Here is a 56,302-nt window from a genome sequence, read left to right on the forward strand (position 1 = left end):
ATACTAAGACAGAAAAGGAGTTTCTGATTCTGACCAATCCTGTGATTGCTGTGAAGCTGGAGAGAAAGTGGGAAAGTAGGGACAGATAAAAGGAAAATCCTCACAATGAGCAGTAAATTATGGAACTTTTTTATTTAATCAGACTAATTTCAGAGATGTCAAATATGACATTCCTATGTCATTCCTATAGCATATGGCTGTGGCATTCCTAAATGCAGCCTAAACCAGAATAAAATATAATTGGGAAATGTTTAATAAAATAAGTAAAAATATGATAAAACAGATAATATTACACTTTAAAACTGTCAATATGTGAACCATAGGGATTCTTATGTGATGGCTTAATGGCCCTGATTTTTATTTCAGTTTGACACCATTGATTTAGGGAATTCTCTGTGGGAGAACTATCAATGGAGATCTTTAGCTGGTCTGTAACTTGAAGACTTCAAGACGGGATCTTTAGTTATTGTTTTTTTTTTCATCATGGACTTCTCTGGTATTCTGGTCTACAGCACACCTCTCAAATTTATTTTTAAATAATTGAAGGAAAAGCTAAATTTCAGTTAGAAGTTAGTAAAAGTAAAGGTATCTACATTAATCTATATGAATGATTGAGACATCTGGATAGCATGATGGAGAAAGAGTGCCAGCCCTGGAATGAGGGACACTTAATCTTCCTCATTAGTTCAAATCTAGCTTCAGATGTTTACTAACTACATGATCCTGGGCAAGTTACTCTTGACCCTGTTTGCCTCAGTTTCCTCATCTCTAAAATAAGCTGGGGAAGGAAATGGCAACCACTACAGTGTCTTTGTCAAGAAAACCTTAAATGGGGTCACAGTCATACATCACTCTATGTATGTATGTATATACATACACATATGCATATATACATGTACACATATATGTGCATACTATATGTTATATATGTATTTATATATCCCTATTCAAGTTCATGAACCTCCTGAAGTCCATTCACAAACCCTGGGTTAAGAATCCCTCTTCTAAAGGGTTAGTTGTTTATGGAACTCAGAAGTTAAATGACTTGCCCAGGCCACAAAATCAGTATATACGAGAGGTATCTCAACTCTGGTCTTCTTGATTCTGGAATTGGTTCTCCATACAACAACTCATAAAAACAAAAATGTGATGGTTTGGATATATTTTTGAAGGAGAGACCCAAATGTGGTATAATGGAAAAAATAGAGTCTCAGGAGTTTGGAACCCTGGACAGAGAATTGTAAAACTTGGATCCAAATCCTGGTTTTGTATGTAACTATGTAACTTTGTACAAGTATCTCAAGTGTTCTCAGCAGTAACCTAGCACACCTCCAACACCCTGGATAGTGGTAGGAAGAACAGAGTAAAACTTGTGGGCTGTTGGATTTCCTATTGGGTGGCTGGTTACATACAGCTTCCAGGTTCAAAAGTGTTTTGTGGTACATATTTGCCTTTTATAATTATCCAGTAGACACAATTAACTCAAAGAAAAAATGGTACACTGGAAGACAGTAGCTGTAAAACATTTGCATATATTTGGGGTTCAATCTTCCATAAATACATTAAGAGAGCACATATCTAGAGTTCATTTATCCTTATATCCTTTTCTTCCTGTGATAACATGCTTTTCTTCCAGCTGCAGTATCTAATGAGTTCATTGTACATCTGGGTCTTATGGATATATTCCTCTCTGAAGCTTCATTTTCAATTGCCAGGGCTTATTCAATCCATAGCTGGCTTTTTTCTCTTGTTAGGGGTTACTCTCCTCTGATCTACTCCAACCACTGGTTTTCCCTACTCATTGGGACATTCATTTTGCCTCTCCTTGCCTCTTATTGGGGCAGTCATTCTGATATGAAATGCAGTGGTGGAAATGAAGGAATCCCATCCTCCCTAGAAGAGATGCTAGGAGAAAAGCATCCCTCAAGATATAAATATATATATATATATATATATATATATATATATATATATATATATATATATATATATATGTATATATATATATATACATATATATATATATATATATATATACTTTCTTTTTACACAAAAAATTCAATCTCGGCAGAATAGTTGATACTTTCTACTATTGCCATATTTTTCACAACTTTCACTTTCAGTCATAGGGTTGAAACTCACATTTTAACAAGCTTTGGATTAAATAATTTCAAAATCCCTTTGAGGCTTTGATTTAGTATGAAAATTACTGAAAGAATGTGGGATAAACCAGACTTTTTAACCCAGTTCTAGAAGAACAATTGACTAGTAGGGTTTCCTTTTGGGACTGCTGCTTTGTGGTAGATGTGCAGGTCTGATTCCTTCCTTCTCTTTAGCCATATTAATTTCCTGATATATATCCTTGGAGAACAGCATGCACTCCCTTGCCTAGCTTTTCTTGTTCTTTTCCTCTACAACCCAGGAAGCCATTTGACCTGGGGCTACAATGGGTGCTAAGCTGAGGACATTACTGGGGGAGATGAGAATCATTACAAATTATTCTTTTTCTCCTGACTTTCCTTGGTGAGGAGGATAACAAACCTTGCACTTCCTACAACACAGGATTGCGGAAAGGAACTGAGTAAGATACTGGGAAGTGCTGCCGTCTGAATATCAGCTTTTATTATTGGCCTGGCCTGGGCTAGAGGAGCCGAGCTTCCATAACAACCCCTCACTTGGGAAGTGGGAAGATCCCTAGTGTGGGAGTCAGGGAACCTGGGTTTGAATTCTAGACTAATCTCTAGCCAGCTATGGGATCATGGGCAAAGACTTACGTCTTTGAAGTAAGAGCAGTACTTCTGCCTTTTCTCAAAGGAAAATCAGCTCAAACCAGATCGTTTATGCCCATGGATTGGCATTGGAACATTGGACATTGGATAGCAAACATCCTTATTAATTTTTGCTTTATACTTTCTAGAATCCTTTCATACAATTAATAATTGCATGACGTTAATAAAAAATGAGACCATTGTCTTATTTGACCCTCTCAGCAGCTCTTTGAAGAAGTTAAAGGAGAAGGTTATTATCCCCACTTAATAGACCAATAAACTGAGACTCAGAGTAGAGCAGACTGCCCAAGGTCACAAAGGAAAATTACAGCAGAGATGAGATAGGAACAAAGATTTCCTGCCTTTTCTCCTCCATTTCTCTTTTGTGGTTTCTGTCCACATCGCAAAGTGAACAACTCTGAGCTTTTGGACAAGCGTCACAGTCTCTATAACAGCATGGCCTAGATGAGGATCTCCAATTTGTACCCATCTATACTGCAGTTCTAGCCAGTTCTATCACGGTCCCTTTAAGAGTAGCCCCACCTACTCTTATCAATCAATACCATGTAGCCAATAGAAAATGACAACAGCAACGCTTCTCGCCTCTTAACCTTGGGGGCAGAACTCTTACAACTCAACCACACTATGGAGTGCGGGTGATGGGCCGGTGGAGAGAGGGAGACTGAGATACCGGTTAACCTCTTCCTCTTCATTGGCTCAAGACTGGAGAAATCGCTACTCTGATTGGCCTGAGTCGATGTCATTTAAGAAGGCAGGTCCCGCCTCCTCGGCGGCGCATCAAGTTTGGCTGCGTCGCCGGGGAAGGAGACGCTGCCCTTCTGAAGCGATGGAGCTCCCGGTAAGGTCTGGGGAGCTCACCTCTGGGGCGCCCGCCCACCCCCCGCAGCCTCTATTATTCTAAGCCGTGGAGCGGCCAGACTCTGCGAGGCTGGCCGGGCAGACAGCAACCACCAAGTTGCAGCGGGCATGGGTCCGGGTGAGAGGGGACGACTGGGCCCGAGGTAGTCGGAAGATTGGGGGGACCCGGGGGTTGCGGGCTAAGACGAGAGCTGCATTTGGGTTGGGGGAGAGCTTCCTGTTTGCCTTGCTTCCGAGAGGCAGGAGGGCAACGGTTTAAGGTGGGGGTCTAGGCCCCGAAGTTGGGACTCACGGGAGTGGAGAAGCTTGCCGGTGGTGGTGGAGTGGGGAAGGCTGACGGAGAGCTTTGCTGGGAGGTGGGAGGGGATTGCTCAAGGTGGGGAGGCTCGCTGGGAAGATGACTGCTCGAGATGGAAAGACTTGCTTGGGGTGGGAAACTGCACGAGACCCCTGCTCAAGTTGGGGAGGCTTGCTTGGGGTCGGATGCTGAGGGAGAGCCCTACTTTGGGGGCAACACTGGGAACGATAGCTCAATGTGGAGTCTCGGAGCTGAGGCAGAGGTCCATAGGAGGCAGGGAGGCTGCTGGGTTATTGTGGGGGAAAGGGGGCTTTTCAGAAGGCTCACCGGAGGTGGGTGGGTTGTTGCAGGTGGTCGAAGGGAAGGACTCTGGGAGGGCTGAAGGTGAGGGAGGCCTGAGATAGAGGTTTATAAGAGGAAATTGTAAGGAAAGTGATGCTGGGAAGTAGATTTTGGCTGTGGCTAAGGGAAAGACTCTTGGGAGGGGCGTGGCCCAAGGTCGAAGTATAAGGGGGAAGGTAGGTTTGTAGTAGGGGCGGGGCAGGCACAGGGAAGTTCTCTTAGTGGAAGGTCGGGGCTAGGAGAAAGTGAGGGATGTTGCTAGAAAAGTTCTTGGGGGAAGGATGGGGGAAGCTTGAGATGGGGGGGTGGGGCGCGGGGATTAAGTATAATAGGATTGGGGGAGGTATGGGGTAGGGATCTGGGGGAAAACCATTCGAGGTGTATGGGCCAGGAGTATATTAGGAGAGAGATGGAGCACAGGGTATGAGTGGAAAAAGTAACTTGGGAAGGGCTTGGCTCCGAAAAGATTGACTCCTAGATGGGGAGGCTCTCATGGTCTCAAAGAAAGTACTATAGTCGAAGATAACAGAGAAGAAAGGGACCTGGCTTGGGGCCCTTGTTGCAGACCTTCTACTAAGACAGCCTGCACAAAGATTTGGGATCTGGTCCACCGATCCCCCAACTATTGGTTTGCCAGCTGTGAATTTGGTCCCTGGAGAGGGATCTATAGCTCTGAAGGCCCCGTAGATGCTAGTTTTGGGGTACAGTGCTTGCATCTCTAGATACTGGCTTTGATGTGGAGGAAATCAGAATTCCCTCAGTGAATGAATGGTATAGAGGAAAGGATTTTGAATTTGGATTCAAAGGACTTGGTTTCATGTAATCAATGCCCTAATTACTATTTGTGTGACCGTGGACAAATCATCCCAGGCCTGAGCCTTGGTTTCCTCATTTGTGCAGTGAAGTGATGGGCTAGCCCACATCTCATCAGTCATGTCCAGCTCCTAAATTTCCTTGCAGTAAGTGATAAGAGCCATCTCTTTCCTCAGTCTCCTGGTATTCACTGTCTAATACCTGAATTCTGCCTGTGGACATTCAGGGGAAAGAAGCAGCTTTTTCCCTTTGTGTCTAGTTTTCCCTTAGAGCTTTACCCTCTTGTCATCTGACAGATGTTATACCCATTTTTGGCTTTGGAAGACCATTCAGAATCCAGTGATCCTCAAAGAGTTGAGCTGTGGTGTTTTTTGGGTGGGAGGCTGAGCTGTTGGAAGAAGGATCTGGAGCCTCTTGTGGGAATGTAGTGACCTCTTCTTCTGGTTCTGACCTGAAATGGTCCCATGGCTGCTTTTAGCTCTTTCTGTCCAGATTGCCTCAGCAGTCATGGGAATGACAACTCAGTTCTTAAGTACCTTATTTTTATAATTATGTAGCCAGCTAAGGAAGGGCCTTTAGAGGTTACACATCATTATCTGTAACCTCTAGGTAGTGTGGCATATTTGAAGAACACTGGATTTGGGGTTGGGAACAAATCTTAGATGTTACTTTCCAGATATTTAACCTTGACAAATCATTCAGATCTTTCTGGATCTCAGTTTTCTCATGTAAAATGAGGTGACTACATTAGATTTCCAAGATAACCTTGTAGTTTTAAATCTTATTAGCAGTTTTCCAGATAATTCAGGTAAAATTTATTTTTCTCTGGGCTGTGTTTTTTACTTGTCTTTTACTTTGTCTCTACAATGTCTTTACAGGAGCCAGATACATTTAATTGTAGCTCCTTTAACTTTGAGAGCCAGTGTTGAATAATGGGAAGAATAATTGACGTATTATAAGGTATATTGGGGTAGATCTAAAGTTGGAAGAGACCTGAGAGACTATGTAGTCCAATTTTTTCATTTTACAGATCAAGAAACAGAGGTCTAAGAATTTTTAACTTGCCCAAAGTAACATAAGTAGTAAACTCCAGAGGTAAAATTTTAATTAGAATCTTTTGACTCCAGAACGCATGCTCTTTCCATTGCACCATCCTGACTCCTACATCATCTAGGTTTTCTCCCTTGAAATTGAGAATTACAATAAACATGCATTTTACAGATGTGGAGACAGAAACACAGGTTAAATGACTTGCCCATGGCCATCCAGCTAGTCAATATGAGAGATGGGATCTTAATCCTAATGTTCTTGACACCAAGCTCATAACTTGTTTCAGTACACTATGTTACTCTACCCCCCCCTTCTTAGCCCCTAGGATAGAGTGGTGCACTTCAAGTCTGGAGAGACCCTAGATCGGACCTTGACCCTGACAGTGCCTAGCTATGTGGCCCTGGAGTCACTGAGCTTCCTGGGACCTCCCCATCAGAATAAAAACATCAACTTGTTCTTGGTGAGGAAAGTTCTTTTGTAGACTTTCATAAGTGGGAATTATTGTGGTTATAGTTGGGTTGGTTCATAAAATAGTCATGTGATTAAAATGCCAGTAATTTTTTAGAGCTTATAGCACAGTGCTTTGAATGTAATAATCACTTAATATACGTTGACTGACAAAATGACTATATCGTTAGTTCCAGGAGTTAAATGACTAACATTTTAATGAGTAACATTTGGTCATCAGCCTGGACACATAGGCCTCTATTCTTGTGTTTATTATACTTGCTCTGCTATAGGTTGTTCCTTATGATCTAAGGTCTTTGTACATTTAAGAAGTTCTTGGGGTGGTATAAGCAGCTTTATAAGAGGTAGTATAAGTTCTCTGTGGGTTCGGACTTGGTATATTGAAAGTCTGATGTTCATGGAATAGCTTGCAAGTCAGTGTCTTAGGAGACCATACCATCCAGTTGACTTTTAAGTTGCAGATCACACCTCTCCCTGCTCTGTTCTCATCTGGTTTAGGGCCTTCCTCCCACATTACTCCCTCCCTCCCAGGAACTTTCTCCATTGAGAACAAACACCCTCCCTTTTCTCAAATGTGCACACATCCCCCTTTGTCTTAGCCCTGTGGTCCATCCAGCTTAGAATTTTCTCAGACGGTTGTATCAAAAAATGCTTTCCTTGCTTGGGGTTAAGTAGATTCTGAAAATTTCTTGAAAAGAAGAGGATATATCTAAGGGAGTTGCTTCCTTAGCTTTTTCCCCAGCACCGAGTACTGTACATGTAGCTCCTGTGCTAGTGGTAATAGTGCCAAGGCTATTTGGTCCCAATAGAGAATATTCTTTGTTTCTTAATAGAACTTCAGGTGCCTTATCTTGACTCAGACAGGATTTTCCAAGTTTTCACTGATTCTTACATTATCCTTTTAGTTCTGCAAAGGCACTTTGGAATTGGAGTCTTCCTTTAGGAATGAGAATGTGACTGTGGCCCTGTGGGCAGTGAGTTGAAGCATTCCTCTAAGCCATTCCCACTGTGGGACTTGGGGTTCCCACTCTGGGACACTCAAAGCTGCATCTCTAATGCGGGATGGCTTTCCAAAGAACTGAAGGCATGTCCATGATCCAAGCTTTGGCCATGACGGTGGCAGAGATTCCTGTGTTTCTCTATACAACCTTTGGACAGGTAAGAAACAGTGTTTCTGGTGAGCTTTTTCTTACTATGTTTAGTTCCCAGTATTCCATGAGCAGTAAGCATATTTTCTCTCCTAAGTTTATCTTAGCATGGCTATAGCAAATAGGATCATAAAGAAATACAAGAGAAGGGACCTTAGAGACATCGTCTCCAACGTCCTTATTTTAGAGATGAGGAACACTGAGGCATGGAGTGATTAAGTGATTTTCCTAGGGCCAAACTGCTGTCTGAGATAGGATATTAATTCATGTTTTTCAAATTCTAAGTCTATCACTCTGTAGTTTGCTGTCTTCCTAGCTACTAACCTCTGATAACTCTTGCCCAACAAAGCCTCTGTGGCATTGGAAAGAGTGGTGGATTAAGATTTGAGAGTTTTGGAAGTTTTTAGCTCTGCTTCTAAGTTTCTGTGTGACTTGGAAAAGATCACTTTAAGCCTCAGTTTTCCCATCAATTAAATGGGGATAATTTTGCCTTGCTAACCATTACAGTATAGTGTGGATCGGGTAAATTGTAAAAGTATTTTGAAAAGAGTAAAATGCTAACCAGAATGTGAAGTATTTTCGTATTAGTTAATGAAGATGGAAGAATTCCATTTTGATTCTGGGAATGACATCCTTTCTAGTGCCATTTTGACTTCCTGAATTCCTCTTCTTGCATTAATTAGCATTTATAAGAATCTTTAACATAATTCTAAAAATGAAAGGTGTTTATTTCTGGGGAGATTGTTGAGTTCCTTCCTAGAAGTGGATGCCATTCAGTAGTGGAATTGGAGGGTTAGTTCCCCTAATAGCTCAGATCCTCCCTGAGAAGCTGTAGTCCAGGTGGGAGTTATTCATTGAACTTTTTCCTCCCTACTTCTGGGGGCAGTCGGCATTTTCTCAGCTTCGGCTATCTCCTGGTCTGCGGAAGGTGCTCTTTGCTACAGCACTAGGGACAGTAGCCTTGGCTTTAGCTGCCCATCAACTGAAGCGGCGCCGACGACGGAAGAAACAGATTGCTCCTGAGAAAGGAGGTGGGAAGCCTGGAACTGTTCCTATCCCGATCTTCATGACTAGAAGAGTTTCATCAGTGAAGAAAGGTAGATTTGGGGTGCTGAAAATTGAGGTATCCTACCATCCCAAGAAAGGTTGTGGTCTGTATTGGAAATGTCAGTTGGGTTGAGGCAGCGCCTGAAAGGAATACCATAGCTGGGCTGCCTGGAGGTAACAGAAGTAACCTTAAAATTAAATTTAAATAATAATTTTAAATAATTTAAATAATAATTAAATTAAATTAAAGTAAAATTAAAATTAAAATTAAAAAGAAAGTTCTGGTTGGGGAGAGCAGTTGTTTTTCAGTGCTGAGTCTATTCTAGTTTATCCTAGGTCTATAATCTGTATAAACCCATACTCCTCCAACCTCCTCCCTTCTCTCTTTCTGTCTCTCTGCTTCTTTCTTCAGTTCAGCTAAATATTTGTGTACAGAACATTGTGCTAAGGGTGTTGGGGGAGATAAGTTGTAAAAACAAGCTTTCTGCCCTTGTGGAGCTTACAATCAATCTGTTAGATATAAACATACCTGTAAAATGCAGTATTATTATTGAAGAGGAGTTTTCATGGAGAAAGTAACCCCTGAGTTGGGCTTTAAAGAATGACTAGGACATTGAACAGGTGAGGACAAAGAGAGACCTTCCAGATTTGGGGTAACAGCATACATACAAAGTTACAATCAAGGGTCCAGTGAGTAATCCTATTGGGTTAGCATACAGTATTACATGGGAGGAAGTAATAAGGCTAGGAAGGTAAAGTGTAGCATTCACATGTCAAACACAGGGGTTTAAACTTAGTAAGTAGGCAGTAGGGAAGTCACTGAAGATTTCTGAGCAGAGGAGTAACCAATAGCCAGGCCAGGAAGTAAAGGAAGATTAAATCAAAGATGTGCAAAGATGGAGGGTGGCGATGGGAGACTTTCAGTTTCTGGTGTCAGCTTTCCCTACCCTTTTGTATTTCACAGGCTATTCCAGCCGACGGGTCCAGAGCCCCAGCAGCAAGAGCAATGACACCCTGAGTGGCATTTCCTCGATTGAGCCCAGCAAACACTCAGGCTCCTCTCACAGCCTGGCTTCAGTGAGAACTCCTTCTGAATATTCTAGCTCTATCTCGGGGGCTGGATGATTTAGTGTGCAATCCAGGAGTGCTGATCATAGGGAGAGGCTGAATAGCACTGATTTTTCTGGCATTCTAATTAAAACAAGCATATATACGTTCAGACCCAGGTTAACCACTGTCAAGAGAAGAAGAAAAGAAAAAATTCCTTATAGTTTACAATCTAAATGGGGAAATAATTAAAGACAAGTCAAATGTTAATATAGGTTCTTTCAATGTAGTTCAAATTTAGGCATTACAGAGAACAAGGTGGGGTATGATTGTCAGAGAAAATAGTGGAGGGGGTTTGAGCTGGAGCTCTAAGGAGAAGAGAGGAGAGGGAAGGGCTCAGCTGTTTGGAGGAAAAAGCATAAGCAAAGACACAGACAGGAGTGCCTGGCAGAGTCCATGGAGAGGGAGTGTTAGGCCAGTTTGGGAAGGATCTTGAATGCCAGAATGAAGAATTTTCCAGCATTATGTGCAGTATCTGGTCTAGCTTTTTTTTTTTTTTTAACAGCATTTGGGAAGCAGGTAGATCTGGGTTGTGTGGAAGATGGGCTATAGGTTACTTTGTATATCTTGTATATATAGCACCAATCCCTTGTCTAGAAGCTTTTAGAAATGTACAGGCATTTGTTCTTTAATAGTTGAAAGAAAGATAAAACAAAACCCTGCTGTGCTTTGGGCCCAGTGCTTGTTGGATGCAGTGAAAGTAAATCTATTTCTGTTGTAGCAGTCATGGATCTAGGTCAGATCCTTCGCTTAAAGGACCTAGAGAGTTTTAGACCTTGATAATGAGTGTTCTGCTTTTGGATTTTCTTCCTCTTCTTGGAGTCTAGATGGTGGCAGTGAACTCCTCCAGCCCAACAGCTGCATCCTCGGGGCCCTGGGATGCTAGAGTGACTGAAGAGGCAGGGGCTGCTGGCGATGCAAATGCAGAGAACCTCTATATTCAAGGTACAGAATAAACTTTTCTTTGCAGTTTTTTCCAGGGCCTCCTCCTTCTCTCCCCCTGCAACTTTTCTTGAGACCCTGTTATGCTCTTCTGGGTGGTAAGTGATCTCCCTCATGGTACTTTTCTTTGACTAGAAATCTTCCCATTCCTTTCTGTGAAAGAGAAATGAGGTCATTTTCCAAACCAGAGAGCTCTTTTTCCTCCTGGTATTACAGGTGCTCTTTACTTTCTATTGCTATACTTATTCATTATCTTGTAATACAGACCTGGGGTTCCTTCCCTGTATCTGTACCTTTCATTCTGATTTTCTACCAATGTCAGGGTAGAAGGGAATAAGGCAACAATACGTATGCAGTTAGAACTGATTTTTAAGATTAGGTTCGCCTAAAAATGTCATTTCTAGGAACATATTAGATGGAATGCCAGTGATCACTTATAACATTCTTTTGATAACATTCATCTTGATTTATTGTCCCTGAGTATCAGTATTAGCTTGTTGGAGACCAGAAGAGGAGGGAAGAGCTTCACCTTTAATTTCCTAGTGGAGTTGTTAAAGGAAGTAGTGTTTCCTTCAACCCATTTGGTGTGGGTAGAAGGTAAATTAACTACTTCTTCACCTTGTTCTCACAGGAATGGAGCTGTTTGAGGAAGCATTGCAGAAATGGGAGCAGGCCTTGAGTATTGGACAGAGAGGAGACAGTACTAGCACCCCCACACCCTGGGACCATCTCAAGAATCCAGAGACCATCTCTGAGGTGCTCTCAGAGGTAGATGTATTTTTATCTTGGGTGGGATGGGGTGAGAAGATCCTGGTGATGGTGGTGATAAGAACAGGAAGGGCTCTCTCTCAAATCGTGAGCAGTAAGTAGTAATGACTGTTGTCTTTGTGTGTGATAAGGATAGGATTGATTTGGTAGCCACTGCTGGACCCAGTTGTAGTACATCTGCATTGTTTTATCCATCTATATTTCATTGGGCTTGCTTGGAATCAAGGACACAAACTGTGGTTTGGGATCAGTCTGTGAGTGCAGAATAGCAAAATATCTGATCTGTGAGAGAGGATCCATGACCTTGGCCTCATTAGCACTAGTGTTCTAAGTCAGGAGTTTTTAAAGCTTCAGAATGGTTACATTAACCAAAAAATTTACAGATCTTTGCACAAGTTGAAAAGTTTTGCTGTTTACTTTTCAATATTATTCTTCATAATTCTGAGAAGTAAATGTAACATTGTTCTAATGTTAAAAAAATGCACATTAAGAATAAGAGTGCAGTTGGGAGACAAGAATAGAAATTTCAAATGTGAAAAATCTAAAACACCTAAAGCTAGGAAACTTCTGTAGAACTCTGTTCTGCAAATCAGTTTGACATATCTCGCTGTAAACTGCTGTACTGTAGGTCCTTTGTCTCTTGCTAGAAGATTCCTCATTGTCTCCTAGTTTGTAGTTTTGTATTCACTGTATCCTCGTTTGTTTTCCCTTTGCCTAGACAGTATTGTTGTGAAGTATTTAATCTACATTTTGGTCATTTACAGGAAACTCTAGCCAGGGTTGCCCAGTCTCTGCAACCCCAATATGGCTGCATTAACTCTTAGGATTTTAAGTGAGACCAAGCCTAGCAAACTCTTCCTCATTCCTTCTAAATCCCACTTTGAACTGAATAGGTTGTCAAACCACTTAGTTATAATCATAGCTTCTCAGATTTAAACTAAGAGCTTTTTGATTGACCACTCTTTTTGCTATATGATTGATAAGTTATTTCTGCAGAGGAATCATTGGGCTGAATTTTCAAATAGGTTCTCCTTGATAGAACATGCCAGAGAGGCAACATATCAAATAGGCTCCATTACCTTATTCCATCTCTGCCTCAGTAGTAGAAATGACCCTTCCCATAATCTTTAGAGTCCATTGCTGACAGTCCAGGATGTTTTAGGCTTTTGCTGCTTCTTCTTTTTTCTTTTTTCTTTTTGTATTTTTTTTTCCCTCCTTGGTATTTCTGGAGCTTTAGGTGGGTGAGGAAACTTGAAGGGTTTCTTGCTTCTTGTCCATTGGAACCTAGCTCTGAGAGTCTGGTGGGGAAGAAGTTAATGTTGGATTGTTTTTGTTTAAAGCCAGAGTCCCAGAAAAAGGAGTTTGCTGAAAAGTTAGAATCCCTACTACACCGGGCATACCACCTCCAGGAAGAGTTTGGCTCGACATTCCCATCAGATAGTATGCTCTTGGACCTAGGTGAGCTGAAGTAGAGATCTTTGGGTAAAAGGTACCTCGGCATGGTTTGGTAATTTGTGAACATATCTCATGTCCTTGATCCTTTTTCTTCTACTCTCCTTCAGCATATGGTTTCCATAATCATTCTTTTTCTATGATCTCCAAACTGTCCTTTCAGGGAATGACATAGAATATTAGCACTGGAAGAGACTTTGAGATGTTAAGCTTGTCTTACAGGTGTAAAAACTGAGTCCTTGTAGAATAAAGGAACTTGCTCATGATTCCATCAGTAAATATTAACAGAATCAAAACTAGAAGACAATTTCTATTCAAAGTTTTGGATTGAGTGGTCTTTCTCTAACTCCCACTTTCTTCCCTGGAGGCTTATAAACACACACACATACACATACACACACAGTTCCTATAGTGTTGGCTAATGGGTTCTTGTGGTATTTTGATCATTTGGAGTTTTTATCTGTATCTTTCTTTCTTCCTCTCTTCCTCCTTCCTTTGACTCCTTCTCTCTGTCCTCCCTTCTCTTTATTTTTCTTTTTTCTCTCTCTTTTTTTTTTTTTTGACAGCCAGACTATTTGTGCTGAATTATATTATGTTCTTGGTCTAATAGAATGAATAATAGATTACGTTTATATGGGACTTTAAAGATTGTGAATTAGTTTTCTTGCATTATATTTACATTATTGCATTTATTAAGCACCTACTCCATGAAAGACAAGGAGAATACACAGAGAAACAAAACAGTTCTTCCAGGTGTATTATACTGGGGAAAACTTGCATGAAGTTAAGACAGGATAAAATATGTATATTATAGTGTACATATTCCCTTCTCTGGGACTCAATTTCTACCTCTGTAAAATGAGCAGCTTAACTTAACATCTCAAGGTCCCTTCCAATGCTAACATTTTGTGCTATTCCCTCAAGGGATAGTTTGGAAATGAGATGGAAAGAATGATTATGGGGACAATATGTCCAAAGAGAATGGAGGGAAAAGGAACAAGGACACAAAGATCATGAAGAAAAGATCCAGGTTCCAAGAAACTTTGGCTGATTTCATCTCTCCCCCTTTTCTCTAGAGAGAACTCTCATGCTGCCCCTAACAGAAGGTTCACTGAGGCTTCAGGAAGATGATGGCAGTCTTTCCTCCGAAGATTCTTTCTTTTCTGCTGCAGAGGTGACTTGAGGGCATTGCCCAGGATAGGAAGAGCTAGGGTATGGGCTGAGGGTTTTTTTTCCCAGTATTAATCCTTGTAAACTAGAATAGGACTAAGAAAAGTGTCCAGGATGTCTGACTCCATCATTTTAGAGATAAGCAAACAGATCCAGCTAGGGAAAGTGATTTACATAGGATCACCCAGTGAATTGGTAAAGAACCCATCTTGCAATTTATATCCAGACTCTCAGCATCTTGCTCCTCCCACTATGGGAAAGAGCTTAGGAATTTGGCAGCACTATGTACTGTCATTTGGCATAATGATGGGGTAGATTAAGTGATTCCTTTCTCTAATTGTATCTAGAGTTACATTAACAAGTATAACTGGTTTTATTTAACAAGAAAACATAAGATCAGTATCGTCAGTCACCAATGCAGGACTCTTTTGTATTTCTCATCTTTCCCAGTCTAGAACTAGTCATATAATGGGTGCAAATTGTAATTTTTTGGGAGGGTGATTAATTCTGACTTTTTCTCCTTTGTCTTTCCACAAAGCTGTTTGACTCCTTACAAGTTGGACATCTCCCTTTCCAGCTCTCTAGGCCAGCTGCAGCATATGAGGAAGCCTTGCAATTGGTAAAAGAAGGGAAGGTTCTATGTCGAACACTCAGGTGAGGAACCTTAAGAGCCTAACATCTCACTTCTCATATAGTGGAAGGTGAAAACTGGAATGAGGACAGGTTTGGGAGTTTTATTTCAGGTATTTGTGATGGCACCCTAGAAGGTATAAGCAAAAGAAAGTTTAGAATCTGATAGTCTCATGAGCATCAGGGTCTTTACATCTTTACATGAACACTTTACATCTATTATTTCTGTTGAGCCTAAGAATGCACCATCAACTTTGTGAGGTTAGGCACTCATTTTCAGATAAGGAAACTGAGGCTCAGAGGCTAAATAACTTGCCCATGGTCTCATAAGAATATCAGATGTGAGATTCAAACCCAGGTTTTCTTGACTATAAGCCTACTACTTCATCTACTACACCATACTGCCTCTCCAATTTCACAGGGCCATAAAGATTCAGAGTGTGCTTGAATATATCATCTAGTCAAATTTCCCTGTTTTAAAAACTAGGAAATTGAGGACAAGAAAAATTAGTACTATGTTGTTTCTCTGAGCTATTGAAATAATAGATTGGTGCAATGTAGTGTCTGTGAAGTTGATGAGAATGATGAATAAGAACATGGTGAGGAAAAAAAGATTAGAAAAGAAGGAAAGAGAAGGAAAAAATAAATTAGTTTCATAAAAACTAATAGATGGCAAATTAAATTTGTGCAGATTCTAATGTAAGTTCCTATTTTAGTATGAATTCCTGGCAGTGGTCAAGACAGAAAAAGCATTTCTGGATGGTTGAGGTAGAGGCTTACAAGCTATCGTATGAACTCATTGTGTTGCTAGGGTCCTGTGTAGTGTTTTATAAGTTGAACCAGATTTTTGTGGCAGGAATTAATGATTTTTCTAAATAAGTTTATGAAAGGCCATCATTTCAAAATTGAAGTTCTTTCTCTTTTTCTCTTCACATTTCTTCAAATTACCTCATCTTTACTTTGTAGTAGTGCATTTGTCCCCAGTTAAGGAACCATGACAGAAAGCAAACTATAGATGTTACTACTTTGGGATGTGGGATAGTTTTTTTTTAACCTCTTGCCCATTGTGCCCCAATTATCTTATTGATTCAAATGACTTTGTGACACCAGAAAGACTTTAGTTTTAGACATTCATTTGGTTCCTTCAGGGCTTCTTCTGACTCCAGGAATCTGTGGCATGATCATAGCTTTATTGTCTTGTGTTGTATCCTTACAGGGCACATTTCATCCCACATCTGACTTAAACAAAACATAAAAGTAACCTGTAATTGCACTACTAGTTTTATTCTTTTTTTTAAACTATTCTCAAAGAGATGTAAAGGATGAAACATCTAAACTTTGCTTTTATTATAAATTTTTCTATCAACAGAAAGAGCTAAATAAACACACAAGATACAGGTTAAGTTCATATCAAAAATGCTTAACCATTTTAGTTAATATTTTTTACCAGTTATATTCAAAGCAAAAAAAAGAAAAAAATTTACTTTTTTTTAAATTTTTGAGTTCTGGGTTCTCTCCCATATCCCCCCCACAATTAAGATACTATATGTGAAGTTATATAAAATATTTCCATAAAAGTCAAGTTGTGAAAAAAAATCATCTCCCACCCTAAATGAAAATAAAAATTCTCAAGAAAAATTAAGTTAAAAAAACAGAGTGCTTTGATCTGTATTCAGATACAATCAGTTCCTTCTCTGGGTATGGATAGGATTTTTCATCATAAATCCTTCAGAGTAGTCATGGATGATTGTATTCTTGAGAACAGCAATCATTCATAGCTAGTCATCCCAGAACATTGCTATTACTTTGTGTACAGTACATTTCAATTTGCTTGAGTTCATGGAGGACTTTCCAAGTTTTCATTTTGTTTTTCTGAGAGCATCCTGCTTGTCATTTCTCACAGAACAATAGTATTCCATCACAAACACACACCACAGTTTATTGAGCCATTCCCCAATTGATGAGCATCCCCTCAGTTTTTTTCTTTCTTTTTTTTTTGCCTTGAGAAGAAAGCTGTTACATTTTATGTATAGAAAAGTTATTTTCCTTTTTTTTCTGAATCTTTTTTGGTATTCATGCCTAGTACTGGTATTGTTAGATTAAAGGATATGCATGAATTTATAGCCCTTTGGGCATAGATCATAGCTTTTGATCATTTATCAATTGAGTTATAGTTTTTATTTTTTATAAATGACTGTTCCCCATGTTTGAGAAATGAAACCTTATCAGAGAAACTTGCTTTGAAATTTTTCCTACAATTAGAATTCCTAACTTCCCCCTCTCCATTTATTCTCTCTCCTCCTTTCATCCTGTCCCTTCTTAAAAATGTTTTGTTACTGACCACTCCCTCCCCCAATGTGCCCTCTCTTTTATCACCCTCTGAAGGATTATATGCCTAGGTTGGTGATTTCTTGGTTGTGATCCTAGCTCCACTGTTCCCTGGACTATCATATTCCAAGCCCTCCAGTTCTTTAATGTAGAAGCTGCTAAATCTTGTGTTATCCTATCTATGGCTTCACTATACTTGACTTGTTTCTTTTTAGATGCTTGCAATATTTTCTCCCTGATTTGGGAGTTCCAGAATTTGGTTATAAAATTCCTGGAAGTTTTCATTTTGGAATCTTAGTAGGTGATTGGATTCTTTCAATTTCTATTTTATTTCTGGTTCTAGAATATCAGGCCAGTTTTCCTTGATAATTTCTTGAAAGATAATGTCCAGGCTTTTTTTTTTTTATCATGATTTTCAAGTAGATCAATAATTTTTAAAATTATTTCTCCTAGATCTATTTGCCAGATCAATTGTTTTTCCAGTGAGATATTTTGCATTTTTTTTCTTTCTCTTCATTAGCTTTTAGTGTTTCCTTTTGTGGCTTTCTCAATTCTTTTCCTAATTTTTCCTCTATCTCTCTTACTTGATTTTTAAAGTGCCTTTTGAGTTCTTCTATGGCCTGGGCCCAAATTTTATTTTTTTTGGAGATTTTGGATGGAGGAGTTTTGACTTAGTTATCATCTTTTGAGTGTGTGTTTTGATCGTCCTTGTCACCATGATAACTTTCAATGATCAGAAACTTCTTTGGTTTTCTGCTCATTTTCCTAGTATATTACTTGGCTTTTAACTCTGTTAAAGCAAGGCTTGTTTCCAGGGTGGACGATGCACTGTCCCAGGCTTCAGGGGTTTTGTGCTGCTATTTTCAGAAACCACAAGCCCTCTTTTATGCCCTGGAGCTGTTAGGAGTGTCTGTGCCTCACAGAGCCCCAGAGGGTGAGATCAGAGCAACAAGTAGAACTTGCAAAAAGAAGCAAGTTTAGACTTGATATCAGGAAAAGCTTGTTTAACAATTATGTAGAAGTGCCATCTCAGGAGGGGACAGTTTCTTCCCCGTTAGCTATCCACTTTTTGCTTAAAGAATTCTATTTGTTGGGTGTGTCACATAGTTGTAAAATTCTCTTCTTCTGTTCAGCTGGCTTCTTGGCTGCTTTATGGAGAGCTGATTAGAGCTTGTATCCGCTGGCTGAACCAATGCACTCCAAGGTCATATTCACATGATGAGATGTTGGAGAACTCAGTGAAGGCTCATGTAAAAATGTTTTATAAAACATATCCACTGTTAGTAATTATTTTTCAGGAGGCTTGGCAGAGTGGATAGAGAGGAATTGAAAGCAAGGATCCAAGTCTCACCTCTGACACATACTGACTGGGTAATGCTGCAAGTCACTGAGCTTCTAGGAACCTCTCTAAATGTACAGATTGCAGAGAAAGTTCTGCCCTGCATTAGGAAGAGTTTTCTTATCCATATTTTCATTATGCTAATGAATTCATGGGTACAGACTCTATTACTATATCTATTAACACATACATATATATACATATTTATACATACATGCACATACAGACTTTTTTCCTCTTAAAGAGGTCTCATGTTAGGAATGTGCTCTGTCTTTGGGGGCAGTCTGTAGTTTGATCAATCTCAAGTCATTCATATATCCATTCAGCCCATCCACAAACTAGACAAGACTGAAAAGATGAATCAGAATTGTATTCAGTGCTGTGGAAGAAACCTCATGGTTCTCAAGTCCTTCTCAATGGAAGAGGCTGAACTTCAGCCCTTCTAAAGTCACAATTCCAGCAGTAGAGCTATGATAAGACTCTTTGAGGTTCCCGACTCCTAGTAATCCCAAGCTGACTGTCTTCTCTGACTGATGTTGTTGTCTTCTGTTTTCTTCTCTAGGACAGAACTTCTGGGTTGCTACAGTGATCAGGACTTCCTGGCTAAACTGCACTGTGTCCGACAGGCCTTCCAGGTAGGTGGGAGCCTAGGAAACTAGGAAATGGCATTGGGATGAGGGGACAAAATGAGATTCCCCTTTCACTTAGCATGGGGTCTTTGCCATCTACTATCTGAATAATTTTGCTACTTTCCTTCGGTTCCAGGTTTTTTTCCCCCTTGCCCATTCTCCATTGGGAGAACTCTCCCAGCCTGTATGTTGGTGTGTATGGGTCTAGGGACCTAGCATGTGGTTCAAATAAATTCATAGATAGGAAGCACTTAATGACTATTCTATTTATGGTGCTTTGGATTCTATGGATGTTGACAAAACAAGATGTTCCTTTTAAGAAGCTTCCCTCATCTTGGGTGAGACTGTTTGGTCTTTGGACTCACACAGGGGATGTTGGGGGATAGGGATGCTGGTTTGGGTACCAGGCAACCAGTGTGGAGCAGTGTGGCTGGCCTTTTCTTCATGTGTTAATTGTTCAGGTAGAGTCATCAATCACTGAGTTGACCTCAGGGTGGAGTGTCCCAGGGTCCCAGCATCCAGTGTAGGGAGAACAGGAAGTGGAGAATGTTTTAGGAATTCTCAGATAATGTCACTCCATTGAATCCCTCCATTCTTCCCTCTCAGGGACTTCTGCAAGATGAAAGTAACCAGCTGTTCTTTGGGGAGGTTGGGAAACAAATGGTGACGGGCCTGATGACCAAAGCTGAAAAGGTAGAATGTTGCTGTGTTTATGGGTGCTGGGTGGGCATAGGGGCTTGCATGGGTGTTGAACATCTTGGTTACCCTCTAGGTTTTCAGCTTTTTTTTATGGATCTTGCCTCTCAGACTGCTTCTGAAAGTCACAAAGCTTGAATTCTAGTCCTCGCTAGGCCACTGACAGGCATAAGTAATAGTTAGTGCTCACGATTCTTACTGCTCCTTCTGCTCACACTTGTGCCTGCTCCTAGGGAATGCCATCCAGGATTTTTGCCTTTTCCCTACTTCTTACCTTTAGAGGGAGATCCAGGAGTCTTTCCTGTTTGTAAGGTGAACCCATGTTTCTTTTCCTTTTTTAGAATCCAAAGGGCTTCTTGGAGAGCTATGAGGAGATGTTGAATTATGCCCTGAGACCAGAGACCTGGCCTACCACACAGCTGGAGCTGGAGGGGCGAGGGGTGAGTTGACCCCAGATGCTGGGGCATTTGCATGACTTTGACAGATTGTTAGTTCCTTGTGCCATTTTTCAGAACCCCTTAGCAGGGAGGGAGACTATTGGATAATACTAGATTTCTTTCAACTTCCAGGAGCTTCCCCTAGGCCCCACTGCTGCTAGGGGACTAAAGCCTCCAAAATGGGTGGGATTGGATAAAATGGCAGGGAAGGAGAAGAGGTCCTTTCTCTGTCCCTAAGGTCCTCTCTGAGGTTCCTGGCTATAGGAATGGAAGCTGAGAATTCCCTGAGACTGGGCTCCCATGACCCCCACCACTCAGGATCCCCAGGAATTGGGACATGGCATGCTTGGGCTTGTAAGCTGATGGCTTGTTGATGAGCCCATAGGGTTAGACTCGGGAGATCATGGGATTATTGGTAGGTGTTTCTCAATAGCTCTGAGGGGTGGGGTAACCCTTTCTTGTGAGGGCTCTTTCAGGAGTCCTCTTACCTGCCTAAGCTGGCTGGGGCCCAAGGCAGGGTGGACAACTCTGTAAAGGCTTCTTCCCAAAAATAAATATTGTAGTGGTTGTAGTGTTTTGTAGGGAGCCATACATTCCTACATCCTCTCCAAGGGTCATCTTGACTTTTTAAAAACAAAAGTAGACCTATTTCTGAAGCTGACCAGCAGGAGGGAATCTCTTTATGAAAAGTAGTGTGGTACTATACTAAGAATAAGGAAAGGGGCAGCTAAATGGCAAAGTGAATAGAGCACTAGCCCTGAAGTCAGCTGGTCTGGAGTTCAAATCTGGTCTCATACACTTAATGCTTCCTAACTGTGATCCTGGGCAAGTCACTTAACCCCAGTTGCCTCAAGGGAAAAAAAGGAATTAAGAGAATTGGGTTCTGGTTCTGACTCTGCCATTAATCATCTAGTTTCTCCATCTGTAATATGAGAGGATTTGGACTCAATGAACCCCAAGATCCCTTAAACTTGTAATATTATTTCTATTATCTCTCCTGAACTGAAATGTCACTTTCTCCAGGGGAGAAAGGCCCAAGAGGGTCCTTAGGCAGTCCCAGCCCCCTCATTGCCTGGCTCCTTCCTGCCAGGTGGTATGCATGAGTTTCTTTGACATCGTGCTGGATTTTATTCTCATGGATGCCTTTGAGGACCTGGAGAACCCTCCCTCCTCTGTGCTTGCTGTCCTGCGCAATCGCTGGCTCTCTGACAGCTTCAAGGAAACAGTAAGTTTCCCTATAGCTCTTTCTGCTCTTCTCTTCTCCTCCAGTCTCAACTCGATTCTCCACTGCTTCAGACTTAACATGCTACTTGGATCCTAGATAATTAGGATTATTATTATTATTGCCTTCACTCTAGCCAAAGCCCTGGACTAGAGTTGTCTAGAAGGAATAGATAAGGACTTGAGGAGGGGAGGGAAGAATACTTAGAATGTAAAGGACCAACACACAAAGAGGAAATTGAGATGCAGGAAAACTTGTAAAACTGCAAAACATCCTGCACCTTCAGCTTAACTGGGATAGAAATTTGATATAATGAAAAGAGCCCTGGTCCAAGTCCGAAGTCCTTCAACACCCACTACAAGTATGAGGTTGGGCATTCCGACTTCTGGGATCCCTGCAGAGGGAGCTTGTTTTGTGGTCGGCTGGGATATGGTGGGGATGGGCTGAAGCTTCTCTGAGTGCAGTGATTTTGTCTTGTTCAGGCTCTGGCCACTGCCTGTTGGTCTGTTCTGAAAGCCAAGAGGAGGCTTCTGATGGTGAGTAAAATCCAGGAAGTGCCTTGGCTCCCAAACACCCTCTCATCCTTAGACTAAACGGCAAGCATGTGCCCAGGCTTTCTGTGAGTGCTTCTGAAAGAGAAGCAGAGTCTGCCCTCAGGATGTTTATAGTCTATTAGAGGAAATAACAGTTCAAGAGCAGTAGAGGGCAGTATACAATCATTTGTGGTGTAGGTAGTAAATGCATAGGAACAGAGAGGAGGAGGAGATTATTGAGAGCAGCTGTAGTCAGGGAGGTTTCAGAACTTGAGCTGGGCCTTGCAGGATGGTTACAATTTGGACAACGAACTGGGGTATTCCTGGCAAGGGTCCCAAAATGAGTAAAAGCCTTCCATCTGAGTGTAGGGGTGATTCCTTTTGTGCTAAGTGCTGGAAATAAACAAATTGAACTCATCCCTATTCTCTAGAAACTCAATTCTTTCGGAGAACTCTTATTTCTAAATACAAAGGAAATTGGGGGAAATACAGGACGTACATTATAATTCATAGGTCATTGCTTCCTTTTCCAGGAAAAACAGTGCCATTTGACTACTTTGTCTTGTTCCATACGGTGGCTGCTAATGGCTATTTTGGTTTATGTTACTCCTTGCCTTTCTAGACTATGCAGCTAGTTCTTAGATGGGATAGAAGTTCTGTTTAGAATTGTAGCTGGCCATAGAGGAATGAGTACTTTCTGACTGGTGCTCTAAGCAGCCCAGCTGATTTCACCTCTCTTTTTTGACTTTAGGTGCCTGATGGCTTCATCTCCCATTTCTACTCCGTATCGGAGCATGTTAGCCCCGTTCTTGCCTTTGGCTTCCTAGGCCCCAAGCCACAGTTAGCTGAAGTCTGCACTTTTTTCAAGGTAAGATGTTGGCCAGGGAAAGAGCTTTGACTTCATTACAGTTTATCAGTAGATGGGAGGGTTCTAGAGTCCATGTCCTTTCCATTACCACCCTGCATCCCCATCTGTTTAGGATTCCCCTTGAAGAAATCAAACTGGCAGGTAGGACTGATGGTGGGATGGCAGCCGTCTCAAGAAGCTTCCAAGAAGGGGATGAGGTGCTGTGCTAATCTTTTGTTCCTCTTTCCAAAGTAATGTTTGATTGTTCTGCTGCTCTCTGGGTTAATTGTGCTTATAGAAAAGCAATCTGTAGCATTAAGTGCCATATTCCTGTGGTGGAACTGGAGTCTTTCTTCTTTATACTTCTACTTTAGCTAAGGAAGAGGAATAATCCATCCTGTGTAAGTTTATATCCTAATTGACAGAAAACATTTGCAAAATCACATGAGACAAAATATAATCAAGATCTATATTGGGTGGGAGAAATGCCCTAAGAGAGCAGAAGAGGAATGGAGATCATTGGAGAGCAGGAAAGGCTTAATGTAAGAATCAGGATTTGATCTGGGCCTTGAAGGATGATTTGGATTTGGAAAGGACAGTAAGCAAGGAGTGATGAGATCTTTTAAAGCTAGAGAGGCACTTCAGAAATACTCTGTCCAGTTCCCACATTTTGTAGTTGAAAAAACTGAAACTCCAAGGAATGAAATGGTGGTCCAGTGTCAGATTGGGAATAGGCAATAAAGACAGCATGTAAACCTAGAATTCAGCCAAAATGACAAATGTTAGCAATGGCCAAGAGCAGAGGTGGTCTGGGATGGGGGATGATCCTGCTCCAAAGTGCCCAAACCTTCTCAAGCTCAATTTCCTCACTACACAATGGGGATAGTTAATACTTGCAGTCTGCTTTACTGGGTTGTTACAGGTTGAGTGTTTTGCAATCCTTCAAAGGGCCGTATGAATATGCTGTTGTTGGATAAGTGGGTCTGTCCATGGGAATCAGATTGTAGGGACTAGAAAAATCCAAACATAGCCCCTTTCCCTCCATCCCCAGCATCAGATCGTGTACTACCTGAAGGACATGTTTGACCTGGACAACGTGCGCTACACCACTGTGCAGTCCCTATCGGAGGATATCCTTCAACTGTCCCGCCGACGCAGCGAGATCCTCTTGGGTTACCTGGGAACAGAGCCTGTCCGTGAGATGAACGGGATGTTGCCCCATGAAAATGGACCTCTGGGGGAGCTTCATTAACTACCATGCCTCCCGGAGGAGGGCTGACTCCTCTCTTCTGTCGTCTCCTCTGGCGATGGGTGCTTGCTCTCTCCTGAGGGGCCTGAGGGACCACAGCTCAGCCTCCTCTACCCTCTCCCCTGGTCCGGCTTCCCTCGGTCCCTCGGCTCACCCTCCATGGAGGGGTTTGCCAAGCCAGGGTCATGGACCAGTCGATGACTTCCTCTTTTCCCTTGCCATGGAGTTCTTGGCCCTGGATCTCAGCTTAGAAGGACCACTTGTGATGTCCCTTCCTGCCTTTCTGTCAGTCCCTATATATCATACAGTGGTGATTCCTGGGCCATGCTCAGGAAGTCAACATGTCTCCCAGACTCTTTTTCCTCAGGAGCCAGATGGTAATGCCTTGTTTGTGAGGCTGGTAGTGAAGGTCAGCACAGTCATCTGTCTGCCTCATGGCGGGCTCAGACATGCAGTAGGGGGATGTGTCTTAATGTGGTGGAGGCAGGGAGGTAAGGGAGCCTCTGCAGAAGCTGACAACAGTCGGGGTGCTCTACACCACCCTCTTTGGGTTGGCCCTTCCACTGGCCAGATCCGGGTCTGAAACTCTAGCAGCTGCCATCGGGTGTGATGGTGAGAAAGTGACAGAGGGAGGAAGATTGTGGAGTAGAGGGAATGGTGAAAGCAGGACAGAGTCACAGGGGACAGGTGGTGAAGGTGGAGCAGAGTGTGTGTGTGTGTGTGTGTGTGTGTGTGTGTGTGTGTGTGTGTGTGTGTGTTAGAGAAAGCCAGCCTCTGGTTAGGAAGCGATTCCCTTCCTGCCTTCCTGACACATCCTGCTGTGGGCTGTGATCCTGGGTGAGGCACTAAACCTCTCCGGCCCCCCCAGAATCTGTCTAGGACTCCCAGTGGTAGGCGGTAGGCTCTTCTGTCTTACCCACAGAGAATAGCTTAAGAAGAGTTTGAGAGTCTTCATAGAGTAGGAACACAAGTGACCAAGAGGATGATCACTACAAAAGAAAACGAGAGAAGAGAGTGAAGGGAAATAAGAAGGGTCACAGAAAGGTAGAGGCAGAAAGAGACAAAATAGCATTGAATCCAGCTCTTTCATTTTACAGCCAAGGAAACTGAGGACCAAGAAGTGAGATGACTTGGCTCAGAATTGTCCAGCCAGTTGGTGACAGATTTGAGACTTCACTTTAGATTTTCTGATTCTAGATAAAACTGTCTTTATTATGTCACAAATCTCTGGTCTGCTGACTGGAGTAAAAAGTTATTTAGAGTTTGCCAAATATATATATCAACATCCTACCCTGTCCCCTCTTTCCAGCAAGAAGGAAGCAGTCCTGAGGACAGCCTTTTTTTCTGCACTTTATTATATTGTGTGGATGTTGAACTGAAGGTTCGTTCCTTCCTAGCCTCCACCTGGAACCTCCACCCTTGCACATTTATTGGGTGTGTGACTTGGAATATTCCTGAGCTGTTGGACTTGGGCTGATCTGAAGAGTTTTATTCCCTTGAGAATTGTACAAGCCCACTTGTACTCATTGTCTTGACCTTAGGGTTCCAACTCCTCCTAACTACCAAAGCCAGCCCACTTGCTTTGTCTGTGCCATGGCCAGGTGAATGCCTGCCAGCATAGACAGTGGGACCTGGTATTTGGATGAAATTCATAATGTGGGCCAGTACAAAAAAATCATCTGCTCTTTCATCTGCCAATTGAACTTCCCCGAAGAATTTAAATATCATTTGAAGAGCCTTGTTTTGCCATCATTTCCCCCATTAAAAATTGGGATGTTACTCTACCTCTCTTATCTGGAAGATTCCTGGAAGTCCCCCTGGAAGAGGAGGGAAAAAATTTCCTTGGTGTCCTGAAATGCTGTAGAGGCTAATCACCCCAAAGCAGAAGGGGTTGCATTTTTAGCTTCTAGAAATTCTTTTTCCAGTGTCCTTCCTGGGGAAGCCATCACTACCAAACCCTTGTGCTCTGGCCCTTGGTATCTTCGTATGTCCCATCCCCCTGACCAATAGCCTCCACTATGATTGATCTGTCACTGAAGTTGGCTCTCATAGCCTCATGACTCATATGGAATGAGCAGATGTGTGGAAGGAAAGATGAGAGGTAAACAAGTTTTCCACCCCCTTGTTTTCTTCAAAAGATTTTAAACAGATGTATTTCCCAGAACTTTATATTCAACCAGAGAGCAAAATAAATACTCTATGTCAATGTAGTCTAAGTTTAGAGAGCTGTATTTGGTATTCCAGCCAACACAATTGGCCGCTCTAGATAAGTTACATTAGCATTTTTCTAAACTATCCTTATTTTCGAGAGTTTTTTTTTTAATCTTAGTTCCGCAGACTCACTTCATTCACAGCAATTACAGCATTGAGCTTAAGTAGGACTTTTAAAATTGCCTTAAAAGGGGGCAGAAAAGTTGGATTGTCCTATTGAGACAACTTTAAAAAGTTGATTTTGGATCAGTTTTGGGATTTTTTTTTTTAAATGTCAAGAAATGTGTTTTGGGGAGAAGAATCCTGCATCAAATTTTAAGAGGAATAAAAAGATTGGAATGAGATTTTGTAAAATGTATACATTTGCCTTCCTGATAGATTTTGTTTGTCTGTTCCTTCTCTGAGCCACCCATCTTACCCAGATTTCTAGAAGATATGAACTCTGACCGTTCCAGCAATTCATAACTCTTGATCATCTGTGGATATTAATCTAAAGAATCGTTCACTTGGGAGGGCTGTGTGCTTCATCTTCTCTTAATCTCCATTCCTCAGAGATGCTCTTTGTCACACTCACACAATCTATGAATGTAATCTTGTGCTTAATTCCATCCCTTTTTGTTTTCCCCTCTGATCTAAAGGTGTATTTATCTTGCTTTTGTTTGTTTACATATCCATGAACTGCCTCTGACTCTGATTTGCAGCTTTTACCTTTTGTATGGTAGATAGAATATGTTAACTGGAGTCAAATAAAAAAATTTTCTTTCATTTTTCACTGTGGTGCCATTGGACCTATGTTTGATTCTCTTGTTACTAGGATTTACGAGGTGACCATCACGAGAGCATGTGGACATTGCTATTAGAGATTTAATTTAATAAATCTTTTTAATTATCCTTTACCTTAAAACTATAGAACTAGAAAAGACTGGAGATCATCTATTATATGGTTCTTCATCTGGATAGATTTCAAGGAGTCAGTGAATTTAGATGGAAAAAAATTACAAATTTTTTTTTTCACTAACTTAACCAAATGGCATTACTTTCAATTAAAAATATTCTGAAATAGGTACAAAGCCTTCACTGGAATGCCAAAGGGGTCTATGACAAAATGAAGAACCCCTCTTCAAACCCCTTCATTGTGCAAATAAGGAAACAGGCCTAGAAAAGAATAATGGTATACTTCAAATAGCACAGCTGATAAATTCCAGAAATGGAATTAGAATCTAGATTCTTTGACTCTCAAGTCCTTTACTCTTTTGTCTCTTCTTGGGTGCCACTTATGTTTGTTTGTTTTTTTAATTTTTCCAATTATTACATTTTCATTGCATTAAAATACTACCCTCTTTGGCTAGTCATATAGGTTTTCTGCTAGCCAAAGAAGTAGGTCTGTTAGGAAGCTTGAAATATAGGAAAAATGTGATGAACTGATCCAAATGTATATTTTTTAGTGAGCATACACTGGGATAACTAGGTGGAACAGTGAATAGAATTGGGTCTAAGATCAGAATATCCTGAGTTGAAATCTTTCCTCACCTGTGACTCTGGGCAAGTTATTTAATACCATTTGTGTCATTTTCCTCATCTGTAAGATGAGCTAGAGAAGGGAGTTACAGACCATTTCAGTGTCTTTACCAAGAAAACTTCAAATGGAGCTGGAGTAGAAAGACAAGAAAGCATAAAAAGTGACTAGCAAACTCTAGCCCTTGAGCAGAAGGTTCCAAGAGCCAGGTAGCTATGTGCATAAATGTAAATATTTCACCAAGATAATACATCTGTCTAGTCATCTAAATATCTTTTCACCCAGGAACTCTGGGCTGTACTGATAACAGTAGGTGGTATGTTGCATTTTCTACTCTTCAAAGATTACAGACATAACTTTTTTCCTGGAATGGAGCTTCTAGATCATGTAAAGTGACTTGGTGACAGTTTCAGCAGTACATGGGGAGCCCATGGCAGAAAAGGGATAAGAATGAGAGCCCTGCCTCTGTGTCTAATGACTAACCTTGCTTTTAAAGCTTCTGCTGTCACCCAGTTGGAACATTAATGAGGTAATAATAGGTGTGTGTAGGTAGTCACTTGTTTGAAAGCCATGATTGACCTTTCACTTAAATGAGGCAACACCAACTTACTCCTGCAGATGCCAAAGGTGAAAGGTTGTCTTTCCCTAGTAAGTTCAACAGTATTCAAGAACTTTTCCTTAAAAAAAACTTATTATTGATAGTTTTTGTTTTTATCTTGGCTATCTTTTCCTAATATATCTCCCCCCTCCCCCCGTCCACATCAGAGTCATCTTTTTTAACAAAGAATGAAATGGGAGGTTAAAAAGTTCAGTAACACCAACATTGAGAAAATCATATTTGTGGTTCAATAACTAGCCCCTTATCTCTGCAAAAAAGCAAGGGAGGGTCTTTTTTCTTTTTTCAAGTCAAGCTAAGATATTATAATTTACAGCATTCAGTTTCAATTGTTTTGCCATTTTTCCCCCTATCATTGTAGTCATTGTGTGTATTGTTTTCCTGGTTCATCTTATATATCACTTTGCCTTCAGTTCATATAAATCTTTCTTTGTTGGCCTCAGAGACTATTATAATTATGTCGTCCAGAGAGAGAATTATCTCTCCAAAAAACCCCAACCAAACAAAAATAAAACTCTTACATTTATGTTAATCTTGTCAATATTTTTTGGGGAAAGATGGTGTATAACATTCATCCTGTTTTTTTTCTTTTAATTAAATTATAAGTTGTTAGGAAACAGAGTTTTCTTCTAGAGTTTTTCCCCCTAGAGTCAGGCAATATTAAAATTTGAAAACAAATTGAGTGGAGTTGTAAACGAATCCAACCATTCTGGAGAGCAATCTGGAATTATGCCCAAAAGTTATCAAACTGTGCATACCCTTTGATCCAGCAGTGTTACTTCTGGGCTTATACCCCAAAGAGATACTAAAGAAGGGAAAGGGACCTGTATGTGTCAAAATGTTTGTGGCAGCCCTGTTTGTAGTGGCTAGAAGCTGGAAAATGAATGGATGCCCATCAACTGGAGAATGGCTGGGTAAATTGTGGTATATGAACATTATGGAATATTATTGTTCTGTAAGGAATGACCAGCAAGAAGCAATACAGAGAGGACTGGCAAGACTTACATGAACTGATGCTGAGTGAAATGAGCAGAACCAGGAGATCATTATATACCTCAACAACGATATTGTTTGAGGATGTATTCTGATGGAAGTGGATCTCTTCGATAAAGAGAGCTAATTCGGTTTCAATTGATCAAGGATGGACAGAAGCAGCTACACCCAAAGAAAGAACACTGGAAAATGAATATAAACTGCTTGCATTTTTGTTATTCTTCCCGGGTTATTTATACCTTCTGAATCCAATTCTCCCTGTGCAACAAGATAACTGTTCGGTTCTGCACACATAGTGTATCTAGGATATACTGTAACCTATTTAACATGTAAAGGACTGCTTGCCATCTGCAGGAGGGGGTGGAGGGAGAGAGGGGAAAAATCAGAAGTGAGTGCAAGGGATAATGCTGTAAAAAATTACCCTGGCATGGGTTCTGTCTATAAAAAGTTATTATAAAATAAAATTCAATTTAAATAAATAAATAAATAGTATTTAAACAGTAAAAAAAAAAGAAAAAAGAAAAAAGAAAAAAGAAAACAAATTGAGAACATAAAATACTTAAAATGTCAAAGTCACCTAGTTCAATCCCTTTATTTTAAAAATAAAGAAATGGTGGTCCCTGGAAGTGACTTGCCACAAATTACATAAAAACAAGTAAACCTGGGCTCTCAGATCTCAGTCTCAGAATCTACTCTTACATCCCTCTGCTCTTACATCATACCTTCTCCCTATTCCACATGATCCAGCGCTGTTTCTCATATAAGACTTTCAATCTTCTGACTGAACATTCTCTATGGTTGGTCCCCATTCCTGGAATAGTCTCCCTTCTCATTTTCACTTACTGATAAAATCTCATCTTCTGCAGGGAACTTTTCCCAATTTTTCAATTCTAGTACTTTCCTTCTGTTGATTAAAGGTGTCCACAGGCTGTTTTTCCTATTAAATTGTAAGCTCTTTGAGAATGTTGTTCCTTTCTTGGTATCCACAGTGCCTAGTGCAATTCTTGACATTTAGTGGTTGCTTAATATGTTTCCTGACTTTAAAAAAAATTAGATCTCAACTAGAATCCTAAAGGAATTTGATGGAGATAGATAGCTGGTTAATTGAATGTTCAGATTAACACTGGGTTAAGCATAAAACTATTTCAGGGATCATAAAAAAAAATTGAAACCATCTAGATTTGTGATCTTTCTTAATATGGGGAACTCCCAGGTGAAGAAATTCCCTCTTTCAATACCTTCTTTATTATAACTTAAAAGTTTTCCATAGCACTGAGAGGTTATATGCTCAAAGTCACAAAGTGGGACTTGAATTTAGGTTTTCCTGTCTGAGGTCAACTCAGCTCCCAATGCCATGGTGCCTCTCCTGTTTTTTTATGTTCCCTTCATTTTGAATATATTCCTCTGCCTTCCCCTATCCCTTCTGCAATCTCTTGCAGCAAAGAATAAAAAAGGAAAAAAAAGCCAACACATCAACTTAGTCCAATGATGGTACATAGAGTATTAAATAGTCCTTAGTTAATTAGTCAATTAAATAGTCCCCAACCTCGGTTAAAAAGAGAAAGGATGTGTCTTTTTTCAATTTTTCTCATGTCAATTTTTCTGATTATTACAATTACATTTCATCTTCATTTTGTTTTTTTTCCATTTACATTTCAACTCTTATTAAATACAAAACCAAAAACATCTTTAAAAGTCAAGTTGATTTTTCTTTTCTTAATAAGTGACATATTTGATGATGACAGAATTAATAGAAACCTTTCAGTTAGCAAAGCATTTCCATATTAGCTATGTTGTGAAAGAAAACATAGACCAAAAAAACCCAAACAAGTAAAATAAAATAAAATAATATGCTTCGGTCTGCTTTCAGATTGTTCTTTCTCTGGAGGTAGATAGCATTTCCCCCCATAAGTCCTTTAGAATTGTCTTGGATCATTGTATTGCTTTAAGAGAAATGATTACTTTTTTCTTATATTAATAACCAATTATTGAGATTAAGATTTTTTTCCTTTTTATTTCCTCATTCAAAGTCCAGTCTCTCAACGAGATTTCTGATCTTGCCCAAAAATTTACCCCTGTTCCCACTCAGATCATTTTTATCTATGTGGAATTCTTATCCCACCCAACTAGAAAACCTTACAAAGAGAATGTAATCTGAATTCCAGCACATAATATTCTACTCAGATAGGCTTGGGTGGGTGGTGGGGGTAGATCCCTTTTTCCAAATTGGCCAGTCAAGTAGTCTGGCTTGAGATAAGTTTTTCTTCATGAGTGACACAATCAGGGTCACATACCAAGCATCTCATTCAATAGGCACTCCTCTCATTAAAATATTTTTTTTCATTAATTGTTAATCAATCAGAGTTGATTTCTGCGTGTTGGAAACATTGACTCTTCCAAGGACAAATAAACATCAAGAGGCCTCCATATGGTTTACAAGAGAAAGACAAATCATCATCCTTTTTATTAATTATTTACTAGACATAATTAATAAAATGGTTATCCAGAAGTTATTTCTCAAACTTTTCATTAGCTGAAAACAGCTAAGACATTCATAGACACTTATCATATACTATTGCTATTACCATGTACAACATTCTCTTGATTTGGCTCACTTCACTTTGTATCAGACAATTAATTTTCCCCCGTTTCTCTGAAAGCTTCTTGATCATCATTTCTTCTAAACCAAAAGTATTATGTCACAATCATATACCACAATTTGTTCAGCCATTCCCAGTTGATGGGTATCACTTTAAATTCCAAATCTTTGCCATCCCAAAAAAAGAATGCTTAAAATTATTTTTTGTACATATAGGATTCTTCTCTCTCTTTCTAATATAGATTTAGTAGTAGTATTGATGCATCAAAGAGTACATATGGTTTTTGTCTTTGGACATAGTTCCAAATTACTTTGAGAATGCTTGGATCAGTTCAGGATCTCACCAACAATGCAGTAGTGTCCCAATATTTCCATATCCCCTTCAAGATTTATCATTTTCTTTTTCTGTCATATTAGCCAATTTGATATAGGTGTGAGACTGTACTTCAGAGTTCTCTGTTTTTGTTTTTTTAATTATAGCTTTTTATATACAAAACATATGCATGATGGACCCACACTTAACACCATATACCAAGATAAGATCAAAATGGGTCCATGATTTAGGCATAAAGAATGAAATCATAAATGAATTAGAGGAACATAGGATAGTTTACCTCTCAGACTTGTGGAGGAGGAAAGAATTTGTGACCAAAGAAGAACTAGAGATCATTATTGATCACAAAATATTAAAAAGCCTTTGTACAAACAAAACTAATGCAAACAAGATTAGAAGGGAAGCAACAAACAGTTAAAGGTTCTGATAAAGGTCTCATTTCCAAAATATTTAGAGAATTGACTGTATAAGAAATCAAGCCATTCTCCAAATGATAAATGATCAAAGGATATGAACAGATAATTTTCAGATGATGAAATTGAAACTATTTCCACTCATATGAAAGTGTTCCAAATCACTACTGATCAGAGAAATGCAAATAAAGACAACTCTGAGATACCACTACACACCTGTCAGCTTGGCTAAGATGACAGGAAAAAATAATGACATATGTTGGAGGGGATACCGGAAAACTGGGACACTGATGCATTGTTGGTGGAGTTGTGAATGAATCTAACCATTCTGGAGAGCAATCTGGAATTATGCCCAAAAAGTTATCAAACTGTGCATACCCTTTGACCCAGCAGTGTTACTACTGGGCTTATATCCCAAAGAGATCTTAAAGGAGGGAAAGGGACCTGAATGTGCCAAAATGTTTGTGGCACCTTTTTGTAGTGGCTAGAAACTGGAAAATGAATGGATGCCCATCAGTTGGAGAAAGGCTGGGTAAATTGTGGCATATGAATGTTATGGAATATTATTGTTCTGTAAGAAACAACCAACAGGATGAATATAGAGAGGCTTGAAGAGAATTACATGAATTGATGCTGAGTGAAATGAGCAGGACCAGGAGATCATTATACACTTCAATACTGTATAGGATGTATTCTGATGGAAGTGGATATCTTCAACTAAGAAAAGATCTAATTCAGTTCCAATTGATTAGTGATGGACAGAATCATCTACACTCAGAGAAGGAACATTGGGAAATGAATGTGGACTATTTGCATTTTTGTTTGTCTTCCCAGGTTATTTTTACCTTCTGAATCCAATTCTTCTTGTGCAATACGAGAACTGTACAGTTCTGCACACATATATTGTATCTAGAATATATTATAACATATTTAACATGTAAAAGGTTGCCTACCATCTAGGGGAGGGGGTAAAGGGAGGGAAGGGAAAAATCTGAACAGAAGTGAATGCAAGAAATAATGTTGTAAAAAATTATACTTTGAAAATAGGTAATTCAAGCTCTACTTCAGAAAATTGATTATTCATGCTCCTATACTCTTGCCAAAGAGATAATAGAGGGGGAAAATGTGCACATCTGTGAGATGTGCATTTTAAACATGACCAATGTATGAATTCATTTTTGCATTATTGCATGTATCTGTTACCAAAAAAGGGCTTCTATTTATTTTGCGGAGGGTAGTTAAGTGGGGGAGTAAAGGAGTAGTGATAATATTTAGAAAAGGAAAAAAATGTCAGTGAAATACTAAAATATACAATACAGAGAAGCAAGTATAGTAGTGTTGAAAAAATTGTTTTAAATTTAATATATACTTCAAAAGAATCTGCCCAGAGCAATTTTTATTTGTCTAACAGTGAAAATGACCAAATCTGTTGATTTGTCAAATTCAAAATAAATTTTTTAAATTAAAAAAAAGGGTAATTTTTCAACATTTCCCAGTGTTCTTTTTCTGGATGTATCTGGTTCTGTTCATTACAGATCAATTGGAACTGGTTTGAATCTTCTCATTGTTGAAGAGAGCCATGTCCATCAGAATTGATCATCATATAGTCTTGTTGTTGCCATATATAATGATCTCCTGGTTCTGCTCCTTTCACTCAGCATCAATGCATGTAAGTCTCTCCAGGCCTCCCTGACATCATCCTGCTCGTTGTTTCTTACAGAACAATAATATTCCATAAGATTCATATACCACAATTTACTCAGCCACTTTCTAATTGATGGGCATCCATTCATTTTCCAGTTTCTGGCCACTACAAAAAGGGCTGCCAAAAACATTTTTGCACATACGGGTCTCTTTCCTTCCTTTAAGATCTCTTTGGGCTATAAGCCCAATAATAACACTGCTGGATCAAAGGGTATGCACAGTTTGATAACTTTTTGAGCATAATTCCAAATTGATCTTCAGAATGGTTGGATTCGTTCACAACTCCACCAACAATGTATCTGTTATCAATGTCCCAGTTTTCCTACATCTCCAACATTTGTCATCATCTTTTCCTGTCATCTTAGCCAATCTGAGAAGTGTGTAGTGGTATCTCAGAGTTGTCTTAACTTGAATTTTTCAGAGTTGTTTTAATTTACATTTCTATAATCAGTAGTGATTTAAAGCATTTTTTCTTTTTTCTTTTTTTAAATAATTTATTTATTTAATAACTTTTTATTGACAGAACCCATGCCAGGGTAATTTTTTTTTATGCATGTAATTGATGTTAGCTTTTCTTTCTTTTTTTTTTTTAAATAACTTTTTATTGATAGAACTCATGCCAGGGTAATTTTTTACAACATTATCCCTTGCATTCACTTCTGTTCCAATTTTTCCCCTCCCTCCCTCCACCCCCTCCCCCAGATGGCAAGCAATCCTTTACATGTTGAATAGGTTACAGTATATCCTGGATACAATATACGTGTGCAGAACCGAACAGTTTTCTTGTTGCAGAGGGAGAATTGCATTCAGAAGGTATAAATAATCCGGGAAGAAAAACAAAAATGCAAGCAGTTTATATTCATCTCCCCGTGTTCTTTCTTTGGGTGTAGCTGCTTCTGCCCATCTTTGATCAATTGAAACTGAATTAGCTCTCTTTATCGAAGAGATCCACTTCCATCAGAATACATCCTCAAACAGTATCATAGTTGAGGTATGTAATGATCTCCTGGTTCTGCTCATTTCACTTAGCATCAGTTCATGTAAGTCTCGCCAATCCTCTCTGTATTCATCCTGCTGGTCATTTCTTACAGAACAATAATATTCCATAACGTTCATATACCACAATTTACCCAGCCATTCTCCAATTGATGGGCATCCATTCATTTTCCAGCTTCTAGCCACTACAAACAGGGCTGCCATAAACATTTTGGCACATACAGGTCCCAGGGTAATTTTTTACAGCATTATCCCTTGCACTCACTTCTGTTCCGATTTTTCCCCTCCCTCCCTCCACCCCCTCCCCCAGATGGCAAGCAGTTCTTTACATGTTAAATAGGTTACAGTATATCCTAGATACAATATATGTGTGCAGAACCAAACCCTGTTGCACAGAGAGAATTGGATTCAGAAGGTATAAATAACCCGGGAAGAATAACAAAAATGCAAGCAGTTTATATTCATTTCCCAGTGTTCTTTCTTTGACTTTAGCTGCTTCTGTCCATCCTTGATCAATTGAAACTGAATTAGCTCTCTTTATCGAAGAGATCCACTTCCATCAGAATACATCCTCAAACAGTATCGTTGTTGAGGTATATAATGATCTCCTGGTTCTGCTCATTTCACTCATCATCGGTTCATGTAAGTCTCTCCAAGCCTCTCTGTAGTCATCCTGCTGGTCATTTCTTACAGAACAATAATATTTCATAACATTCATGTACCACAATTTATTCAGCTATTCTCCAATTGATGGGCATCCATTCATTTTCCAGCTTCTAGCCACTACAAACAGGGCTGCCATAAACATTTTGGCACATACAGGTCCCAGGGTAATTTTTTACAGCATTATCCCTTGCACTCACTTCTGTTCCGATTTTTCCCCTCCCTCCCTCCACCCCCTCCCCCAGATGGCAAGCAGTTCTTTACATGTTAAATAGGTTACAGTATATCCTAGATACAATATATGTGTGCAGAACCAAACCCTGTTGCACAGAGAGAATTGGATTCAGAAGGTATAAATAACCCGGGAAGAATAACAAAAATGCAAGCAGTTTATATTCATTTCCCAGTGTTCTTTCTTTGACTATAGCTGCTTCTGTCCATCTTGATCAATTGAAACTGAATTAGCTCTCTTTATCGAAGAGATCCACTTCCATCAGAATACATCCTCAAACAGTATCGTTGTTGAGGTATATAATGATCTCCTGGTTCTGCTCATTTCACTCAGCATCGGTTCATGTAAGTCTCTCCAAGCCTCTCTGTAGTCATCCTGCTGGTCATTTCTTACAGAACAATAATATTTCATAACATTCATGTACCACAATTTATTCAGCTATTCTCCAATTGATGGGCATCCATTCATTTTCCAGCTTCTAGCCACTACAAACAGGGCTACCACAAACATTTTGGCACATACAGGTCCCTTTCCCTTCTTTAGTATCTCTTTGGGGTATAAACCCAGTAGAAACACTGCTGGATCAAAGGGTATGCACAGTTTGATAACTTTTTGAGCATAGTTCCAAATTTTCTCCAGAATGGCTGGATGTGTTCACAATTCCACCAACAATGTATCAGTGTCTCTGTTTTCCCACATCCCCTCCAATATTCCGCATTATCTTTCTCTGTCATTCTAGCCAATCTGACAGGTGTGTAGTGGTATCTCAGAGTTGTCTTAATCTGCATTTCTCTGATTAATAATGATTTGGAGCATATTTTCATATGGCTATAAATAGTTTTAATTTCTTCATCTGAGAATTGTCTGTTCATATCCTTTGACCACTTATCAATTGGTAAATAACTTTTTATTGACAGAACCCATGCCAGGGTAATTTTTTACAACATTATCCCTTGCACTCACTTCTGTTCTGATTTTTCCCCTGCCTTCCCCCACCCCCTCCCCCAGCTGGCAAGCAATCCTATACATGTTAAATAGGTTACAGTATATCCTGGATACAATATACGTGTGCAGAACCGCACAGTTTTCTTGTTGCACAGGGAGAATTGGATTCAGAAGGTAAAAATAACCCGGGAAGAAAAACAAAAATGCAAGCAGTTTATATTCATTTCCCAGTGTTCTTTCTTTGGGTGTAGCTGTAAAGCATTTTTTCTTAAGAGATGTCTCACCTTTTCTTCTAGTTTTCATTCTCTCTCTCTCTCTCTCTCTCTCTCCACACACACACACACATATATTTTTTATTATTTCTTGGTCTTATATAACTTCACTGGCTTCCCCTTGCCTAGTTCTAATTTTTAAAGAGTCAAAATTCTGGATCTCTTTTTGTAGTTGGTTGACTTTCTTTTTGAAATCTTTTCATTTTTCTTGGATTGTCCTTATTCATTCATTTATTTAAGTTTTTCCTCAATCTTTCTCATTTGATGTTTAAAGTCTTTTTGAGTTCTTCTATTCTTTTAATGTTGGTTTTGGGAGGCTTTTTTTTTTTTTTTTTTTACTTCAGTATCCTCTGCAGAAGATGAACTCCAGTCTTCCCTAGTCACATAGTAATTTTCTTTGGTTAGGTTCTTTCTTTTTTGCTTGCTCTTTAAAAAAAAATTGTAGGAGATTGTTGGTGTAATCACCTTGAGTCCTGTGGTAAGAGTGATCATGCCTCTGGTCTCAGGTCCTCCTTCAGTTCTCCCCTCTGATCTGCAACCCAAAACCAAGAGCAAGACTTGTGTTGGTTCTTCCTCATCCTGGGCCTCAGCAGCACAGCTGAGTCTGGCATTCCTTATCATTAAAAGTTCCCTCAATCTTTCTAGACTCAGACACTGATTCCTCACACTGCCTGGGAAGTTAAAATTCTTTTGGTTGGCAGAGCAACCTAGCTAACCCCAGGCTCAAAGTTTGTTGTTTCAAGGGAATTAGCCTGGAAGTGTTTATACTTCAGAGGTGCAAGACCACAATCCTACTATCTTTGATCTCTGATTATCCCAGGAGAACCAATGTTCTGCTCCAAATCTTATTTGTTTTTACTGCTCCATATTTGTTGGAAGCACAATTTTGTCTTGTTTGTGGGAGTGATCTGGAGAGCTTGGAATTTTCTGACCTACTCCACTGTCTTCCCAGAATTCTCTCTCTAGAGCATTTTTTCATGTAAAAAGTTTTGATTTCTTCTTCTGAAAATTGCTTGTTCAGATCCTTTGGTCTAAACATTCAATTTATTAATTGGGGAATGATTTATATATTTATAAATTTAACTCCAGTTCTCTATATATTTGAAAAATGAGGTCTTTATCAGAGCAACTTGCTGTAACTCCTCCCTTCTGCTTCCCTTCTATTCATGGTTGCATTGGTTTTGTTTGCGCAATCTTTTAAATTAAATATAATCTAAATTATCCATCTTACAACTTGTGTTGCTTTCTATCTCTGGCAAAAATTTTATTTTGGTCATAAAATCTTCCCTTATATCTATAGCTCTGACAGATAAAATAGTCCATGCTATTTTATAGCTGCAACAAGTCTTTGAGAAGGATGCTATCATTTTCATTTTACAGATGAGAAAACCGAGGAAGACAAAAGGGACTGCTTCAATTGGAAATGATTTAACCAAGGGTTTTGTTATAGCCAAAATACATTTATACAGTGTATACTATGTGCCAGGCACTGTGCTAAGCACTGTGGATACAAATACACATAAGAGAAAGACAATTCCTTTTCTCAAGGAGCTTACAATCTAATGGGGAAGACTGCCCACAACAGGAAGCTGAAAAATTGCAGTGGCAGAGGAAGGGGATGTGGGAAGGTATTCTACATGATGGCACTTGTTGGAGATATCCAAAGAAACACAAAAATAGCAGAGCTGGTGGGAGATGAGAATACTGGGTTGTCCTCTCCTTAAATCCCCTGGAGAAGAGTCAATCTTGTGGGATAATGAGATTTCTCAGATCCCACGACTGTTTTCTAAAGCGGGATTTATAACTCAGATCTTCCTGACTCCAAGTCCAGTGCTCTATCCACTGTGCCAGCTAGCTGCCTTCATAAAGGACCGATCTGTGCATATAAGTGTAGGAGTTTAGTCTGAAGGATCATGAAATTTTCTTTTAACAATAGTACAGTTGATGAAAAATGCGATCCACTTTCAGAGAAAGCTGATGAACGCTCAGTGCAGATTTAACCCGTTCTTATTTTTCTTGTGTGTGGTGGTTGTTTTTGCAACATGGCTAACATGGAAACTTGTCTTGCGTGATTTTACATGTGTAATTGACATCATATTGCTTGCTTGCCTTTTCAAGGGTGAGGGGAAAGAAAACTTGGAAATCAAAATGTTAAAAAGAAAGTTAAAATGTTTTTACATGAAAGGGAGAAATAAAGAAATAAATAAAAAGTTTATTTTCTTCTAATTGTACTTATTCTTTCAGAGACTGATTTGTGTACTCCCATTTAATGATGATTTCTGGTTCCTCCGGTATTGGGTTGGCTAGCCTCTGGTCCTCTGGATCTCTGGATCTTCCTCATGAGGTCCACAGAGGAATTGATCTAGAACCAGTCAGGGACACACCAAAGTACTCAGAAGATGAGTAAGGGTAGAGCAAGGACCCCAAACTAAAGCTCCCACCAAGTCCAACACGCCCCCCAAGCTAAAGACTGATTGGTTCATTCTGCCCGCCTCTTTAGCGCCAGTCTCTCCTTCTGATTGGTCACATTGCTCCAATTTATAGGCTGTAACCCTACCGTACCCTGATTGGTCAGGTCCGTACCTGTGTTTGCAAAGGATTGAACCCCTTTGGGGGAAGCTCAAAGGCTCCATGAGCCCCACTCTCTGATTCGTCGCTCTGGCTAGGCCGATGGCCTGCGCGCCGATGGGCTGCGACAATACCTGTAGCGACTGACGATTGGGTGCGAGAAGTCTTCCAAGCGTGATAGGTCAGGACCATCTCCCCTCTTTTTCCTGATTGGCTAATCGGCAAAGCCCGGTCTCCGGGTAAGATGGCAGCGGACGGACAGTGCTCGCTCCCCGCTTCATGGCGGCCGGTGACCCTCACCCACGTCGAATATCCCGCAGGTAAAACTCAGCTCCAGACCCTCAAAACAGAGCTCCTTTGTGTCTCGCCCCTCCCTACTCGGCCTCTCCCTTCCCGGGTGAGCCAGGGGAGGGGGCAGCAGGAGGCTGGGGTGGCAGCTGTCAAATAGTGAGCCATTGAAGCCTCCCTTCCCGGAGTATAATACGCAGGCGCAATGAAGTGGCGATGAGCTTTGCTAAATTGTGAGCCGCTTGCTCGCTCACTCTGCGCCTGCGCGACGAGCTACCTGGGCTCAGTGGCACGGACCCGTGAAGTGGGCTGGTGGGGTGCGGAGCTGTTGGGTGCATGAAATGATTTGGGTCTCAAGACTATCCCTTCCCGCGTCACTGCCCCCTGAGGATTAGAGAAGCAGGCGTGCAGAGGGGGTGTTGCCCCTCGGCATGGGAGGGGGCGGTGCGTGAGCCCTCGGAGTTCCTTGTCTGGGACCAGCCTCCCACCCTCTTTGCCCCTGGTGGACGCCGCCAGGCTGCTTTGTGGCTTTCTGGCCCTGGGCAAGCCTGCACTGGAGCTGCACTGATTACAAGCAGAAGACCCTTCCTTGTGGCGCCAACCTCCCCCTCCCCCTGCCCTTGACCCCTACCCTCTCGCTGCAGGGTGTGGGTCCTGGGAAGCCTTGGGCGCTCTGGGGTGTCTCTAAGGGCTGGGCTGAGCCCCCATTGTCTGGGGCAAGGACGAAATGGGAAGGAATGAGTGTCCGCCTGTCTCTTGTGGTCTTTTAAAGAGGGGGAAAGGACGCTGACCCGGGAAAGCCTGGCCCTGCCCTTTGGCTGCAGAGTCTTCCAAATCTGACAATTCAGAACTCACATTTTTATATTTTTTTAAGTTTACAAAGTGCTTTTCTCCCCACCATTCTGTGAGATTAAGTAGTACTAGATAATACAGCTTGTACCAAAAGTCTTGGTGCAGTTTAAAACTTTAATAGCTGTGTGTTATTCCCATTTTACAGATGAGGAAACTGAAACTCAGTTGAAGTGAGTTGCCCTACATCTCACAGCTATTTGGGAGCAGTACCTGGTATAGTATTGCTTTTGAAACAGCCAAAGGCTATATCCATCCTGAGGATAAAATGACTTCATGGGGAAGAGACTCCTTAGGTTTAAGTTGGGGTGGAAGGAGGTCCCAGGGCCACATGGCCAAGCATGTGGAGGAAGAAAGCACAGCTGATTGAGTTTCGGCTTCTGTGATGCCCATGTAGCACAGTCTTCCCACTAATTCAAGGCCTAGTCCAGAGGGAAATGGATGTCAGACTAGTTTCATTCTCTATCCTCCTGAGCAGAGTCATGACAGAAATTTCTGTCTCTGGCTCCCTCAGGCCCCATGAGTGAAGGTATGCAAGCTTTTTGCATAGCCAGCAAGATTCTTTTGAGGGGTAACATTGGCTACCAACACCCCCAAACTCCCAAATTGAAAAAAAAAATGACAGTGGTTTCTTTTTTTTTCTTCTATTGGTTATATAGATTTTTTATCTTTTTAAAGCTTTTTATTTTCAAAATACATACATAGATAGTTTTCAACATTCACCCTTGTAAAACCTTGTGTTCCAAATTTTTTCTCTCTCCCTTCGCAACACCTCCTCCCTTAGATGGCAAGTAATCCCATATATGTGAAACATGTACAATTCTTCTATACTTACTTCCACAATTTTCATGCAACACAAAAAAAATCAGATGAAAAGGGGGGAAAAATGAGAAAACAAAATGCAAGCAAACTACAAAAAAAGGTGAAAATATTATATTGTGATGTACACTCAGTCCCCACAGCCCTCTCTCTGGGTATAGATGGCTCTCTCTATCACAAGTCCATTAGAACTGGCCTGAATCACATCACTGTTGAAAAGAGCCATGAATGATAGTGGATTTATTGCTGAAGTGAGTGAGACTATCCCTAGCCTTCCTATCTCCTGCTTGCTTTAAGGAAAATATATAATATTGATGGGCATATTTTGCTCCTCCAAGTATTCTTGTTTTGGGACTCTTGAAGAAGAGGGAAATCAACAAAGGGACAGCCCCAGTATTCTGCCTCAGTTGTATCTCCCCATTGCTGCTGCTAAAAAAAAAAAATCATTTAGACCCTTTATAGGTAGTGGGCAGGAGATCTGTGACTGTCAGCAAGATGACAGAAGGCATTAGAGTACTTGATCAGGAGCTTTTGTGTGTATGGCTGTACTAGGTTTCTAAGAAGGCAGACTTGAGGAATGCAGCCTACTGGTCTTCCCTTATCATTAGCTTGAGTTTGGAGTCCCATCTCTGTCCTTAGGTGGTTGACCCAAACTTTACTGAGTTTCAGAAAACTTTCTGCATCTGTAAAATGGGAATGCTGTTGTAATTCTTCAGATTCAGTAAACATTTCAGAGAATATGCTCTGTGCCAGGTTCTGTGCTAGGGGCTGGGCATAAAAGATGAAAACAAAACAATCCCTACCCTCAAAGAGCTTTCGTTCTATAGGATATTACATACATCTATCTATCTATCTATCTATCTATCTATCTATCTATATATATATAGATTTTAGAGTAAGAGAATGATGAATAAGTGTTCTCTATTTTTTGAGATAGTAAAGAAGATATTAGTTCTGAAAACCTTACAAGTTGGACTTTTTGTTGCCATAGAATTTTATAGTGGAGGACTTTAAAGATTATGTAATTTAGCTACAAATGTGAGGCCTAGGGAAGGAATGATCTGTCCAAGTCCCACATTTAATTATAGCCTCAAACCTGGACTCTGCTCTTCACTTTTAATTTAATTTTCTTGACATCTTCTAGTCTAGTTCTTTGCTGTGATTCTGCTGAAGGAGGTTTGGGATGAAGCCAGCCCAACATGGACTTCCCTTTCAACCTGATTTCTTATGTCATTTATTGGGAGACCGAGGGTTACCTGGATCTCCAGGGTGTCTTACGTGTCTCTCCCTTCCCCCCTTCTCCCCAGTCCCCCAGTCTTCTTCACCTGGGGCTGGGGCTTGGCTTGGTGTCCTCTGTGTTCCTATACAGACTGGCTTAAGCCTAGTTAGGTTTCTTTGGGACCATTTCCCAGGTTAGAATTCTTTCAGCATGGATTTGGCCTTTGGCCTGGGTGGTTTTCTAGGAACTGTACCAGGTATTGGTCTTAGGGAAAGATTTATAGGGCCAAAGTGCTTTCTGGCACAGACAGTCTGAATGAGGTGAAACTGGAGGTGAATTACAACTCTCCATCAATATAACTTTCTTTCTCTTCTTCCTCCCCCCCCCCCCCCCCCAAGTTTATTTGAGCCTAGGCTAAGAATCAGGAGCCTGGTTCTTGAAAGAAGGAGGGAATGCTCCAAATCCACAGGACCCTGCACCCCAGAAGGCCTGTATTGGGTGTCAAGAAGCAGCGACCCTGCGGGGTGGGGGAGTTCATGGGCCTCAGGTGGAGTTTCCATACCAGGAATATGGGCTGTGTTGAGTCATTTTGCCTTTGGTCATTGCAAGGGAGCACCTGAGCCTCCTCCTCTTCTCCTTTCTTAGACTTTCCTCCATGCTGTCTCTGAGGAAGAGCCAGGGAGATACAGCTTCTCTGGAGCCTGCTTCCTCCCGTTACCAAGGCTGGCTAGCTGGAGCTTCCGCTTTGGGATACCTGCTCCCTTCTCATGGCGTGGAGCTGGCCGTCACAGTTCTGTGTCCTGGGTCTGACTTGGAAGTTTTTCCTGGGCTCTTGGAGCCCCTGGACTGGCTTTCTCTTGAGTAGCTGGGTTTTTCCTTGCACAGATAGGTTTTGACCAGTTCTTCCATTTCCTTGCCTCCCATCTTGCCTAGGTGATCTTTCAGGCCACCTCCTTGCCTACTTGAGCCTCAGCCCCATCTTCGTTATTGTTGGTTTTGTGACACTCATCATATTCAAGCGGGAGCTTCACACTGTGAGTCTGCCTTGCCTCCCTCCACACCCGCCCTGCAGTCCTTTCCACCATGACCATGCCCCTGTACATTCCCTTTGCTCAACAGTGGAGGGGGAGGGAATTTTACCTCTGCAAGGCTGGCAAGGGGTGGGGGGGAAGCAGCGACCACTGGGAAGTGGTCTCCCTTCTGAGTTGTAGGCACTTGTTCACGGCACCTTCAGGAAAAACCAGAGTGGTCCCCAGAGTTTTAGGATTCCTGCTGCTGGCAATCAAAGGATTTATGCTGGAAGGAACCTCAGTGATCAGCTAGTGCACTGGTCTCAGCTTACAGAGGATGAACAGAAATCAAGAGACATGATGTTATTTGCCCAAGGACATGGGTGGTAGGTAGGACAGGCAGGATTTGAACCCAAATCCTCTGATTCCAAATCCAGTGCTCTTTCCCAGCACCATGTTTTCCCTCAGTTGTTGCAGCAGGATAGCACCTCCCACCCCCCCCACATACGTGTGGATCCATGTGCCAGTGTTATTGAGTCTCCTGCTGGCCTCAGATTAGTTCTGGCATCTAGGAATAGTGATTAGGTTCAGCATCAGAGGGGAAGGAGGGACTTGCATATGGCTTACAAAGGCAGAGTTGACCCCACTCCTTCTCTTACAGATTTCTTTCCTGGGGGGTCTGGCACTCAACGAGGGGGTCAACTGGCTAATAAAGAACATTATCCGGGAGCCCCGGCCCTGTGGAGGTATGGTGGGACCTTTGGAGGGGTGCAGTGGGAGAGCTGAAACTGGATGAAGACATCTGGTTCAGGAGAGCTAGATATCTAGGGGGAGAACAGCTCTGTCCCCCAGACACTGCCTGATGGACATTGTCTGCTTGTTCTTAGATACCCACTCCATGGTGAACACCAAATATGGGATGCCTTCCAGCCATTCCCAATTTATGTGGTTCTTCTCAGTGTACTCCTTCCTTTTTCTTTATTTAAGGTAAAGTACCTTCCTGGGGAGGGTGGGGGAGGGCTGCTGGGGTGATGGGCATTTCAGACTAAGGACACTTTTTTCCCCAGTGCTCTCCGGGCCTCCCACTGGCCATGGGTTTGTCTAAGGACTGGCACCTCCTGTACCCACCTTCAGAATGGTCAAAGATACTCCCCTCCCCTCGGGACCTTGTCTTGTGCCTAGGTCATTTGGTCGGGATCGCCACAGTCAAGACAGTCTGTGGGACCTGACTTGGGTAAAATAGTAAGAGATCTTGAAGGAGAACCAGGCAGATGTGACGTTCCAAAAGCCATGTTTTCAGAAGTGCCGATGGTCATCAGGACTGAGCAGGGAGACCATTCACTTCAGCACCGAGGACTCACTTTACCTGCCCCTGAGTGGCCCCTCCTTTTGTTCCCCTTTCTTTAGAATGCATCAAACAAACAACGCCAGATTCTTGGACTTGTTATGGAGACACGTGCTCTCTCTGGGCCTCGTGACAGTAGCCTTTCTCGTCTCATATAGTAGGTATGCAGCAGTGTTTGCCCTTTGTCTCCTGTCCATCTTCCCTCTGATCAGCTCCCTCAAGGCCTCTCCAGTGTCCCTGAGGCCCTTTCCTTAGCCCAAGCTTGACGCTTCCCCTTTTTTGGCTCCTTTTTGTCTTGGAAGGAGAGCCTAGACCTCCCTCTCATGGACACCGAGGAGAATTCAGCCATGGAGGCCTCCGAATTAATTAAAGGACAGAATAATTCACTGAGCAGGAGTGTGTGGTGGGGATGTTTCTTAGGATCCTATTTAACATTGAAGAGGGAGACCTAACTACTGCTTGTAGTGGTTCTTCATTCCTGGTCCCTGCTCAGCTCACCACATTTTGGTTAGATCCAAGAAGCTCCTTTATGGGCCAGACCTTGCCCTGTTGTTCTTGTCATCCCCCTTGGGTTTGGAGTTTGGGGATGTTGGGCTTGCGGTCAGGACGGGTGAGCCATCCGGAAAAGAACTGTTTGGCTAAACCAGTGGGTAGTGTGGGTCTCATCTCGGGTGCTAGGCCCTTAACTGTCTTCGGTTCTGGTCATTCTGACATGGCCTCCTGAGCTGCCAGAAACTGCCTGTTTGTTTATACATTTCTCTCTCCTTGGTTCCTCCCCATCACTTTCTTCTGAAGAGTGTACTTGTTGTACCACACCTGGAGCCAGGTTCTCTATGGAGGGGTTGCAGGAAGCGTCATGGCTGTCGCATGGTTTGCCTTCACCCAGGAGATCCTCACTCCACTGTTCCCCAGGATAGCTGCCTGGTAATTTCCTCCCTTCAAAACCTTTTCTCCCACACTTCCCTTTTCCCACCCCATATTCTCCGTCTTTGCTGGGTCCATTGGTCCCAGCAATGGGAGCTCTTTTCCCTGTGATGATTTATAGGCTGACAGAATTAGGAAGAGAACCCATTCTAATTCCCAAACCAGGCTTCCTTCAAGGCTCTCCTGTCTCTAGATTGTGGACAGGCCTTTCTTTACAGAATCCCAAGTAGACATTCAGGAAGATGGTGTTTTAGGATTCTGAGCGAACATCAGGAACCACACGTAGAAGACTTACATGTATCGGTTACCCTTTCCTCACCAAATTCAGGCTCATGTTTGCTGCTTGGACTCTGGGCATTCCCCTGAGTTAGGACCTCTGAACTCAAGGATAGCATTTTTCCCCCTGGGTAGGCACAGTTTATAATCCTCAGATCTCAGAGTTGCATGTACCAGGCTCTGTGCCCAGATCTATACGGGAACATATTCAGTGGAACTTTGACCCCAGTCAGCACTATCTCTTTTGGCACTCCCATGCCCTTTGCTGCAAGAAGTGGATGCTTTTTGATCCAGTCTCTCCTCTTCAGAACTTGGACTCAGCCCTGCCCCCACCCTCCACCCCCCAGCCCCCACCCTCCACCCCCCAGCCCCCACCCAAGGCATCTGGCCTCTTTTTTCAGGACTTGATAATTAGATACGTATTTTTTGCCCTTTTGAAAGTTGGAAGCAAAGGAGAAGGGGGCAGAGGGAGTAAATGAAGCCTGAGTCCTTTAATATGTTGGCTCTTGGGGGGGGTTCCAGTATGGTTTTGTGAGAAGATGAGCACCCTGAGTGTACTGCTTTTTTTTCCCCAGGCCCATATCTGAGTTCTTCTTAATCCGAGACACAAGCCTCATCCCCAATGTGCTGTGGTTTGAGTATACAGTCACCAGAGCAGAGGCCAGGTGAGTAAGATAGGAACCCTCTCAACTCCTGGCTGAACAGCTCTTACCTACTGGGGTCTGGGATCTAGGAGCCAATTGACCCTATTGATCCAATTCCAATCAAGTTGGAAGATCCTGGATTAATTGTTTTATTGATTTTTTACCAGACCCTTGAATTTTAATTGTTATGGAGAGCACTCAGTGAGGAAACTCCTTAGCTTTGCAGGTTGGCTCTTGCTTTGTATTTATAATCCTAGAGAAGTATCTGGGCCAATGAGAAATGGAATGCTTTGCCCAGAGAGGTCACATAACCTGTATGTGTCAGACACAGGGTTTGAACTCAAACCTTCCTGTTTCCTATGTCAGCTCCCTATTCACATTTCCTTCTAATTCTAGACTATTTTAAACCTGATTTTTAGAATTCAAAAATCCAGACTCTTGCATAGAACTCAAGGTGTAGAAGTACATGGGCCATCGATATTAAATCTGAAATTCCTAAATCTCTGACTGAGAGTCCAGGAGTCTTAGACTTTCCAATAAATGGTGTCAAAAGCAGGGAAAACATAGACCCCAGGGGAATGTGTTCTCCTAGAGGCTGGGGTGGGGATCAGGGGTTTGTTAAGTAAAATTCATGCTGAGCAAGGGGTTAGGAAAAATGGAAAGGGAGACGATGATACTTTTTCCTTTTTCTCTAGTACTTTAAAATTTACAGATAATTTTTTTTTTTTTTTTTACCACAGCCTTATGAAGTAAATAGGGCAGCATTATGGTTTTCCAATCCTGGGACTTAATAGCCCCCAAATGAGGGAGTTACCAGAAAGACTGAAAAGAAAGTGTGTGACTGGTGGGTGGCTCTAGAGATGTGCATCATGAATGCATCCTGGTTGAATTATAATAACAAGCTGAATAGGTAAAGGCCCACATCTGTTAGGAAAGGGGATTTGAGGGCTTTGGGGCAAGGCAATCCCATTAATGGCATAAAGGACACAGCTGGCCAGAGGCAGAGAGAGTTTCTGCTTGTCTGGGGATTATGAGATAGTGAAAATAGTGTTGTGTTAAACTGGGATTGAAGATGCCTGGGTCCAAGTGCATCTCTATTTGGCTATGTGACCTTGAACAAATAGCTTCTCCCCCCTTCTGAGTTTGAATTTCTTCCTCTGTAAAGCAGGGATAATAGTTCTTGGCCATTCTGCCTGCCTGCCTCATGGGGCTGTGGTGAAGAGCAAATGAGAGTGGGCACCAACCATTTCTTTCCAGACTGAGAAGTGCTCTACACATATGGGGAGTATTAGTAAAAATAATTGGAGAGAGAGCAGAGGAAAGAGAAGTTAGTTGTTTGCCTTTTGTAGTGGAAGACTTCATTTTTTGTCTCTCTCTCTCTCTTTTTTTTTTAACCATTTTTCCGGGTCACCTGTTCAATGTCACCTTGCAGAAACAGACAGCGAAAGCTGGGTACAAAGCTACAGTGAGAGTGCTTGGGCATGGCTGGGCCAGCCCCACAGATCTGACTGATAGGATGCCGCCACGGAGACCTCGACAGACCCAAGTCACCACGTGGAGCCTTTTTCTTTCTTTCTTTCTTCTTTTTTAAAAAAATCAACAAGACGGACCAAAGGCCAGACTAGGGCCTTCAGCAGGAGTCCAGAGGCCTGGGCGTTGGCTTGGGAAGTTCGCTAGGCATCCCCACTGCCCATGGGACCAGGATGCAACTGGACCTTGCCCATATCACCACTGCACACTGAGAGACAGAATGTACCATGACATCCAAGGCCAGAGAAAGGGACTAAGGATGGGATGATAGGGGAGAGAGAAGAACCTTTCATCTGAGAACTTGAGACAGGGTAGGTAGAGAAAAGTCTAACAGCCAAGTATTTGTGTGGAGTTTAGGTGGTATGAAATATACATGCTATTTATTTTTTTTCCTAAGGTTAATTTGATTTTTTTTGAGGTGGGAGCTGGGGCTAGGATAAGGTCTTTATGAAGAGGAATCCATGGAGTAGGGTTGGTTTGTCAGTGGTGCAGGGGGAGTCCAAACCATTTGGATGATTTCACTTCTATCTATCTGCACTTTGTAAGGAAGAAACAAAACTTGATGGACATTTTATTTTGAGTTCCAGAAAGCAACCTACCTCTCCTCTCAGGGTGGTTGTAAAACGTTGGGGCTTAAGGCAGAGCACTTGGGGAAATCAGCTCTTTCTTTGATTCCCATCTCCTCTCTGTCGATAACAGCCTAGTTTGGTGGATGCTGTTTCTGAGTATTGTTCCCTGTAACACAGCTATTTTCATATCTGGGAGAGTGATAGCTCAGAGAAACAGTGCTTCTTCATTGGTCTGGTGATGACATTTCTTTTCAACAGTAATCTCATTCAAGGGCCTTCTCTGATCCTTGTCCATGCAATGGGTTGTACCTTCTATGATGAAAGGACTTTTTAAAAAAATGCTATTTACATTGTAGATGGGGAAACCTGAGCTGTTTTACAGATTTCCTTTTGTCTTGCCATCAGGTAGCAATTGCTGTTCGGTTCCTTTCATCTCCTCCCACTTCCAGTATCCCAACCACCTCAGAATCCCCCCACCCCCAAAAAAAACCAAAGGGAAGGACCGGAGCCGGCCTGGGTGAATGACTGCCTTCCCTGCTGGGCTCAATGCTTGTCTTTCCTTGAGATTGACTCCAAAGAAGCTAGGCCTCAGCTCTCTCACAGGCAGATACCACAGACTGGAGATGTGCTAGCTGGCAATGCCTTTGGTCAGACAGGCCTCGGGAGGGACAAAAGAACTGGGATGTCTTGGGGAAGTCATCATAAGGGTTATTTTATTTGTACTTGGGTCTGTTTTAAAGTTGTTTTTAAAAGAAATCATGGAGGGGAAGATGTGTCTGAAGCCCAGGGAATATCTAGAATTGAACTGGATGATTTGGGACATATCCAAATCATTGGAAAAGAAAAAACTGGTTTCCTGAGCTGCTGCTGCTGCTGCTGCTGCTGGAGCACGCCTCGGTGGTGCTTTTCTTTTCTTTCCTTTTGCAGAGACAGTATCCACAAGCCATTCCAGATGTCAGGAAAATGGGCTTATTTCCAGGGAATTTAGGTCAGCCCCCACATTCCCTTCTCTTTCCCATTTTACTTTTTGGCCAGAGATAAGCCAGATGTCCGGTGGTTTGGATTAAGACAATAAATACAATTGTTTACTATTGTTTTAAAATAAAATATGGAAAACAACCTCGGTGTGTGATCTTCAAGGTGGCTGGAGTCGTGAGGCTGTCTGGGATGTATGTCTTAACAGTGGTCCCCATGGAGGGCAAAGAGATCCAGGAACAAGCCACCTAGCAAATTAGCTCAGGACATTTCCTTTTTAGTAAGATTGAGGCTTCTCTGGCAGCAGGAGTACTCTGGCACTTATGTAACGGCAGGCATGATCTTTGCTCTCTCTGGACACTACTGTTCTCATCTATGAAATAAGGGGGTGGCAACCCCGATCGACCTGATTAAATTCCAGTGACCTCTTGGCTGTCTACGAAAGGTGGCGCACTGCCTGGGGCTGATGGGTGGCAGGAAGACACTGGAGAGACAGGGAGGCCAGGGAACTGGCACCTGCCTCCCCCAGCAAAGCCACTGCCTGCTGAGTCACTGCATCTCTGTCGGTGCCTCTTGTTCTTCCCACTTGGAAGAAGCTTGAGAAGTTGGGGCTGTGTCTCTGGGGACAACTAGTTGTCTCTCTGGCTCAGATGTACTATTGCCATCTCTTGGTACATAGTTCTGGGAGACAGGCAGGGCAGCATGCTTGGAAGGGGAAAAAACATAGGAAACGTTGAATTAAATGAAGTGGTGAAATGGTGCTCAACTTTGGGAATTATTATTTCTCAAGAAGTGCTGAAATTCATTCTTTGTTCCACTTCCATGCCAGGAGAGTCAAGTAAATATAAAACAGTAGTGATAGCTGACAGCAAACAATTCACAATTTACATAACACTTTATCAGGGGTCCTCAAACTACGGCCTGCGGGCCAGATGCGGCAGCTGAGGACATTTATCCCCCTCACCCAGGGCTATGAAGTTTATTTAAAGGCCCACAAAACAAAGTTTTTGTTTTTACTATAGTCGGGCCCTCCAACAGTCTGAGGGACAGTGAACTGGCCCCCTATTTTAAAAGTTTTGAGAACCCTTGCAGATCATAGTCCTGCTTTGAGTCAGGTAATGAAAGTGGTATTCTCATTTTACAATTTAGAAAATAGTCTCAGACAGGCGGAATGACATAGCCATTTTGAAAGCACACTCAAAGCCTAATCTCACGATCCAATTCTCTGTCCGATATACCAGAATAGCTTGCCTATCAACCATAAGGATCTTTCCCTTTAGGTATGGGTGGAGTTCCTGGCAACCCAACCTTCCAAAATAGAACTGGGTAGAAGTTTTTTTGTATCAACACAGTGAAAGCTGTGTGTGTGTGTGACATAAATGGATAGAAGAAGACGGAGCAGGTCCTCTGTATTGCTGCCGGGAACTCCCCACTCAGAAAACTCCTTTTTATCAATGAAGGTTGGCAACTTCTCTGCATTTTATAGCAGTCCTGAAGTGTGGAAAATCAAGTGATTTGCTCAGTGATTGCCAGTGTCAGAAGTCTTTATTTACACAGTAGTTTTTACCATTCTAAATATGTATGTAATCCATATTTGAGAGAAAAAAAGAATTCTCTGCTATTCAAATCAGATGCCGTAAGTTCTGAGGAAAGGATAGGCATGTCATCAAGACTGAATATACTTTGGGAACATGTCAGAAGAGAAATGGCTTTCCTAAATTAGGAAGTGGTGGAATTGATCTCATAGCTGGATCTTTCAGACAATTAATGAAACATTAAGTGGCTACTATATACTAAGAACTCTACTAAGTGCCGGGCAAATAAAAAGAGGCAAAAGAAAGTTCCTGCTCCCAAGGACCCTATAATCTGATGGGAGAGACAAGGAAACATGTAAACAGCAAGTTTGTTATCCAGTCATTTTCAGTAATGTCCAGTTGGCAAAAAGAATGGAGTGGTTTGCCATTTTCTTCTCCAACTCATTTGGTAGATGAGGAAACACCTGAAGCAAACAGAGCTAAGTGACTTTCCCAGAGTGACAAGATGAGTCTCCTGACTCCAGGCCAAGCACTATTCATTGTGCTTCCTAATTGTCAAAGCAAGTGATACACAGGATAAATAGGAAATAATAGAAGGAGGGCACTAGAACTAAGAGGGGTCAGGGAAGCCTTCCAGTAAAAGATGGAATTTTAATTGAGACTTGAAAGCCAAGCTTTGAAGGAGCAAAAGTGTTTCAAGCATGGGAACAGCTGGAGAAAATGCTCAAATCAAAGAAATGGAGTGTTTTATTCATGTAACAGCCCATGTTACCAAATCAAATAGGCTGCATGAGTGAGGTACAAGGTAACTGGGAAGGGAAGAGGGTACTAGGTTATGAAGGACTTTGGATGTAAATAGCATTTTGTATTTGATTTTGGAGGCAATACTTTGGAATTTACTTGGGGAGAGGCATGGAATTGGTGGTGGATCTATTGTTATGGAAAATTGGATCTGCTCTTTGGGGAAAACACTTACATGACTGAATGTAGGAAAAATCAGAGTGGAGAGATACTTGAGATGAGCAGATCTGCCAGGCAGCTAATGCAATAATCTAGGTGTGAGACAATGAGGACCTATGCCAGGTGGTAAAGGCATGGTCAGAGGAATGAAGGGGATTTATTTGAGAGATGTTGCAAAGATAAAATCCAAAGGTCTTAGCCACAGATTGAATGTGGGAGTGGTAGTGGTGCAGTGAAAGATGGTAAGGAATCCAGGATAATTCTCAGGTTGCAAGAATGCAAGCCTGAGAGAATGGGAGAATAGTTTTGCCTTTTACAGTAATAGAGAAAGAGGTGTGTGTGTGTGTGTGTGTGTGTGTGTATGTGTGTGTGTGTGTGAAGATAATTTAAGGTGTTTGCAAGGGCAGTTAAAGATGCAGGATTGGATGGGAGATAGAAAATCAGCAGAGAAATTAGAGCAAGATAGGTTGATTTGAAATTATCAGCATAGAGATGGTAATTAAATCCATGGGAGCTGATGAGATCACCAAATGTAGTATAGAGAGAGAAGAGGGTCCAACACAGAACCTGTTGGGACATCTAAAGTTAATGGGATCTGTATGAGGGTCTAGCACAAGAGACAGAGGAGTTTTCAGATAGGGAGGGGAGAACCAGGAATGAGTGGTGAGAATCTAGAGAAAAGAGTACAAGGATGAGAAAGTGATCAAAAACATTAAAGGCTTCAGAGAGTCAAGAAGAATGAGGACCGAAAAAAAGGCCACTGGATCTGGCATCTAAGAGATCATTAGATAACTTTGATGAGAGCAGTTTGGGTGGAATGCTGGAATAGAAAGTCTGATTGTAAGGGATTAAGGAGAGTGAGAGGAAAGGAAGAGGAAGCACTTCTTGTAAGCAGCCTTTTCAAGGAGTTTGGCCTAAAAGGTAGAAGAGAAAAAAAAAAAATGGTGATGGAAGAATCAAGTGAGGATTTCTTTTTTAGGATGTTCTTGGGCATGTTTGTAAATAGTAGGAAATGAACCACTAGACAGCGAAAATAAATGAGAGGACTGCTGGCAAGGGGCAGTCTGTTGGAGGAGACAGGATGGAATGGGATTACCTCAACGGGTAAGGAGTAACCCACTTCATATGAGATAGGCAGGGATGAGGGAGAAAGGTGACAGAAGTTATCTGACAGGAGATTGAGGAAGAGGGAAGAAGTAGAAGAGCCTTTATAAAGAAATGTATTGGGAGTGGCTACCCTCCAGCCCCGCAATCAGAAGGGAGAGGCAATGGAGGCAGCTGACGAGGTGCGGAGTATCAAAAACTGAGTCCATCAGCATGGTGATGAGATTTCCAGATTTTGAAGTCATCCTTTGACTCATCCCTTTCAAGTTAGTCACAAGTCCTATAAGTTTTGTCCTTACAGAATGAATCCCCTCTTTTCCATTTTAACTGTAACCCTAATTTCTCTTTATCACCTCATTCCCAGATAGTTGCACCAGCTTCATTGATCTTCCTGTCTCCTGGGAGCCCTCCACTCTATCTTGCAAATGCTGCCAGACTGTCAGTCAGTCAGTCAACTAGCATTTGGTTGGCACCACAGTGCCAGGCACTGGGCTAAGTACTGATGATTTATTTCAGTCCTTTTTCAGTTGTGTTCAACTTTTTGTGATGTTATTTGGAGTTATCTTGGTAAAGATACTGAGCCACTTCCTTCTCTAGCTCATTTTACAAACGAGGAAACTGCGGAAAACTGAGAACTGGGTTAAGTGACTTACCTAGGGTCGCACAACTAGTAAGTATCTGAGGCCAGATTTAAACTCAGGAAGATGAGTCTTCCTAGGCCTATCCACTGTACAACCCACAAAGGTGGCAAACAGAAAACAAAACCGCAGTTTTTGCTTCTAAGGGGCTCATAGACTATCACTCCCTATTTTAAAACTTTCAAGAGTTCCTCACATAAAATCCAAACTACAATGGCTTTCCAAGACTGGGTTATCTGCCTACATTTTAATAGAGGAAGTTTACTACCATTACCCTTCTGCATATATTCCCCAATGCAGCCACGCTGATCTGCCCATGAACACAAATCATGTTCATTCCCATCTCTCTGCCTTTGAGTCTGCTATGTCCTGGTCCCCTTCTTTCAAGATTCACATTCTGCCTCTTGAGAGTTTTTCTTGGTAATTCTAACCCATATCTATTCCTTCCCAATGCATTCATTTTCTCTACTCCAGGAGGATTTGTATGTGTACAAGATGTGGTTTTTACTTTCACAAACCTTCTAAACTTGTAGAAAATGATAAGACAAGTAAAATACCAGGTAAATGTCATAAATTCGTGTAACTCAGAGTGGCCCAGACGTCATGAGAGTGTGGCTACCATTCCCAAGTTTGAGGGTAATTTCTTCAGTCTGCATTTATTGTCGATCTTGCACAATTCATCACTTGCTGTTAGTATTGTTTTTGTCTTAGGTCTTATAGTCTTATTTCCCCCAACCAAATTGAAAATTGTGGAAGATTGGGATTTCAAAATATCAATGTGCATTGAAAGTAACAACACAAATCAAATGAAACATACTTTCATAACTTAGACATTAGTAAGAGTTTTCATGGCTTAAACAACTTCATTTGTAGATCACCCTTCACCTTGCTGTTTGTCTTGTTCCCACGTATAATTTTATTATCTTGGACTCTATAGTAATTCAGGAGCTTATTTGGGTTTTTTCTTATTAGTAAATAATGTTGCAATCTCTTTCTTACTAATCAGTAGACTCAACTCCCTGCCCCCATTTATTAAATATCATTTAAACTGCAGAAGCATCTTTTCCTAATAGTAGTTAATCATATCTTTCTCTGTATTAAATCCTTTAATCTCATATGATTAAGTAACTATTAAAATTACCAAATATACAATTTATTAACAAATGAAATCAGTAATAAAACAAAGACAAATATTTAATTACAACATGCTGGGCAGTGAAAAAGATGCATCCAGAGAACCCCCAAAGCATATGACTTCTCTTTTCTTTGGGAAAAACAATTTTACCATTTATCTTTCTTCAGATACCAATTAAAGTTTCTCAAGATTTCCCTATTTCTCCAGTTAAAATCAGTCTCTCTCTCTCTTTTTTTTTTTTTTTTGTCCTCTTTTTAG

General features: G+C 41.4%; 2 protein-coding genes across 4 annotated transcripts; both read left to right on the plus strand.

Annotated features, from left to right (window-relative positions):
- Positions 1 to 3,537: 3,537 nt before the first annotated feature.
- Positions 3,538 to 24,502, plus strand: MIGA2 (mitoguardin 2). 3 transcript variants are annotated; one of them, XM_051980151.1, is made up of 17 exons: positions 3,538 to 3,627; positions 6,469 to 6,610; positions 7,524 to 7,776; positions 8,653 to 8,863; positions 9,778 to 9,890; positions 10,748 to 10,865; positions 11,494 to 11,630; positions 12,971 to 13,088; positions 14,159 to 14,256; positions 14,791 to 14,906; positions 19,112 to 19,184; positions 19,785 to 19,871; positions 20,216 to 20,314; positions 21,402 to 21,536; positions 22,016 to 22,069; positions 22,818 to 22,934; positions 23,965 to 24,502. In XM_051980151.1, the coding sequence occupies exons 3-17, from the start codon at positions 7,681 to 7,683 to the stop codon at positions 24,163 to 24,165; spliced, it is 1,773 nt and encodes a 590-aa protein (XP_051836111.1). In that variant the 5' UTR covers positions 3,538 to 3,627; positions 6,469 to 6,610; positions 7,524 to 7,680; the 3' UTR covers positions 24,166 to 24,502. The 3 variants fall into 3 exon arrangements, with proteins under 3 accessions (XP_051836111.1, XP_051836112.1, XP_051836113.1); XM_051980152.1 differs by lacking the exon at positions 6,469 to 6,610 and having other exon boundaries at positions 3,548 to 3,627; XM_051980153.1 differs by lacking the exon at positions 3,538 to 3,627 and having other exon boundaries at positions 4,647 to 6,610; positions 11,494 to 11,618.
- Positions 24,503 to 33,792: 9,290 nt separating this feature from the next.
- DOLPP1 (dolichyldiphosphatase 1) lies at positions 33,793 to 50,816 on the plus strand. Its single transcript, XM_051980154.1, has 8 exons — positions 33,793 to 40,544; positions 44,333 to 44,433; positions 45,071 to 45,155; positions 45,297 to 45,396; positions 45,817 to 45,915; positions 46,550 to 46,678; positions 47,530 to 47,619; positions 49,031 to 50,816. Exons 1-8 carry the CDS (start codon positions 40,469 to 40,471, stop codon positions 49,065 to 49,067), a joined length of 717 nt encoding a protein of 238 aa, XP_051836114.1. The 5' UTR covers positions 33,793 to 40,468; the 3' UTR covers positions 49,068 to 50,816.
- Positions 50,817 to 56,302: the final 5,486 nt, after the last annotated feature.

The sequence above is a fragment of the Antechinus flavipes genome, chromosome 2, assembly GCF_016432865.1.
Source record: "Antechinus flavipes isolate AdamAnt ecotype Samford, QLD, Australia chromosome 2, AdamAnt_v2, whole genome shotgun sequence".
In the NCBI taxonomy this organism is placed as follows: Eukaryota; Metazoa; Chordata; class Mammalia; order Dasyuromorphia; family Dasyuridae; genus Antechinus; species Antechinus flavipes.

What these genes read in the sequence shown, in the direction of transcription:
- MIGA2 (XM_051980151.1), top strand. Translation starts at nt 7,681, where the DNA reads ATGGCTTTCCAAAGAACTGAAGGCATGTCCATGATCCAAGCTTTGGCC. An exon ending in TCTCTGAGGTGCTCTCAGAG is followed by an intron (nt 11,631 to 12,970) that starts GTAGATGTATTT and finishes TTTTGTTTAAAG; the next exon opens with CCAGAGTCCCAGAAAAAGGA. An exon ending in CTGACAGCTTCAAGGAAACA is followed by an intron (nt 21,537 to 22,015) that starts GTAAGTTTCCCT and finishes TGTCTTGTTCAG; the next exon opens with GCTCTGGCCACTGCCTGTTG.
- DOLPP1 (XM_051980154.1), top strand. Translation starts at nt 40,469, where the DNA reads ATGGCAGCGGACGGACAGTGCTCGCTCCCCGCTTCATGGCGGCCGGTG. An exon ending in TCAAGCGGGAGCTTCACACT is followed by an intron (nt 44,434 to 45,070) that starts GTGAGTCTGCCT and finishes CTTCTCTTACAG; the next exon opens with ATTTCTTTCCTGGGGGGTCT. An exon ending in TTCCTTTTTCTTTATTTAAG is followed by an intron (nt 45,397 to 45,816) that starts GTAAAGTACCTT and finishes CCCTTTCTTTAG; the next exon opens with AATGCATCAAACAAACAACG.